The sequence below is a fragment of the Chrysemys picta genome, chromosome 15, assembly GCF_011386835.1.
Source record: "Chrysemys picta bellii isolate R12L10 chromosome 15, ASM1138683v2, whole genome shotgun sequence".
Lineage (NCBI taxonomy): Eukaryota > Metazoa > Chordata > Testudines > Emydidae > Chrysemys > Chrysemys picta.
The window spans coordinates 3,782,727-3,853,591 of NC_088805.1; the positions used below are offsets into that span (position 1 = coordinate 3,782,727).

The following is a 70,865-nucleotide window of genomic DNA, read 5'->3' on the forward strand; positions in this document are numbered from 1 at the left end:
TGGGTGAGGTCATTTCTTTTATTGGACCAACGTCTGCTGGTGAAAGAGACAAGCTGGTCCAATATCACCTTCCCCCCCCTTGTCTCTCTAATATCGCCGGACGCACCTGGCCGAGGCGGCCTGTCTCAGAGCTCTCCCAAGCTTCGCCCACTAACCCCTTTCCCGTTTGGGGGCTGACTCCAGGTAGGGTGACCAGATGTCCCGATTTTATAGGGACAGTCCTGATTTTTCTTATATAGGCTCTTATTACCCCCCACCCCCCTCCCCATTTTTCACATTTGCTGTCTGGTCACCCTAACTCCAGGCAACCATTTCCAGCCAAACAAGGACAATTTCCTGCCGATAAAATGGGTGGGAAAATATCCCAAATGTGAGACTAACTGAAAACTGACCATCCCCGAGGCAATGGGGGGATCTGTGGAGACCCCAGCGAGGTCAGCGAGTGGGAGAAAGGGGGGCTGGACACGGGGTTAAGGAATCTCAGGGTTAGACGGGAGCGCCAGGGCCATTAGCCCCGGCACAGCGCCTGGGACTGGGACTGGGAGCAGGTGCCGGGCGGAGCGCCCCGGCTCCCCGGCACGGCGCGGGGCTGAGCAGCTCCAGTCACCGAGCGTCACAAACACCCTGCGAGGGGCCCGCCGGGGGCAGGGCCAGGCCCGGGAAGGAGCCGCCCCTTCCTGTCCCCTTTGTGTTTGCGGCGGAGCCATGGCCGGGGCCGGCGGCCCGGCGCGGAGGCTGCTCCCGCCCTGCAGCCGGCGGGGCAGCGCGGTGGGCCCGGGGGCAGCGCGGAGCGGGCAGGGCCCGGGGGCGGAGACACGCGTGGGGCGGACACGCTCCTGCCGGGAGGGGCCGGGCCCGGCTGCCTGGTTCGCCCCCTGCCGGGGTCCCCGAGCTCCCCGAGAGGGGCTGCCCGGGGCTGCGGGGGGCGAATGTCCCGGGCCGGGCGGAGCGGAGCGGAGCAGCCCCTGCTGCGCGGCCGGTGCGACGGAGCCCGGGAGCTGCAGGAGGGGCCCGGAGCCCAGCTCGGCTGCAGAGCTCGGAGCCCGGCTGGGCCCCGGGAGCGAGGGGCTGGGGGTGGGTGTATCTGGGGGTCAGAGCCGGGGCTGGGGGTGTTTGGACCGTGTCAGTGTGTGTGTGGGGGGGGGGTCAGAGCTGGGGATTAGGGGATATTTGGTTGGGGCCTGGGGGGATCCATGTTTAGATCCAGCTCTTGGGCAGGGTTGGGGGTGGCAGCTGGGGAAGTGGGGGGAATGTCTGAAGTTCATTGTTAGGGAAGTTCACCAAGGGGTCCTGCGTTTTCTCTCTAACCTGCCCCTCTTGGATGTTCCTTGCTGGGGTTGAACTAGCCCTGGAGAAAGTGCATCCCAGGGACTCTGCTTGGGCATCTTCAGGGCAGGCTGGGCTTTGAAGTCTAGCAGTTGGGAGGCCATTTGTAGCAGTTTGTAACCCTCTCCCCGGCTTCTTCCAGGAGGCACTAGAAGAGTGTCTGGCCCCTCTGCGAAAAGAGAGAGAAATAGACAAAGCCGAGGAGGAGCGGCAAAGTGAGGAGCTGCTGGTAGGTGCCCCCTGCCCCTCAGGTTTGCCTGGGATCACAGTGCCCTGAGTGACATGGTGAATGCAGGGCCCATCCTGCCAGGAAACCGTCCCCATTGGAGCCCAGGGAGCATGCAGTGTCAGACAGGTGGGTAATGTGATGTCCTTAGGGTACAAGAGACTGCTGTGCAGGAGAGGGTCAGTCTGTGTGTTAACCCAGTAACCCTGCCCGCGGGCTGTCTGGATGTTACAGTGACCGGGGTTCCTTTATAACGGTTAGGGGAGATGGGGAGGAAGGAGATGAAACGTGGGCTGCAGAAATGGAGAGTTTGGCCCAGGGCAATTTGATGAGGTTTTGGGGACAAACATCTCTTCTGTTAGCGATGTACAGCTCACCCCTGCCCTGATCCCTCCACCCTTCCTGGCCTAAATGAACTTCCCATCACCCACTGCAGGAGATCCTGTGTTCTGGTAAATAACTCCTCCATCTGCAGGAGGCACATGTATGGTTCTCCCTTGTGACTGATCTGCCCTTTCCCTGTGATTGCAGAAACAGACGGAAGTCGAGAGGCAGAAGATCGTCTGGGAGTGGAAGGAGCTGCAGGAGTTTCTGGAGGAGCAGGAGCAGCGGCTGCTGTCCCAGTTGGAAGAGCTAGAGATAGCCATTGTCCAGAGAAGGGATGAGGGCCTCTGCAAACTTTCCGGGGAGATTTCTGTGCTCAGTGAGAGAGGAGGAGAGAAGGAGCAGCAGCCACTGAGGCAGTCCCTGCAGGTCAGGCCATGTTATTACAATGATAATATGCAGTGTTTCTATAGGAGTGTCTTAGCCCTAGACCCCAAAGCACTTTACAAAGGGGGGTCAGGGCAAGGTCCCTATTTTACAATGGGGAAAGTGAGGCACGGGGGGAGTGGGAGTATAGCTCTGACCAAGGTCACACAGTAAATGCCTTGTATTTGTCTAACTGCATTTGGGCTTGAGTGTGACATCTCCCCACCACGCCGAGGCCCTCCTGAGCCTAAAGCCCCACATCACCCCAGGTGACTGGTTTAAGGGGTAGGGCGCTTGCGGGACTCTCAGCACTAGTGGGAATTTCACTTTCCAGGCAGATGCATATTTTCTTCTTTGTAAAGTGCATGGGCAGAAACTTTCCCCGCTGACGACGTCCCAGCAGGGATCCCTGGGGGGGCGGCAGCTGCTCTCTGGACATGAATTTGAATGTCTGAAATTCTCCAAACACCCAAGACTCCAAAGGTGCCTGCCCTGCAGAGCGGGAGGTCTCCCCAGCCTTGGACACCCCACCTGACTGCATCTCCTTTCTCTCCCTCTCAGGGTGCTGGAAGCACTGGGAGCAGGTAAGTCCCTGGCTCCTTTCACTCCCCCTCATGCTCAGTTATGCTTGGGAACTGCACTAAAGATGGAGCTTCCCCCTGCCCCTGCAGTGTTAGTGCCTGTGATCACATCTCCCCTTGTGGCTGCCTCACCAGGGGATAGCGTCTGTGACTATCTGACAGTTAATGAGGTCACACCAGCGCTGTCAGACGTATGGGCCAGACCCTGCCTGTCTGGCATATTTATGTGGCCACATCACATATTCACACTGTGCAGAAACTCCACTTTCAATTTTATAGTAAGTTTCTAATCTTCATGGTTGCGAAGAAACCCTCCCAAAAGCAAACGGAGACGCTGTTGTCTGTCTGATTTAGCAACAGCCTGAAGCCGGGACTCAGACGGCTGTGAACTCCCCCATCCTCCATTAATCTCATTGGTGTGTCAGCTGAAATGATGCCACTTTAATGTCAACATTCAATATTCCACGGCTGATCGCTCTAGCAGGTGGAATGGAGAGGGGGTGGGAGCGAAGCCCTTGAGGGGTGGGAACAGGGAGTTTCTGTAGGAAGGACAGAACAGAGGGCGAATGAGAGAAATAGAGAAAGGAAGGGAAATAAAGAGGAGAAATGCAGGAGCCCTAGCGGGTGTGGGAGGGGGCTATGTTCCCGCTGAGTGATACTGATTATGACAATAAAGGATTTAACAAATAGTAGTAACTCAAAAGTGTATTTCCTATACAAAGGGCAGACTCTCGCCTTGACCTTGGTATGTGGGTGTCCCGCGGAGAGCAGTGGGTGTCCTGCCATGAATGGAGCAGTGTACAGAGTCCTAGATTGATGCCCTGGCCCACTGGCCATAACAGGAAGTGGAATACGGCCATCGTCACCATTTAAATTGGACACCCCAGGGTTATTGCTTCTGTTGAAGGGCTTAGGGCTCTTGGCATTAAAGGGCCCAGGCTCATTCCCTGCTGAAGACCTGGCCTCTGGGGCCTCAGTGAGCATGAGAGACGCCCACTCTTTAGTCCATGTCTCCTCCCTTTCCCCATAATCCCAGTGCCCCTTGTTACCGGAATAACCCAGTGTGGGAGGTGCCTCAGCTACCCAGACAAGGAGAGTGTCCCAGAGGAAGCTCCCAACCTGTCTCCATTCCTCCTCATGTCCTGTCTCTCTGGGCCCATGGAGAGCACAGGGCTGAAGGCAGGTGACTCACCAGAACTGTGATCATCTTAGGGTACAAAGCTCAGATCCAGGTTTCCTGGAGTTTGGGGGCTTCTGGGGCTGAGGCCCATTTCTCACCCCTCCTGCTTTCTTTAGCAGGGAGGCCGGGAAGTTTCAGAAGCCAGAGCCAGGGTTTGTGGTGCTGGAGAAGAGACTCTGCGATTTCTCTCTGAAAAGTGCCGTCCTGCAAGACGTGCTGCTGGGATTCAAAGGTGAATTGGAGTCTGGGGTGGCATCTCCTCTAGCTAGATTGGCTCGCCCTGGGGAGGAGTCGGGGATCTAGCAATGTCACTGACCCTGAGCTCCATTTCCCTGCCCAGCTCAGCGAGTCACCCTTCCCCATGGGAGTATCCCTGTGAGGCTGGCTCTGTCTGCAGTGGTCTGTGTCACCATCTCATAGTTAACAGCAATTACCTTAATAACCGCTAGGAACAACCCCATGAATGCCAGGGCCTGAATTCTCACCTCTCCCATCCTCTCCTTCCTCTAGAGACGCTGCGACTGGAGCTGGGGAGCGACACAGGTACGTTTCTGTCTCTGATGGGCTATTCAGAGACTTCAGACCAATCACCATATTATTGCACCAGGAAACTGTTGAACAGTGTGAAGCAGTGTGAGCCCCGTGACTGCCCCATTCACTCCTCCTGTGGCATCTGATGGGGATTCAAAGTAAATCCTGATCTCGGGTGTGTTTCCCTTTGGAGAGAGGAACACCACCCTGAATGATGTGAAATAGGGTGAGACAAGGATGAAACATCCAGACACTGAAGAGTCTGAGAGTTTTAATGAGTGACTGAACATGGCCACATGGGGACAGCCGAGTCTCGGGTGTCAGGAGGGGGTGGAGCCCAGCTGTGCCCTGAATGAGAAATGGGGCTGGTATCCTGTGTACAGGCTGGCTGTGAAGGGGAAAAGAGCCCTGGATTGCATATGGGATCGTTTTGAATGAGAAGGGAGTTGCTATCGTGCGTCAATGTTTCTCTCCTTTTCCCCATTTGGTCCAATCGCTTACGTTCACTGTGAAAGTAAGAATAAAACGTGTCTCAAGGCTGAGCTTACATAACTTGCATGTGTGTGTTTCACGAGGCTGACAGAGAATAGTTGACCTTGAAGTTGAAAAGCGGGAGAATGAGACCTTCTTTGCTTTAGATCATAACAAAACAGATGATATCTCACAGGCCCATCTTATTGCCTGTCGCGAGCCACCTGGGGTTGTGAACCAGTGCTTGAGAAACAACAGACTAGATCATTCATTCTCTTATATCCCTATTGGCTGTGAATGGGAAAAGGGTATTACTGTGTATGTGGACCTACTGTGAATGAGCAGTTTGCTGCTATACAAAATATGGACTGAGTCAAAGGACAGTGAATTCCCATAAAACCCCCATTTAAAAAAATCTTTTCCTTACTTTAGAATCCCAGCGGCTTGCGCCTGTGCCCAGTGACCCTTTCCCTGCTGTGTCTGTGTCACAGCCAGAGAGACTGAAACCCAACCAGGGGTTAGCAGAGATGAGCATGAAGCACAAAGATTGGATCCAAAATTTCACACTTGTAGGATAGTGAAGGCCTCCATGAATAGACAGTAACCAAGTCGCCCCGCCAGAGGGAGGGGAGAGAGAAACTCAGGAGAAGTAAGTGGGGAAAGAGGCCACAAGCACCCAGACCTGCTCAGATCCAGTTCCTGTCTCAGCACTGGACAGATTTTGTCCAGTCGCTGCCTCTGCCGGGGGAATGTGCTGCCCTCGGGGACCAAGTCAGGTGTTAAAGGCGTCTCAGTGGATTTAGCCCTGGTGGGAAGGGTCGGGTCTGCGCTGCAATAAACTGACTGAGTGTTTTGCCCGTAGGAGAGCCTAGAACATTTCTCTGCAGGGAAAGAGCCTGGGGGATGTGCTGTGAAATTATCTAAAGCGGGTTCTGAAATCTCTCCAATCCCCCTTCTCACCCTGGCAGGCTGCAGAACAACATCCACGTTCCACTCCAGATGGGCCCAGCCTCCCAGGGGACGGGGAAGGGAAATGGCTGCCGTGGAGCTGGCTCAGGTAGGGATTATGGGAGTTGCTCATGAGGACTGTGAGGGGCAGTAAACACGTAGGAGATGGGAACAGCAAGGAGTCCGGTGACACCTTAAAGACTAACAGATTTATTTGGGCATAAGCTTTCGTGGGTAAAAAACCCACTTCTTCAGATGCATCCAAAGAAGTGAGGCTTTTTACCCACGAAAGCTTATGCCCAAATAAATCTGTTAGTCTTTAAGGTGCCACTGGACTCCTTGTTGTTTTTGTGGATACAGACTAACATGGCTCCCCCCTGATATAGGAGATGGGAGCTTCTGGGGAGTTTAGTTTGAGGTGGGAAGGGGCAGGAAATCCACAGGGTGGAGAAAAGGAGGAGGACAGGCTGTGACAAACCCGCTGGGACTTGTTTAACCTGAGGCTCACATTCTAGGAACAGACCCCTGGGGGTTGAGGGAGGAAATTGGCCTATTTATGGAACAGGAAACACCCACCTGGGGAAATTATCAGCCTGCCGGTGCTGAAGCTGGAACCTACTAACCAGTGCCCCCGATGAGATATGAAGGGGGCACCCACCAGTGGGGCTTAGGGCATATGCCCCATCCCCTCACATCCAGCTGCTGGCAATGAGAAGGGTATTTGGATTCCCGCCAGAGGGCTCCATCTCCTATATTGGCCTCTGGCTAGTAGGTGTGTCAGGCATGAGAATATTCTGCTCCCCTTTATTTGGTGTGAGGGATGCGGGACTCTTTCTCCCCTTACCCTGATGCTTCCTGAGTGGGGTGCGGGTGGGACTCTGCTGACTGTCTCCCAGAGCTTCCATTTGATTGGCCCTGCTTCCCCATGACTAGTTGGTTGTGACTGGGGTAGCAGGCGCTGAGTGGGGGACTCTTGTTTTTCCAGGGGCTGGTGACCTTTGAGGAGGTGGCTGTGTATTTCACCAGGGAAGAGTGGGCTCTGCTGGACCCTGCTCAGAGAGACCTCTACTGGGATGTCATGCAAGAGAACTATGAGAAGGTGACCACGCTGGGTAAGGATTTATGTCCCTTGGTTATTAGAAGGGGAGACGTCATCTCCATAATACAACCTTAACTCTGCCCTGTTTCAGCAACACCCTGAAATGCCAGTGACACACACACTAGCTCTCGACCCTCTGCTGCTCGAGAAGACTTTGGGAGCAGAGCTCAGGAGCTGTAAAGCACAAAGTCTAACATCTGTATGATAAGGCAAAACTCAGGTGTAGGTTTGGCATAAAGAACAGAAGCTGCCTACACCTCTGGCCGACCCTCAAACCCTGAGCCCACTCCCCTCAAACCATCTCCAACTTGCAAAATATTTCCACCCCTTTAGCCCCCGCCCCGAGGATATAGCCTTCACGTACCCCTAACTGAGCCCTGGAGACAACCGGCATGTACGCCCCAGAGTGCTGACTGTCCTCATGACAAGAACACACCCTTGCGCACGTTTGCTGACACAGCCTGCAACACAGCACTGACATGAGGCAAACTTGATCCTTCAAGGTTCACATGCACCTCTCTTCATATCACAGTCACAGCTCTGCAAAGTTGCTCCAACTAATTCCTCCACCATCCAATTACAGCTACAGCTGACACAGCGCACGCAGTTGCAGTGCGTGCAGATCAGTGCTGGTATTCCAGTCTGTGGAACACAACCCAAACAATGGCATGTTCTTTTAGTCCTTGCTCGTAGCTATTATAGATTCATAAATTAAAAGGCCAGAAGTTAGGTCATGTGATCAGACCTCCTGTACTGGCCACAGCATGTCCCCTAGAGGCAACTAAATACTGTGATAGCTGGAAAACATAATCCCAACTATACATATAAAATGATGGGGTCTAAATTAGCTGTTACCACTCAAGAAAGAGATCTTGGAGTCATTGTGGATCATTCTCTGAAAACATCCACTCAGTGTGCAGTGGCAGTCAAAAAAGCAAACAATGTTGGGAATCATTAAGAAAGGGATAGATAATAAGTCAGAAAATATCATATTGCCTCTATATAAATCCATGGTACGCCCACACCTTGAATACTGCCTGCAAATGTGGTTGCCCCATCTCAAAAAAGATATATTGGAATTGGAAAAGGTTCAGAAAAGGGCAACAAAAATGATTAGGGGTATGGAACAGCTTCCATATGAGGAGAGATTACTAAGACTGGGACTTTTCAGCTTGGAAAAGAGACGACTAAGGGGGGATATGATAGAGATCTATAAAATCATGACTGGTGTGGAGAAAGTAAATAAGGAAGTGTTATTTACTCCTCATAACACAAGAAGCAGGGGCCACCAAATGAAATTAATAAATAGCAGGTTTAAAACAAACAAAAGGAAGTATGTTTTCACACAATGCACAGTCCAAAGTGTGGAACTCTTTGCCAGAGGATGTTGTGAAGGCCAAGACTAGAACAAGGTTCAAAAAAGAATTAGATAAATTCACGGAGGATAGGTCCACCAATGGCTATTAGCCAGGATGGGCAGAGATGATGTCTCTAGCCTCTGTTTGCCGGAAGCTGGGAATGGGCGACGGGATGGATCAGTTGATGATTATCTGTTCTGTTCGTTCCCTCTGGGGCACCTGGCATTGGCCACTGTCGGAAGACAGGATACTGGGCTAGATGGACCTTTGGTCTGACCCAGTATGGCCGTTCTTATGTTCTTACGACAAGAAGCTCTCTGTGGTTAAGAGTCTGCATGGAGGCCATGTACTAGCTGAGATAAATGCCAAGTGACTGAGATCAGTCAGGGGACACATAAAAGGACAGTTTCAGCCTAGGTGTGTGCATAATGTTGTAAGAATAAGGGGATTTTGTAAAAATGGTTCTTTTTTGGGGTCGGGGTGGGGTGGATTGGGCGGGATCTCAGGAACTCTTTGCTCAAATAACACCAAATTTAAACCACTATCCATGCCCTGCATACCCATAGCAAATGTCAAAGCAGTCCGAGCACACACATGGATTTCAGAGCAGTTAGATTAGTCAACTTCTAAATAGTTTTTAATGTGAGAGTCAGCTGGGCCATTCCACTCATAGAAGACAGTGTGAGGTTCCTATTCTTGGGAGAAGGGAGAGCAGGGAGCAGTGAAGGGGATAAGTTGATGGGGTGGTGGTGGCACTGCAGTACCACACAGCGGGGGGGCTGAGGGCAGTGGGAGGAAGGGGAGTGGGTGTCCTACTGAATGACAGAGCTAGCTATACCTCTGTCCCCTTCCCAATATCTCTAAGTGCCCCCTCGCAGCAAGTTGTCAGCCTCATGCCTTTCCATCTCGTGGAGTGGATTTCTGCAATTCTCCCTCTCCTTGCCCGGGCCCTGGGCTACCATACCTGGCACACCAGCCGTGCTTACCCCACAGATCAGGCTGAGTGCAGACATCTTTGGGAGCCTGAGATCAGTGGTGCACAGTGACAAATGCTCCTTTAGTGTGCAGAAGGCTGTTTTGTTTTGCAGTAGGAACTAGCTAAGGTAACCTCAGCACCATTAGCAAGTATCGTTGAGAACTCATGGAGGACAGGTGAGGTCTCGGAGGACTGTGAAGGGCAAACGTTGTTCCCCTTGTTAAAGATACCTAAAGAGGCTGTGTCTACACTGTACTTTGGCAGTAAAACTTTTGTCGGTCAGGTGTGTGACCGACAAAACACCCCCTAACCGAACAAAGATTTAGCGACGAAAAGCACTGGGGTGGACAGCACTATGTCTGTGAGAGATGCTCTCCTGCCGACAAAGCTGCTGCCACTTGTTGAGGTTGGTTTTATTATGCCAGCAGGAGAGCGCTCTCCTGCTGGCAAAAAGCGGCTACACACGAGACCTTACAGCAGCACAGCCGGTTGAAAGATCATACTCAATCTTAATCTGCAGCAAGGGCGATTTAGGTTTGCCATTAGGGAAAACTTGTAACTACAAGGGTAGTTCAGCTCTGAAACAAGAGTCCAAGGGAGATTGTGGAATCCATCATTGGAAGCTTTTCAGAACAGCTTAGACCAGTGGTTCTCAACCTATTTACCATTGTGGGCCGCATGTTATGTGGGCTGCATCCACACAATATGTGTACTACCTCTGTGGCCCCGAGGATGTCACATGGGCTGCAGCTGTGTGCTGATTGGGCCACAAGTGGCCCGGGAACTGCAGATTGAGAACCACTGGCTTAAACGAATACCTATCAGAGATAGTCTAGGTGTACTTGGTCCTGCCTCAGTGCATGGGCTGGATTAAATGACCTCTTGAAGTCCCTTTCCTCCCTGCGTTTCTGTGGTTCTGTCACTTTATAACCTTCACCAGACACTGGGGGATTTTCATACTCCTTTCCATTACCCCGACTTACTATAGTCCCTAATTCCTCAGCAAGTGCTTTCCTGATATCCAACACCCCTGACATACTGCCCTCAGTGATGTCCCCTTAACTGTGCTGAGCTCCGCCAGCCCCCATTTCCCTGTGACTGTCTCATTATCCTTGGGTCTCTCTGTCGGTAGGAAGCAGTTCCAAGGTGATTTCCCCTTGGCTTTCCGTGATGTGGAGTTACTTTCCCTGGCTTTTAGGAGCCCCTTTGAGCAGGAATGTCTGGCTGTGTGCCAGCAGAGTGGTGGAGAGTTAATCCCCTTATAGGCAGAGTGTCTGGCACCTTACCCGGGGAGCAAAACCCAGAATTTCAGTGCTTAAAAATGAGCAGGGGTTAAAAAAAGGCCATGCTCTTTGTGACACATGTCCCATGAATTCATCTGATGTCACGTGTTTTCCTTCATCTGAGCAGGGTTACCAGTTTCCAAGCCTGAGGTGATGTCCCAGCTGGAACGAGGAGAAGAGCTGTGGGTCTCAGATCTCCAAAGCTCTGAGGAAAGAGAGATCCTGAGAGGAACCTACACAGGTGAGGGGTCATTAGAGCAACTCAGATACTGTCTGTGCCTGAAGAAAATATCTGGGATTTCCTACCAAGCCCTTGAGAGCTCACTGAGCTCCGGATTGTCCCCAGCAGGTGTCAGCTCCTCAGGGCAGATATCGCTCATGGCTTCCTTCCCATCCTGAGCGACTCCTGGCAATAGCTCCCTTCCTAACCTCCCTTCATCCTGAGTGATGGGATGGGATGTGGAGACAGAATTGATCCCCTCCTCTTTCCCCTCTAGGGAAGAGTTTGGGGAAATTCCTCTCCCTGTTTTTGTTCCTATTTCTGAGGTTTCACTCTGTGTCGCAGGAGATGGTGGGATGGTGAGTGAGAACGGGGAGCAGAATCCACAGCAGGAAGAGACTGAGCATGTGGAACCGCACTGGGAAGTATCACAAAGAACAAAGGGGGACGTGTCCAGGAGTCCTGAGGAGAGGCAGCAGGGAAACCAGCCAGGGGAGAAAATGGGCAAATCCATCAATTGTGAGGAAAATCACAAGGACCTCCGGGAAACCACAGCCCAGCAGAGAATCCTCATGGGAGAGAGGAAACACGTATGCCCTGAGTGTGGAAGAAACTTCAGTAGACGCTCACACCTTATTCACCATGAGCGAATCCACACAGGAGAGAGACCCTATGAATGCTGTGAGTGTGGGAAAAACTTCACTCGGCGCTCAGACCTTATTAGACACCAGAAAACCCACACAGACGAGAGCCCCTATGAATGTTGTGAGTGCGGGAAAGCCTTCATTTACTGCTCAGACCTGAGGAGACATCAGAGGATCCACAGGAGACAGAGACCCTATGAATGCTGTGAGTGCGGGAAAAGCTTCCATCAGGGGTCACACCTTATTTATCATCCGAGAATCCATCAGGGAGATAAACACCATAAAATCCTTGTCTAGGGCTGGCAAAACATTCATTTTTCTTTAATATTTTTGGTACTTCCCACACGTGGCCTTTAAGGCTGTTAGTGCCATTTACATCATTGTGGTCTCAGCTCCCCCATGTGAATTGTCTAGTTCTGCTTTTTGCCGCTAGCCCTTCTTTGGGGGGATCCCCAAAGCCCCTTTCTGCCAGCTGCTTCGTTCTATGGGTCGTGGGAGTGTGAGTCCATCTTACTAGGAATGTGCATCAGCTCCAGTGGGGGGAACACGAATGACCTCAGTTAGCTGCATTGTGGTAAAATCTACCTGGGCCTTGGCTCCATTAGCATTTTTTGCAGTTATCCAGCTTGAGGGAACTATCCAGATGGAAAATCCCAACTCTGTTTTCTGCGCTGACATGGCCCAAGTACAATAGTCTGGGTAGCTAGCACTTTTTCCCTCGACTTGTCCTAACCTCCTCCACTTTTCCTAGTCTAGACAAACCATTATCATGATGCTAAAACTTTTGTAAATAACACAACTCAATAATAATGAGAGAGCGCTGGGTGAAGCAGGTTTCAGTGGATCAGGGGAGACTGCAACGGGGAAATCTGTGGTTCTCATTCTGAGTCATCAGATGTAACCTGCTCTAGAATCTCATTCTACCTGAATGGAAAACGCCTTGTACCTCCGTGAGATGTAGATTTTTCTCTCTCCTGAAGGCTCTTTGGTCACACAACTGGCAAAATTTCAGTAGTTCAGATTTATTGGGAATTTCCATTCAAATAACCATTTGCTTCAATAGTCATTTCTTCCTTTACTTTTGCTCCTCTCCCACCCCTCTGAGATTTCATGGGAAAGTTCAGTGCAGCTCTGTCAGCTGGAGAGAATACCCTACCAAGGAAACAGGAGTGGTTTTCAATCTCCAGTTGAGATAGTGAACATCTGCACACCCCACACTCTGCAACTAACTGGACATAATCACAGCGATGTTCAGTTATTTAGGTCAGTATTATCTCAGATAACCCAGGGAGAGAGTTCCACATTAAGTGACTTTGAACTACGCAAAATGTCCATGGATTTGGTTCCCAAAACAGTTGTAATCAAGGCAATACTGGAGGTTACCAGGTACTAGCTGAGATAAATGCCAAGTGACTGAGGTCAGTCAGGGGACAATAAGCAGCATAGTTTTAGCCTAGATGTGTTTTAAAAGGTTGTAAGACGGGGGTTTTATAAAAAGGTTCTTTTTGGGGGGGGACCTGGGGGAAAATCTAGGGAACTCCTTGCTCAAATAACTCCAAATTAGAACCACTAACTGTGCCCTGCATGCCCATAGAGAGTAGCAAATGTCAAGACAATCTGAGCACGCATGTGGATTTCAGAGCAGTTAGATCAGTCAATGTCTAAACAGAAAGTCGTGCTGACCCATAAGAGTGTCAGAGCTGGTGCTCTGCTGTAATCACTTCCCAAACGCATGGAGCACGTGGGAGTCAGTTGGGCCCATCCAGTGACAGAGACGATGTGAGGTTCCTATCGGTTCCTTGGCAGAAGGGAGAGCAGAGAGCAGTGGAGGGGATAAATTGATGGGGTGCTGGTGACCCTGCAGTATCACGCAGCAGGTAGGGCTGAGGGCAGTGGGAGGAAAGGAGTGGGTGTCCTAGTGAGTCACAGGGCTAGCTATATCTCTGTCCCCTTCCCAGTATGTCTGAGTGCCCCACCCTCCAAGGTGTCAGCCTCTTGCCTTTACATCTCCTGGAGTGGGTTTCTGCCATAGGTTGAGTTGGGGGGGTGGGGTTGGGGGGGGAGTTGCCCCCCCCGAACTGCAAACCGCAGGCAGGCAGCCTAAGTGTGCAATGTGATGAGTTCTGCAGAGGAGACAGGAGATGTGCTGCTCCCAGGTTGTGCCCCTGAGGCAGGGAGTCAGAACTGTGTTTCTATCAGAGGGAATAGCAGGGGATTAAGATAAGAAAGGGCTGTTAGGATGTTTCCTAAAGTTCAGTGATCTGTTCCAAACTTGGTGAACTGCAAAAGTGAGTAGTTTAAGGCTTTGTCTACACTGGAACTTTGTCTGCAAACCATTTGTTGTTCAGGGGTGTTAATCCCCCCCCGAATGACGAAAGTTTTACCGATGAAAAGACATCGGTGTGAACAGCACTTTGTTGTCCTGCTGACAAAGTTGCTGCTGCTCGGGGGGGCAGGGTGGTGGTGAAAGTTTTTTGTTGTCAGGAAATGCCGACAAATAGCAGCTACACTGCGCAGCTTTTAGCTAAAGTGGTGTAGACAAAGTCTAAATGATAGAAAGTAATTGTAGATTTTTCTAAAATTTTTCAATTGTTGGATTCAAGAGGTGGTAACAAAGTTACTAATATCTTCCTTTGAGAAGAGAACTGATTTTTTAGACAAAGAAAATGCAGTAGATCTAATCTGCCATGGATGTCAGTAAGGTATTTGATATGAGAAATTAGTAGTTAAATTGGAGAAGGTGGGAATTAATATGAGAACTGAAAGGTGGATAAGGAACCGGTTAAAGGGGAGACTACAATGGGTCATACTGAAAGGGGAACTGTCAGGCTGGAGGGAGGTTACTAGTGGAGTTCCTCAGGGATTGGTCTTGGTACCAATCTTATTTAACATTTTTATTTCTGACCTTGGCACAAAAAGTGGGCGTGTGCTAATAAAATTTGCAGATGACACAAAAGTTGGGAGGTATTGCCAACACAGAGGAGAACCGGAATATCATACAAGAAGATCTGGATCACCTTGTAAACTGGAGTAATAGAAATGGGATGATATTTAATATGGCAAAGTGCAAGGTCATGTATTTAGGGACTAACAACAAGAATTTTTACTATAAGCTGGGGACATATCAGTTGGAAGTGACAGAGGAGGGGAAAGACCTGAGTGTATTGGTTATTCACAGGATGACTATGAATCATCAATTTGATGCAGCTGTGAAAAAGGCTAATGCAGTCCTAGGATCTATCAGGCAAGGTATTTCCAGTAGAGACAGGGAAGTGTTAGTACCTTTATACAAGGCAGTGGTGAGACCTTATCTGGAGTACTGTGTGCAGTTCTGATCTCTCATATTTAAGGAAGATGAATTCAAACTGGAACAGGTGCAGAGAAGGGTTACTAGGATGAACTGAGAAATGGAAAACCTACCTTATGAGAGGAGATTCAAAGAGCTTGGCTTGTTTAGTCTAACCAATAGAAGACTGAGGGGAGATATGATTACTCTGTATAAATACATCAGAGAGGGATAAATAGCAGGGAAGGAGAGGAGTTATTTCAGGTAAGCACCAATGTGGACCCCAGAACAAATGGATATAAACTGGCCATCAACAAGTTTAGGCTTGAAATTAAGTGAACGTTTCTAACCATCAGAGGAGTGAAGTTCTGGAGCAGCCTCCCAAGGGGAGCAGTGGGGGCAAAAACCCAAACTGGCTTAAAGACTGAGCTTGATAAGTTTACGGAGGGGATGGTATGACAGGACTGCCTATAATGGCATGTGGCACATCAGCAACTGCCTGTAGCAAAAATCCTCAATGGCTGGAGACAGGCTCTGAGTTACTACAGATAATTTTTTTCCCAGGTATCTTCCTGATGGATCTTGCCCACATGCTCAGGGTCTAACTGATCACCATATTAGTGGTCGGGAAGGAATTTTCTCCCAGGTCAGATTGGTAGAGACTGGGGGGGGCGGGTTTTCGCTTCCTCTGCAGCATGGGGCATGGGTCACATGCAGGTTTAAACTAGTGTAAATTATTAATTCTTTGTAACTTTCCGTCTTTAAACCACGATGTGAGGACTTCAGTGACTCAGCCAGAGCTCAGGGGTCTAGTACAGGAGTGGGTGGGGGAGATTCTGTGGCCTGCGATGTGCAGGGGTCAGACTAGATGATCACGATGGTCCCTTCTGACTTCAGTAAGCGTATCTGAGTAAGAAGCTACATTACAATTTGAAACTCAACCAGTGTCCCATAAGTGACTTGACACAAGATGTCAGAACACGTTAGTATTAGAGCTGAGTGGTTCGAATATTTATTTAATTTTCTTTCTTGATATAGGAATTAGATATAATGCTCCTGTCAGGTATTTCTAAGTTATTATCTGCAAAAAAAAAAAAAAGTTTTCAGTTGCCTAAGTAGCCCCTGGAATCACGGTTAAAGATCTCCCCACCAACCCTCCCAAATATGAAATGGTGCCCCTGTGGGCAGGCACGGATTTTGTCGTCTCTTCCCCTCTCCCCCCCCTCCCCCCCACGCACGGTCCCGTTGGCCTGAATAGAGCCGCCCCGTAAATACAGAAGTCAAACTACTCCTATGATTTCCACAATTCTCTCTCTCCTTGGCTGGGCCCTGGGCTGCCATACCCTGCATCCAGCCGTGGTTACCCTGCAGGCCAGGCTGAGTGCCGACACCATTGGGAGCCTGGGATCAGTGGTGTATAGAGAAACGCTCCTTTGGTGTGCAGAAGGCTGTTTTATTTTTGCAATGAGGAAAAAGGATTTTAAAATAACAAACAGTCTTCACTCCCGTGTGTCCCCCAATGGTCAGCAAGGCCGGTCTAAGGCCTTCAGACACCCCAGTGGGGTCGTCTTGTCTCTTCCCCCAAACAGTTACCAGAACAGCCGTGCCCCTCACAAGAGGGAGTCCCTTTTTTAACTGCGCCAGTCCATTTGATTTTCTGGTCCTATTCGTCTAAGCCAGGTTTGAACAATCGCTGGAGCTAGGAGGTAGAATATTCAAAGCTAATCGTTCAGACATTGTCTCTTAACAATCCTTAAGGGTTTACCAAGGTGTGGCTCCTCTTGAGCCAGTCTTCTTCCCTTTCTGCTTCTTTTCCTGCCAGCCCCCTACTGAAGTAAACCAAAGTGTTAATGCCGTAAATATCCCAGTATCCAGGACAACACACCGTTATTACAGAGCCACTCCAGCTCCACCCCAGGGGGCTTGGGGAACTAGGACTAAGGGCTTGTGTACTGTGAATGCTACAGTAGCAGAGCCACAGCGCTGCAGCTGCGCCGTAGTAGCATTTCAGCATAGCCATGAACTAGAGGGATGGGAGAGATTCTCCCATCACCATAGTCAATCCACCTCCCCCAGTGGTGCTAGCTAGGGGTTGCTGGAAGAATTCTCCCATTGGCCTAGCGCGGTCTGCACTGGGGGTTAGGTCAGCTTAATTGTGTCACTCAGGGATTTTTTCACCCCTAAAGAGTGATGGGTCGGCTGAACTTATGAGTGGCCTAAGGGACACCAGGTAAGTGGGGAGGGTGGGGTTAGTGAGCGGGAGGGAGGGGTGGTTTGGGGATCTAGAGCCTGTTGTGAGAGAGTCCCTGCCCCGTCCCCATTGGTGGAGAGCCTGCACTTCATTCTGATCAGAGTCCACTTTCAGTTCACATATTTTCAAATATTATGATTCTCATTCTTCTCTCCCCACTGTTCAGGGCCTCCCTCCCCCTCACCCACCCTCTTCCCTACAAACTGTGACCCCAGCCTCTGTTCCTGGGTCCTCACAAGGTCACTCCTTCCCTGGCATTAATGGGCATTTGCTTGGTGACATCATAGGTTGGTAGTGAAACTTCTGGGGACTTGGAGGGTCCTGCTCCCCTGTAGCTATCTGCAGCAGTCTCAGTCTCTCTTCCCTGCAGGCTCCTTGGATCTCTGAGTCTGTCCCTGCTGAGATCCCATGGTCTTATTTTTACTTTTCCAGAGGAATTAGTCTGTTGCTACTGAGTTATAATCGTATCTAAGATACCGGAACATGTTATTACACAATCAGTTTGTAAGCACCTGGAGGATAATTGTGTTATAAGGAATAGTCAGTATGGATTTGTCCAGAACAATTCATGCCAAACCACCCTGATTTCCTACTTTGACAGGGAGGTTGGCCTAGGGTATTACAGAGAAGCAGTAGATTTCCTGTATCATCATTTTAGTACATCCGTTGACACAGTCCCACATGCCCTTCTCATAGGGAAATGGGGTCTAGATGAAATTATTATAAAGTGAGTGTACAAAACTGGTTGAAAGATCATACTCAATCTTAATCTGCAGCAAGGGCGATTTAGGTTAGGTATTAGGGAAAAATTTGTAAGAGCAAGGGTAGTTAAGCTCTGGAATACACTTCCAAAGGACGTTGTGGAATCCCCATCATCGGAAGTTTTTAAGAACAGCTTAGTCAGATACCTCTTAGGGATTGTCCAGGTGTACTTGGTCCTGCCTCAGTGCACGGGCTGGATTAAATGGTCTTCCAGTCCTACATTTCTGTGGTTCTATCGTTCTGTAATTTTCTCCATACACTGGGGGATTTTCTTACTTTTTTCCATTACATCTGACTCGCTATATTCCCTAACTCCTCAGCATATGCTCTTCTGATATCCAACACCCCTGACACACCACATGCAGTGATATCCCCTCTCCTTCCTATTCCCTACTGTGCTGAGCCCCACCAGCCCATTTCCCTGACTGTCTCATTATCCTTGGGTCTCTGTCGGTAGGAAGCAGTTCCAAGGTGATTTCCCCTTGGCTTTCCGTGATGTGGAGTTACTTTCCCTGGCTTTTAGGAGCCCCTTTGAGCAGGAATGTCTGGTCGTGTGTGTGCCAGCAGAGCGGTGGAGAGTTAATCCCCTTATAGACAGAGTGTCTGGCACCTTAGAGCACCAGGAGAGCTAGCTCCAGAATTTCAGTGCTTTAAAATGAGCAGGGGTTAAAAAAAGGCCATGCTCTTTGTGACACGTGTCCCATGAATTCATCTGATGTCACGTGTTTTCCTTCATCTGAGCAGGGTTACCAGTTTCCAAGCCTGAGGTGATGTCCCAGCTGGAACAAGGGGAAGAGCTGTGGGTCTCAGATCTCCAGGGCTCTGAGGAAAGAGAGCTTCTGAGAGGAACCTGCACAGGTGAGGTGTCATTAGAGCAGGGGTAGGCAACCTATGGCACGCGTGCCGAAGGCAGCACACGAGCTGATTTTCAGTGGCACTCACACTGCCCGGGTCCTGGCCACCGGTCCGGGGGGCTCTGCATTTTAATTTAATTTTAAATAAGCTACTTAAACATTTTAAAAACCTTATTTACTTTGCATACAGCAATAGTTTAGTTATATATTCTAGACTTATAGAAAGAAACCTTCTAAAAACGTTAAAATGTGTTACTGGCACACGAAACCTTAAAATAGAGTGAATAAATGAAGACTCGGCACAGCACTTCTGAAAGGTTGCCGACCCCTGCATTAGAGCAACTCCGATACTGTCTGTGCCTGAAGAAAACCTCTGGGATTTCCTACCAAGCCCTTGAGAGCTCACTGAGCTCCGGATTGTCCCCAGCAGGTGCCAGCTCCTCAGGGCAGATATCGCTCATGGCTTCCTTCCCATCCTGAGCGACTCCTGGCAATAGCTCCCTTCCTAACCTCCCTTCAGCGTTGGGATGGGATGTGGAGACAGAGTTGATCCCCTCCTCTTTCCTCTCTAGGGAAGAGTTTGGGGAAATTCATTTCCTGATATTTTCTCCCATCTCTCCAGCACTTACCCTTGGTTTCCTCTCCCCTTTTCCATTCCTGTTTCTGAGGTTTCTCTCTGTGTCGCAGGAGATGGTGGGATGGTGAGTGAGAACGGGGAGCAGAATCCGCAGCAGGAAGAGACTGAGCATGTGGAACCGCACTGGGAAGTATCACAAAGAACGAAGGGGGACGTATCCAGGAGTCCTGAGGAGGGGCAGCAGGGAAACCAGCCAGGGGAGAAAATGGGCAAATCCATCAGTTGTGAGGAAAATCTCAAGGACCTCCAGGAAAATCTCAAGGACCTCCAGGAAACCACAACCCAGCAGAGAATCCTCATGGGAGAGAGGAAACACGTATGCCCTGAGTGTGGGAAAAACTTCAGTAGACGGTCACACCTTATTCACCATGAGCGAATCCACACAGGAGAGAGACCCTATGAATGCTGTGAGTGTGGGAAAAACTTCACTCGGCGCTCAGACCTTATTAGACACCAGAAAACCCACACAGACGAGAGCCCCTATGAATGCTGTGAGTGCGGGAAAGCCTTCATTTACTGCTCAGACCTGAGGAGACATCAGAGGATCCACAGGAAACAGAGACCCTATGAATGCTGTGAGTGCGGGAAAAGCTTCCATCAGGGGTCACACCTTATTTATCATCCGAGAATCCATCAGGGAGATAAACACCATAAAATCCTTGTCTAGGGCTGGCAAAACATTCATTTTTCTTAAATATTTTTGGTACTTCCCACACGTGGCCTTTAAGGCTGTTAGTGCCATTTACATCATTGTGGTCTCAGCTCCCCCATGTGAATTGTCTGGTTCTGCTTTTTGCCGCTAGCCCTTCTTTGGGGGGATCCCCAAAGCCCCTTTCTGCCAGCTGCTTCGTTCTATGGGTCGTGGGAGTGTGAGTCCATCTTACTCGGAATGTGCATCAGCCCCAGGTGGGGGGAACACGAATGACCTCAGTTAGCTGCATTGTGGTAAAATCTACCTGGGCCTTGGCTCCATTAGCATTTTTTGCAGTTAATCAGCTTGAGGGAACTATCCAGATGGAAAATCCCAACTCTGTTTTCTGTACTGACATGACCCAAGTACAAGTCTGTGGATTTCAGAGCAGTTAGATTAGTCATCTTTTACACGGAAAGTTGTGCTGAACCATAATAGTGTCAGAACTGGTGGTCAGCTGTAATCACTTCCCAAACACATGGAGCGTGTGGGAGTCAACTGGGCCCATCCATTGATAGAAGACGGTGTGAGGTTACTATTCTTAGGCTAAGTGGGAGCAGTGGAGGGATAAATTGATGGGGTGCTGGTGACCCTGCCGTACCACTCAGCAGGGAGGGCTGAGAGCAGTGGGAGGAAGGGGCGTGAATGTCCTAGTGAGTGACAGGACTAGCTATATCTCTGTCCCCTTCCCAGTTTGCCTGAGACCTCTCTTCCCCCCCCTCTCTCCCAGGTGTCAGCCTCATGCCTTTCCATCTCCTGGAGTGGATTTCGGCAATTCTCCCTCTCCCTGACCGGGCCCTGGGTTACCATACCCTGTGTACCAGCTGTGCTTACCCCGCAGGCCAGGCTGAGTGCCAACACCATTGGGAGCCTGGGATCAGTGCTGTATAGAGAAATGCTCCTTTGGTGTGCAGAAGGCTGTTTTACTTTTGCAATGGGGAAAAAGGATTTTAAAATAACAGCAACAGTCTTCACTCCCGTGTGTCCCCCAATGGTCAACAAGGCCGGTCTAAGGCCTTCAGACACCCCAGCGGGGTCTCTTCCCCCAAACAGTCACCAGAACAGCCGTGCCCCTCACAAGAGGGAGTCCCTTTTTAACTGCTCCAGTCCATTTGATTTTCTGGTCCTGTTCGTCTAAGCCAGGTTTGTACAATCGCTGGAGCTAGGAGGTAGAATACTCAAAGCTAATCGTTCAGACATTGTCTCTTAACAATCCTTAAGGGTTTACCAAGGTGTGGCTCCTCTTGAGCCAGTCGTCTTCCCTTTCTGCTTCTTTTCCTGCCAGCCCCCTACTGAAGTAAACCAAAGTGTTCATGCCGTAAATATCCCAGTATCCAGGACAACACACCGTTATTACAGAGCCACTCCAGCTCCACCCCAGGGGGCTTGGGGAACTAGGACTAAGGGCTTGTGTACTGTGAATGCTACAGTAGCAGAGCCACAGCGCTGCAGCTGCGCCGTAGTAGCATTTCAGCATAGCCATGAACTAGAGGGATGGGAGAGATTCTCCCATCACCATAGTCAATCCACCTCCCCCAGTGGTGCTAGCTAGGGGTTGCTGGAAGAATTCTCCCATTGGCCTAGCGCGGTCTGCACTGGCGATGAGGTCAGCTTAATTGTGTCACTCAGGGATTTTTTCACCCCTAAAGAGTGATGGGTCGGCTGAACTTATGAGTGGCCTAAGGGACACCAGGTAAGTGGGGAGGGTGGGGTTAGTGAGCAGGAGGGAGGGGTGGTTTGGGGATCTAGAGCCTCTTGTGAGAGAATCCCTGCCCCGTCCCCATTGGTGGAGAGCCTGCACTTCATTCTGATCAGAGTCCACTTTCAGTTCACATATTTTCAAATATTATGATTCTCATTCTTCTCTCTCCGCTGTTCAGGGCCTCCTTCCCTCTCACCCACCCTCTTCCCTACAAACTGTGACCCCAGCCTCTGTTCCTGGGTCCTCACAAGGTGACTCCTTCCCTGGCATTAATGGGCATTTGCTTGGTGACATCATAGGTTGGTAGTGAAACTTCTGGGGACTTGGAGGGTCCTGCTCTCCCCTCCCTATCTGCAGCAGCCTCAGTCTCTCTTCCCTGCTGGCTCCTAGGATCTCTGAGTTGGTCCCTGTTGAGATCCCATGGTCTTATTCTTACTTTTCCAGAGGAATTAGTCTGTTGCTACTGAGTTATAATCCTATCTATTCCCCAACCTCATCCTAGATACTTAAGGAACTAGTTGAGGCAATCTCAGCACTATTAGGAAGTATTGTTGAGAACTCATGGAGGACAGGTTGGGTCCCAGAAGACTGCTGAAGGGCAAACATTGTTCCCCTTGTTCAAGATCGGTACTAAGGAGACGTGGGGAGTTATAGACCAGTCAGCCTAACTTGTACACCTGGGAAGATACTGGAACATGTCATTACACAATCCGTTTGTAAGCACCTGGAGGATAATTGCATTATAAGGAATAGTCAGTATGGATTTGTCCAGAACAAATGCCAAACCACCCTGATTTCCTACTTTGACAGGGAGATTGACCTATGGCAGCGTTAGTCCATAGGTGGACCACAGGCCAAATCCGGACCACCAGACACTTTTTAATGGACCCTGAAATCTTTTAATTTTCTTATTCCTAGGGCTGTCAAGTGATTAAAAAAATTAATCACCATTAATCATGCAATAAAAAAATTAATCGCGGTTAATCGCACTGTAAAACAATAATAGAATACCATTTATTTAAATGTTTTTGGATGATTTCAATATTTTCAAATATATTGATTTCAATTACAACACAGAATACAAAGTGTACAGTGCTTACTTTATATTTTTGATTACAATTATTTGCACTGTAAAAAAGAAATATTGTCGTGCAATCTCTTTACAATGAAAGTTAAACTTACAAATGTAGAATTATGTACAAAAAAAACCCACCTGCACTCAAAAATAAAACAATATAAAACTTTAGAGCCAACAAGTCCACTCAGTCCTCCCACTTGCTCAGCCAATCACTAAGAGAAACAAGTTTGTTTACATTTACAGGAGATAACGCTGACCACTTCTTATTTACAATGTCACCTGCAAGGGAGAACAGGCATTTGCATGGCACTGTTGTAGCCGGTGTCACAAGGTATTTACGTTGCAGATGCACTAAAGATTCATAGGTCCCTTTATGCTTCGACCACCATTCCAGAGGACGTGTCCATGCTGATGATGGGTTCTGCTCGAAAGAAGTAGGACTGAATGGATGTGTAAGCTCTAAAATTTTTAATTGTTTTGTTTTTGAATACAGTTATATGACCAAAAAACCCTACATTTGTAAGTGGCACTCTTATGATAAAGAGATTGCACTACAGTACTTGTATGAGGTGAATTGAAAAATACTATTTATTTTATTTATCATCTTTACAGTGCAAATATTTATAATGAAAATAACAAGTGTGCACTTTGTATTCTGTGTTGTAATTGAAATCAATATATTTGAAAATTAGAAAAAATCCCAAATTATTTTAAAATTTTCAATTAGTATTCTATTGTTTAACAGTGTGATTTAAAACTGCAATTATTAGCGATTAATTTTTTTAATCGCGATTAATTTTTTTAGTTAATCGTGAGTTAACTGCAATTAATCGACACCCCTACTTATTATCTTTTTTTTTAATTGTTTTCTTTCAAGTCTGGACCTTGACTATCCCTTGACCAAGATATTTGGACCTTGACAAAAAATAATTAACTACCCCTGGCTTAAGGTATTACAGAGAACTTGCAGCTTTGTAATATCTTCATGTTAGTACGTCCTTTGACTTGGTCCCACGTGCCATTCTCATAGGGAAACTAAGGAAATGGGATCTAGATGAAATTATTATAAAATGGGCGCAAAACTGGTTGAAAGATCATACTCAATCTGTGGCAAGGGTGATTTAGGTTAGATATTAGGGAAAAACTTGTAACTCAAGGGTAGTTAAGCTCTGGAATAGGATTCCAAGGCACGCTGTGGAATCCCCATCATTGGAAGTTTTTAAGAACAGCTTAGACAAATACCTATCAGGGACGGGGTCTAGGTGTACTTGGTCTGACCTCATTGCATGGGCTGGATTAAAGGACCTCTTGAAATCCCTTCCATCCCTACATTTCTGTGGCTCTGTCACTCTATAACCATCTCCGTACACTGGGGGATTTTCGTACTCCTTTCCATTACACCTGACTCGCTATATTCCCTAACTCCTCAGCATGTGCTCTCCTGATATCCAACACCCCTGACACACCACATGCAGTGATATCCCCTCTCCTTCCTTACTGTGCTGAACCCCATCAGCCCATTTCCCTGACTGTCTCATTATCCTTGGGTCTCTGTCGGTAGGAAGCAGTTCCAAGGTGATTTCCCCTTGGCTTTCCGTGATGTGGAGTTACTTTCCTTGGGTTTTGGGAGCCCCTTTGAGCAGGAGTGTCTGGTCGTGTGTGTGCCAGCAGAGCGGTTAATCCCCTTATAGGCAGAGTGTCTGGCATCTTAGAGCACCTGGAGAGCTAGCCACAGAATTTTGGTGCTTTAAAACAAGCATTAATGAAAAAAAGGCCATGTTCTTTGTGACCCATGTCCCATGAATTCATCTGATGTCACGTGTTTTCCTTCATCTGAGCAGGGTTACCAGTTTCCAAGCCTGAGGTGATGTCCCAGCTGGAACGAGGGGAAGAGCTGTGGGTCTCAGATCTCCAGGGCTCTGAGGAAAGAGAGATCCTGAGAGGAACCTGTCCTGGTGAGGAGTCATCAGAGCAACTCGGATACTGTCTGTGCCTGAAGAAAACATCTGGGATTCCCTACAAAGCCCTTGAGAGTAGTTTGAGTTCTGGATTGTTCCCTAGCAGGTGTCATGTCCTCAGGGCAGATATCGCTTATGGCTTCCTTCCCATCCTGAGCGATTCGTGGCAATAGCTCCCTTCCTAACCTCTCTTCATCCTGAGCGATGGGATGGGATGTGGAGACAGAGTTGATCCCCTCCTCTCTCCCTTTTGGGGAAGAGCTTGGAGGAATTCATTTCCTGATATTTCCCCAACTCTCCAGTACTTACTCTGGTTTCCTCTCCCCTTTTAGTTCAGGTTCTGTTACCTACACACTCTAAAGTATCCCACCTTTACCCTTCCATGGGTCAGGGCGTAACCTGGTTAATTTAAGTATCCTCACCCAGGGCATAATCTTCTGCAGGTTTGTGGGGTCTTTTACTAGTGAAAGAGCCTTACACAGTAATATCCTTAACTTCTATTTATTAACAGTTACCTAAGCAGAACACACACACTAAGCATACAGTGCTCACCACTCCCCATAATCAGACAAACTTTTCTTGGTGGCCAGCCAGGATCAGGTTGTCTGGGGCCTCTCCAGCTTCTGCACGGTGTAGTTGACAGGGGGTTGAGGTCTGGCAGCTCTGATCGTGGGCTGTGCCATGGAGCTGGTTCTGAAGAAATTCCTTTTGGACCACAGTTGTTATAGTGAAATTTGAGTCCTGCTTAGCTCTACCGTCACCAGCCGTTGTAAATGAAAGTCCTACAAAGCAGTATTTTTCACCCATCCCAGCCCATTCTGAAACCACTCTTTAGCCAATCAGACCCCACCACCTGAGCTTATTTAAATCTTGCAAAGTTAGTTATGCAACAGGCAGAAATGATCAAAGAACCAGACAGAGACCAGACAGAAACAATAGAGAAGTAGGGACCATGAAGGCAAAACAATAAAGTAGTATAGATTTCACAACCACATCTCTTAGGTGATTCCTTTCCAGGCAGAATGCTGTCAAAGTTCTCTTTAAATTTCTTTTTCTGGTGATGGTGCTATTACGACAGGAACCTCCTTAACAGCCCGATATTGCACTGTTCTGATATAATTTAGAGGGAATTTGAGGATGTGACATCCTGCTTTTTAGCTTCTGGCTGAAGCTTCCACAGAAAAAGGTCTCAGACCTTACAGTTTCTCTCTGTGTCGCAGGAGATGGCGGGATGGTGAGTGAGAACGGGGAGCAGAATCCGCAGCAAGAAGAGACTGAGCATGTGGAACCGCACTGGGAAGTATCACAAAGGACGAAGGGGGACGTGTCCAGGAGTCCTGAGGAGGGGCAGCAGGGAAACCAGCCAGGGGAGAAAATGGGCAAATCCATCAATTGCGAGGAAAATCTCAAGGACCTCCAGGAAACCACAGCCCAGCAGAGAATCCTCATGGGAAAGAGGAAACACATATGCCATGAGTGTGGGAAAAACTTCAGTAAACACTCATACCTTATTCACCATGAGCGAATCCACACAGGAGAGAGACCCTATGAATGCTGTGAGTGTGGGAAAAACTTCACTCGGCGCTCAGACCTTATTAGACACCAGAAAACCCACACATGCGAAAGCCCCTATGAATGCTGTGAGTGCGGGAAAAGCTTCATTTACTGCTCAGACCTGAGGAGACATCAGAAGATCCACAGGAGACAGAGACCCTATGAATGCTGTGAGTGCGGGAAAAGCTTCCACCAGGGGTCACACCTTATTTATCATCAGAGAATCCACCAGGGAGATAAACACCATAAAATCCTTGTCTAGGGCTGGCAAAACATATAATTTTCTTTAATATTAATGGTAATTCCCACATGTGGCCTTTAAGGCTGTTAGTGCCATTTACTTCATTGTGATCTCGGCTTCCGCAGGTGAGTTGTGCAGTTCTGCTTTTTGTAGCTAATCCCTCTTCTTCGATACCTGGAATGAGACTGGAACATACTGTTAAACATTCTCTTTGTAAACACCTGGAGGATAAAAGCTTTATAAGAATAGTCAGTATGGATTTGTCCAGAACAAATCATGCCAAACCAACCCGATATCCTACTTTGACAAGGAGATTGGCCTAGAGTATTACAGAGAAGCAGTAGATTTCCTGTATCTTAATTTTAGTACATCCTTTGACACAGTCCCACATGCCCTTCTCATAGGGAAATGGGGTCTTGATGAAATTATTATAAAGTGAGCGTACAAAACTGGTTGAAAGATCATACTCCATCTGCAGCAAGGGCGATTTAGGTTAGGTATTAGGGAAAAACTTGTAAGTGCAAGGGTAGTTAAGCTCTGGAATACACTTCCAAAGGACGTTGTGGAATCCCCATCATCGGAAATTTTTAAGAACAGCTTAGACAAAAACCTCTCAGGGATTGTCCAGGTGTACTTGGTCCTGCCTCAGTGCACGGGCTGGATGAAATGATCTTCCAGTCCTACATTTCTGTGGTTCTATCGTTCTGTAATTTTCTCCATACACTGGGGGATTTTCGTACTTTTTTCCATTACACCTGACTCGCTATATTCCCTAACTCCTCAGCATGTGCTCTCCTGATATCCAACACCCCTGACACACCACATGCAGTGATATCCCCTCTCCTTCCTATTCCCTACTGAGCTGAGCCCCACCAGCCCATTTCCCTGACTGTCTCATTATCCTGGGTCTCTGTCGGTAGGAAGCAGTTCCAAGGTGATTTCCCCTTGGCTTTCCGTGATGTGGAGTTACTTTTCCATGGGTTTTAGGAATCCCTTTGAGCAGGAGTGTCTGGTCTTGTGTGTGCCAGCAGAGCGGTTAATCCCCTTATAGGCAGAGTGTCTGGCATCTTAGAGCACCAGGAGAGCTAGCCACAGGATTTTGGTGCTTTAAAACGACCATTACTTTAAAAAAGATCATGTTCTTTGTGACAAATGTCCCATTAATTCACCTGATTTTCTTTGATTCTTTCCTCTGAGCAGGGTTACCAGTTTCCAAGCCTGAGGTGATGTCCCAGCTGGAACGAGGGGAAGAGCTGTGGGTCTCAGATCTCCAGGGCTCTGAGGAAAGAGAGCTTCTGAGAAGAACCTTCCCAGGTGAGGAGTCATTAGTCCAACAATTAAAATACTGTCTGTGTCTGAAGAAAACATCTAGGATTCCCTGCCAAGCCCTTGAGAGCTCACTGAGCTCTGGATTGTCCCCAGCAGGTGTCAGCTCCTCAGGCAGATATTGGTCCTTCCTTCCCATCCTGAGCGACTCCTGGCAATAGTTCCCTTCCTAACCTCCCTTCAGCGTTGGGATGGGATGTGGAGACAGAGTTGATCCCCTACTGTCTCTCCGCTCTGAGGAAGAGTTAGCGGGATTTCATTTTCTGATATTTTCCCCCACCTCTCCAGCACTTGCCCTTGGTTTCCTCTCCCCTTTTCCATTCCTGCTTCTGAGGTTTCTCTCTGTGTTGCAGGAGATGGTGGGATGGTGAGTAAGAACGGGGAGCAGAATCCGCAGCAGGAAGAGACTGAGCATGTGGAACCGCACTGGGAAGTATCACAAAGGACGAAGGGGGACGTGTCCAGGAGTCATGAGGAGAGGCAGCAGGGAAACCAGCCAGGGGAGAAAATGGGCAAATCCATCAATTGTGAGGAAAATCTCAAGGACCTCCAGGAAACCGCAGCCCAGCAGAGAATCCTCATGGGAAAGAGGAAACACATATGCCCTGAGTGTGGGAAAAACTTCAGAAGTCGCTCACACCTTATTAACCATGAGCGAATCCACACAGGAGAGAGACCCTATGAATGCTGTGAGTGTGGGAAAAACTTCATTCGACGCTCACACCTTATTAGACACCAGAGGATCCACACCGGTGAGCGACCCTATGAATGTTGTGAGTGCGAAAAAACCTTCATTTACCGCTCAGACCTGAGGAGACATCAGAGGATCCATACAGGACAGAGACCCTATGAATGCTGTGAGTGCGGGAAAAGCTTCCATCAGGGGTCACACCTTATTTATCATCAGAGAATCCACCAGGGAAATAAACACCATAAAATCCTTGTCTAGGGCTGGCAAAACATATAATTTTTTCTTTAATTTTTTTGGGTACTTCCCACACGTGGCCTTTAAAGCTGTTAGTGCCATTTACATCATTGTGGTCTCAGCTCCCCCAGGTGAATTGTCCGGTTCTGCTTTTTGCCGCTAGCCCTTCTTTGGGGGGATCCCCAAAGCCCCTTTCTGCCAGCTGCTTCGTTCTATGGGTCGTGGGAGTGTGAGTCCATCTTACTAGGAATGTGCATCAGCCCCAGGTGGGGGGAACACGAATGACCTCAGTTAGCTGCATTGTGGTAAAATCTACCTGGGCCTTGGCTCCATTAGCATTTTTTGCAGTTAGCCAGCTCGAGGGAACTATCCGGATGGAAAATCCCAACTCTGTTTTCTGTACTGACATGGCCCAAGTACAATAGTCTGGGTAGCTAGCACTTTTTCCCTCGACTTGTCCTAACCTCCTCCACTTTTCCTAGTCTAGACAAACCATTATCATGATGCTAAAACTTTTGTAAATAACACAACTCAATAATAATGAGAGAGCGCTGAGTGAAGCAGGTTTCAATGGATCAGAGGAGAATGCAGTGGGAAAATCTGTGGTTCTCATTCTGAGTCATCAGATGTAACCTGCTCTAGAATCTCATTCCATCTGAAACTGAAAATGTCTTATACCTCTGTGAGCAGGGTCGGATTTCCAACTAGGCACAGCGGGCAGGTTGCCAAGTATGCAATTTTCTAGCCCAATGGGCGATTTTTAGCTGTCAGTTGCCAGGGATTTTAGCAGTTGCAAGTTGCAGTATTTTGGGCTGTTTTGGTGCCCTGCTGCCACTGGCCACACTGCTCAGGAGGGAGGAGCCTCCTGATCTGTCCCGTCCCTTGCCGAGATGCCCCACACTCCGCTTGTCTCACGTCGTGCCCCCTCCCCTTCGGTGACATTTGCAGCATGTGTAGAATTCTTGTCCAAGGGAGGCAGAATTTTTTTTTTCTGCAAAAATATGCTGCAGTTCTGTCTTTCGCCCACCAGAGGCCACTGTGGTACCGGAACAGCCTGAGCTGGCTGAGGATGACTGGTCCGGCGGGCAGCGGCTGGCAGGCGGGTGGCGGGGGCATTTCTTCCTCAAGTGAAAAGTTGCAGCAGCCGCCTTGGAGCCAGGTCAGGCGGCAGAGCAGGCCACACAGCGCTGCTGGGCGGGGGAGGGCACAGGGCCACATGGGGAGGCAGGGGGGCCGCTGAAGATGCTGTGCCTAGGAGCACAGAAGGTGTAAATCCGGCCCTGATTCTTCTCTCTTTCCTGAAGGCTGTTTGGTCCCACAACTGGATGTTACTTTTCTGTGGCAGAATGTAGTTCAGATTTATTGGGCACTTGGAGGCAAATGACCAGTTGCTTCAATAGTCATTTCTTCCTTTATTTTTCCTTTTCCTCCACCCCTCCATGATGACATGGGGGAAAGTTCAAACGCAGCTCTGTCAGCTGGAGAGAATGCCCCAGTTCTGGGATACGCTACCAAGGAAACAGGAGTGGTTTTAAATCTGCAGTGGTAAGCAACAGCACACCCCAAACTCTGCAACTAACTGAAGTAACTAGGTATAATCGCAGTGTTGGTCAATTATTTAAGTCAGTATTCGCTCCGATAACGCAGGGAGAGCGCGTCACAGGAAGTGATTTGGAACTCGGCAAAATGCCCATGCATTTAGTTCCCAACACAGTTGTGACCCAGCTCCTACAGGAAGTTACTCCTGGAGATATCTCCTAGCTAATCCTAAATACTGCCGTTAGCTATGCAGATGTGGGGGAAACAGAGTTAGTGTTTATGTTGAATTCACCCTTTGTAATGCTGCAAATGTGTATAAAATAAAATCAATGTTCAATGTGAGACTGCTGAAGAAAAATAACTTTTTTTTTTAAACTGAAACCAACCTCTTGTACCATCCAGTGATTCTCACCAGGCTATATCTGATTTCTGATTTAGACCTGTGCTATCAGATTAAAGAAGTAACCTTGGCATGTTTGAGGAAGTCATTCCTCACTAGCACAGCTGACATTCTGGGTGGGCTGGTAAAGGATTCTTCTCCAGAGAAATGTAAATTTGTCCTCCTCAAGACCAAGGATTTGGCAAGAACTCAGAAACCACAGGCATCTAATTGCTGGTTTTCAGCACAGAGATGAAAGCTATGGTGAGTTACGGTCTAAGCAGAAATGTGTTTAGAACACAACTCCCTAGTTCTGTGGCATTGATTAGAGTCCCAACAGATGCCAGTTCAATTGAGAACAATTGTCTTTTACCGTTTGAATCCAAAGTTTCATGAGGCAAAGAAAAAGAGTTGATGCCTTCGGAGGACATTCCTTCCTCAGAAGGATCCCAATCTGGCTTCCTTGTTGGACAATAAGCACTTTCCTTCTGTGCAAGTGTTGGTAACCCATGAGGAAATGAGTGGGTCAAGCTCCAAGTTCAGACTGCAGGATCTATGAATGTTGAGTCCTGATTTTATGCTTTGATCTCTTGGTTTTGGTCTTGTGTTTTATGACTTTGTATCGCATCTCCATCTCCTGCTACTTTGAAAGATTAAAAAGTGTGAAAATAGAATAGAAGGTTTTTCTCATGTTGCAAACCTTGCCACACAGTGTGAGACCCCTTCCACCAACGCTTATGGCAGAAGAGCCGTAAATAAACTAACTTCCAGAAATGGAAGGCACCTATATAAAAATACTGCTCAGGCATGCAGGAGTGAAATCAGGAAGGCCAAATCACACTTGGAGTTGCAGCTAGCAAGAGATGTTAAGAGTAACAAGAAGGATTTCTTCATTTATGTTAGCAACAAGAAGAAAGTCAAGGAAAGTGTTGGCCCCTTACTGAATGAGGGAGACAACCTAGTGACAGAGGATGTGGAAAAAGCTAATGTACTCAATGCTTTTTTTTGCCTCTGTCTTCTCGAACAAGGTCAGCTCCCAGACTACAGCACTGGGCAGCACAGCATGGGGAGGAGGTGACCTTCCCTCTGTGGAGAAAGAAGTGGTTTGGGACTATTTAGAAAAGCTGGACGAGCATGAGTCCATGGGGCCAGATGCACTACATCCGAGAGTGCTGAAGGAGTTGGCGGATGTGATTGCAGAGCCGTTGGCCATTATCTTTGAAAACTCATGGCAATTGGGGGAGCTCCTGGATGACTGGAAAAGGTTAATGTAGTGCCCATCTTTAAAAAAGAGAAGAATGAGTATCCAGGGAACTACAGGCCAGTTAGCCTCACCTCAGTCCCTGGAATAATCTTGGAGCAGGTCCTCAAGGAATCACGGCATTTTGGGCTGTGTAAGTAGGGGCATTGCCAGCAGATCGAGGGATGTGATCATTCCCCTCTATTCAACATTGGTGAGGCTTCATCTGGAGTACTGTGTCCAGTTTGGGGCCCCACACTACAAGAAGGATTGGAAAAATTGGAAAGAGTCCAGCAGAGGGCAACAAAAATGGGAGCACATGACTTATGAGGAGAGGCTGAGGGAACTGGGATTGTTTAGTCTGCAGAAGAGAAGAATGAGGGGGGATTTGATAGCTGCTTTCAACTACCTGAAAGGGGGGTCAAAGGAGGATGGATTTAGACTGTTTTCAGTGGTAGCAGATGACAGAACAAGGAGTAATGGTCTCAAGATGCAGTGGGGGAGCTCTACGTTGGATATTAGGAAAAACTTTTTCACTAGGAGGGTGGTGAAGCACTGGAATGAATTACCTAGGAAGGTGGTGGAATCTCCTTCCTTAGAAGTTTTTGAGGTCAGGCTTGACAAAGTCCTGGCTGGGATGAATTAGTTGGGGATTGGTCCTGCTTTAAGCAGGGGGTTGGACTAAATGACCTCCTGCGGTCCTTCCTATCCCTGATATTCTATGATTCTATATGGGTGTAAACCACAACTTTACAGAAGGGTTCACTTTGTGGAAATTGGTGTTAAATTGGAATTAAAAGAAAGTAATATATAAGATTTTTGTTACCCGTGAGAATGAAATTAAACATGAGGTTAATTATTTGTTAATGAAGAAGGAAGAGACTAATTATGTGATGACTTTCAACTTTCCAATATAATTCTGATTTATATTGTTTTCTTTTTATTGGTAATATAGGAAATGGTGGCTAATCCTTAAAGGGTTGTTTGATGTATTTTACTCCTTTCTGACTAAGGAATTCTGAAATAAAACTTTACTCCAAAGGTTGCGGTGATGGAATATGTGAGAGAAATGAGGTATCTGAGAATACTGATCAGTATAGACATGAATTATTTCCAAATGGAATTTATTCTGTTAAGAGGAAAACTACTCAAGAAGACGAGTTGTATATCCTTTTACCGGTTAGACTGTAAAGGTCACTTAGTTCCCCACTTCCCTTGTTAGCAAAGGAAAGTCATGACTTTTGTGATGAGATGTCCATATTTATTTATAAGAAAGATGATGGATGCATTTTTTTGCTAAAAACTTCTGCAACCAGTTATTTTTATGGGAATCTGACCCCTTTTCCTTTTGAGAAGGCCACCCATTAAATTCTGGCCATTGTCTCCTTAGGCCAGGCTATGGAGACCTCCTCAAAACTGGCCTTGCTTTTCTTTCATTTGTAACTTTGGAATCCACACTGAATGTGATTTTCAAGAATGGCTATTTTAAGAAAACTGCTGGATTAAGGGAGAATTATCCAAAATGGTGTTAGCCCAAAGTGTGCCTCATTCCAACTGGATTGGGTCATGGTGCCGGTATCCAAGGCATACTTCACCCCCGAGATCTCACCATAAAATGGAGTAAGCTGGAATTGTCAGCCATAAAGACCAAGGTAAAGGCTGAAGTCTTTCACCTTTCAGGTCAACAAGCTGTCTAAGAAAGATCGATCTCCTCTGGGGAAGGAAGTCATGTCATCAGTGACAGGCTCGGTCAGCCTTTTCCATCTCCCTATATCTGAGAAAACCTGCTGGTGTGGAGTGCTGGGCCAGCTACCCAATCACTTTGTTTCTCAACTACAGTTACTGCCTCTACTGTATGTGAGTCCAAACACTGAGAGAACTGGAGAGTTCCAACCCTTTGTCATTTTAGGTTCCTTTTTCTACTTCATTTTTATTAACTGGGAGATGTCCTGGCTTTTCTATTACGTTAGGGCAGTGGTTCTCAACTAGGGGTACACATACCCTGGGGGTACGCAGAGGTCTTCCAGGGGGTACATCAACTCATCTAGAGTTTTACCTCAGGCTACATAAAAAGCACCAGCGAAGTCAGTACAAACTAAAATTTCATACAGAGGCAACTTGTTTATACTGCTCTAGATACTGTATACTGAAATGTAAATACAATATTTATACTCCAACTGGTTTATTTTATAATTATATGGTAAAAATGAGAAAGCAAGACATTTTTCAGTAATAGTGTGCTGGGACACATTTGTATTTTTGTCTGATTTTGTAAGCCAGTAGTTTTTAAGTGAGGTGAATCTCGGGAGTACACAAGACAAATCAGACCCCTGAAAGGGGTACAGTGGTCTGGAAAGGTTGAGAGCCCCTGTATTAGGATGTGGCTCAGTGTAAAATCCACACAGGGAAGGCACCAGCTTGAATAGTTCTCCAAATCCAAATAGCCCTTAAACTCTGCCCTCTGAAATGATTGAACGTGCACTCCTCATTCTGTGAAAGTCTGAAGAAACTAAACTCAGCTGTAAACTATTCAGTGAGAGCTGTTAATAAGCAGAAGTTTAAAGTCCCAGTAGAGTCTGGATCTCGGTTGGAGGGGGAGGCAGAAGGGTTTAGCCAATAGGGAGATGGAAGGAAGAAGCTTTAATTGGCTGTGAGGTTGTAGCTTAAACATGAACGATCATTTGTTTTTTAGTATTCAGTTGCTTCAGTGTGAAGTTCTCTGATTGGGGCTTATAATTAAATGAACGGCTGCCTCTCTGAATTTATTGTTTTAGGATTTATAAGGGTTGATTTTCTGTTGTTTTAATATGATGACTTGATTCCAGTCTAATATCATTGCTAACTCATTGACTCACTGATGTGATCTTATTTAATTGTCTATTGGTTGACTACACAGTTGAGAAGGGAGGTGAGGAAATATGTTTTATTGGACTAACTTCTGTTGGTGCAAGACACAAGCTTTTGAGCTACTCACAGACACACTTTGAGGCCAGAAGAGACCAACCTGATTATCTCGTCTGACCTCCTGCACATTGCAGGCCACAGCACCTCTCCCACCCACTCCTGCAATAAGCCCATAACCTCCGGCTGAGTCACTGAAGTCCTCAAGTCCTGATTTAAAGACTTCAAGTTAGAGAGAATCCATCATTTGCAAACTGCAAGTGACCCGTGCCTCATGCTGCAAAGGAAGATGAAAACTCCCAGGGTCTTTGCCAAAGTGACCTGGGGAAAAATTCTTTCCTGACCCCAAATATGATGATCAGTTCAACCCTGAGCCTTTGGGCGAGACCCACCAGCCAGACACCTGGGAAAGAATTTGTGGTGGTAACTCAGAGCCATGGGCGGCATGTCGCATAGGCTGGGGAAGGCTGTGCCTGGGCCCACCCACACTCCTCCCCTTCCCCCTTGGGCCCAGCCCAGGCGTTGCTGCTCCTCTTCAGGGAAGCAGCATGCTAGGACTGGGGCTAGGGAGGCCGGGACTTGGGGTGGTTCACCCGCCGCCCATGCTCAGAGCCCTCCCCATCTAATGTCCCATTTCTTACCATTTCGATATTTGCTACTAGGAGTTGCAGATGGGCTACATGCCATTTCCTCTAGAAATTTATCAAGGTAATTCTTGAAACCAGTTAGGTGTTTAGCCCCCGTGGCTCCTCTTGGGAGGCTGTTCCAGAACTTCACTCCGCTGACACTTAGAAACCTTCATCTAATTTCAAGCCTAAACTTGTTGATAGCCAGTTTACATCCATTTGTTCTTGTGCCAACGTTGGCCCTAAACTTAAATAACTCCTTTCCCTCCTCAGTGTTTATCCCTCTGATGTACTTAGAGAGAGTAATCGCATCTCTCCTTAGCCTTCATTTGGTTAAGTCTTGTAGGGTAGGTTTTCCATTCCTTTGATCATCTTAGCAGCCCTTCTCTGTACCTGTTCCCGTTTGAATTCATCTTTCTTAAACATGGGAGACCAGAACTGCATGCACTATTCCAGATGAGGGCTCACCAGTGCCTTGTATAACGGTAATGACACTTCCCTGTCTCTACTGGAAATACCTTGCCTGATGCATCCTCTAAGATTGCATTAGACTTTTTTATGGCTGCATCACATTGGTTTGTCACAGGATGACTGAGCTCCAATCTACCCAGGTCTTTTGCGTGCTCTGTTTCTTCCAACTGATAAATCCCCAGCTTATATCAAAAATTCTTGTTGTTAGTCCCTTGCAAATTTGCAATTTACAAGGCTGGAAGGTCCACACAACATGAATAATTGAACTGTGCCAATCACGATTGCTATTGCCACATGGACAGGGCATCCTAGAGAAACAGTTATATTAACGTTATGGGTACTGTTGAGAATGGACCACATAAGCAACACTATCCTAGTGTCAAGTTAGCGACAGGGACATGATTAACAACAGTGTGAGCGCGCTGGGATACCATCACTTTTTGATTGGGACAATGCCATGGCATGTGCACCTGGATGGATTTTGTATAAACCTGACCTCTCTGTCTCAACTGGAACCCTTGCCCTATAGCCAGGTGTATGGATTGAGGACAGCATGATGGAGAAAGCGATGGGCAACACTAAATAATAATCATTAGTGACTAACTTCTTTGTACCCATCTTCCCTTATCCATTAACCCAACTGAGACACAGAGAGCAATAGGTGCCCATTACCCAACTGATAGCTCATCACCAGCAATTTGTGGCCAACACCGTACACCCATGAATTTGCATCCTTGGAGTGTACGGTAAGTTTAGTCTTAATGGAAATTCAAATAATTCAAGTATTGTGCTCCTGGGAATGTGTTGCTGGCCAATAAAACTAAAAAAATATTCAAAAAGAAAAGAATGTGATGCAAATGAAACAACTACTAACATAAAAAGACAAACAGAAGCCCTGGATTGTAGGCATAGAACTTGCACAGAGCTTGATTTGAGTGCAAGGTTAAACTGTAAAAAAGGCTTTGTCCTGGAGCTGGTGTTTTCGAACTATGTGAGAATACTCTGAACTGACAAGCTTGCAATGCAGATAAGGGGAGGACATAAGCGACTACTCCTTATGTGGCCTGCAAAGCGCGTGGTCCATATATGAGCTGTACAATGTCCAAACCCATTATATTCCAGAGGTATAGATGTTCGTAGTGAGGAACAATGTATACAAATTGTTAGGGTGTGACATCACCCTGTACCTGAAACCACTGCATCTGGGCCTGACAAGCCGGGCATAGAGCCATAACATGCCTAATATAGTAACGAATAATGATGTGGCATCAAACCGAGATTTTGGATCACAAAGGCCCAGATGAGGGGATCTCCCAGAATGGGACAACGGGTTCTGCATAAGCCGAGTAGAAAAGGTCTCGGAGGGAATTCCAACATCCGGGTGCTGCATACATCTCTAGGCATACAGCCCTGCTGCAGGACTCCGTGCAAATCCATTCATCCTGCTGCCCCCAAAGGCTCCAAGTGTTTCCAGCCATCTGCAGCAAAGCGCCTTGAGCACTCAAGTGTCAAAAGCTAATGGGCAACACAGGTGCCCCTATCCTATGGGAGAGCAAGCCAAACCCTAGGGCCTCACGTTATTTCAATGCAGTATTGATATCAATAGCAGAGATATCACAAGGTGTCTGCATGGCTTGAGCTCAGATCACAGACTTTGAATCCCTGACTTCTGACCATTACACCATGAGGCTGCCTACTGCAGCATACCACTCTGAAGACCCCTCATGAAGACAACTTTGTTGGGACAGTTTGCTGCCTCAGTCACTGATTCTGAGAAACCTAAAGTCAATATAATAATCTGTGAATGAAAATCCTCCCCACAGGCCATTTCTTATCCCTATTATTACATGTCACAGAATGAAATAAGCCCCTTTACATTCCCCAAGAAGGGTACATTTTAAAGAATGCTAAAAATGCGTTCGGAATCACATACATAAGAAAGTCATTGCATTGAACGATCCACTTGATGTATTGCATGTTCTACAGAATGGTTTAAAGAAGTTGAGAGAGGTGTTTATAAATGAATATGTTGGGCCTTTTATACACAGAGAGAGAGAGAGAGAGACTAACCAGAATTATTTGAGCGACCAACATTTCCATTTTCTCACATTATTTTAGTTCTCAAGGTTTTTCATTTACTTATTTTCTCAGAACTAGCAATGGGGGGACAGTTATCTGGAGTCAGTGGAATTACAGCCAGGAGGGAATAGGCTGTTACTCACAGGGCCACCTTAACGCTGTGCTATCTCATATCATTCCAGAACACTTAGTTGAACAAAATTCAAACTCTGGAAAAGGAGGCAATACAGAGGGAAGGTATATGACCACATAACCTTAACTCTGCCCTCTTGGAGCAGTTCCCTGATAGGATATGCCCACAAAGAAAGGTTTGGGGGTAAATTACAGCTACTTCCCAAAAGTTTGTTTCTTTAGTAATTAATTGATCCTGCCGCACCTCCCTTAAGAACAGCTGATTTTATGCATGCTAACTTAGTTTCTATACGGCTGGTGTCTGGCAGTGGAATTATTATCCCAGCACATTTAAATACTAAGCTGCTGATTCCAGGTTCTACAGTGAGCAAACTTCCCCAACCACATCAAGGGGATAGTTTTTTCTTGATCCACATGGAAGTTAACGTCACTTGCCCAAGGTCACACAGTCAGGAGAAAATCAAGGCAAAAAAAAATTCCCAAACCTATCCCTTTGTACCCCAATTTTAAGAGACTAGAACGTGAGACTAGAGAAGTCAGACTGTGTGGTTAGCTAGTTGGTACTACAGTAACCCTACAATTTGTTAGATGCAGACACAACCAACTCTATGGTTGGTAAAGTTACAGAGACTCTGAAAAAGAGCTGCACGTTACCTTTAAACAGCCGCCCTTTCAATGCATCTGAAAGCTACAAAAAAAGCAGTGATCTGAGTTAAAGGAAGGTTGCCATTTATTAGAGCCCCAGTTTCTATTGTGTGCACAAAGAAAGGTTTGAATGGGTAACAGGTAGTTTGGTAAAGCTTTGTTATTTTATTTTTGTAACAGGTTTCTGCCCACCTCCAGCACAGTTTTCTGCCACATACTATGACAAATTACTTCCCAAATGTAATACAAACTAGTCCATTTCTCTCCGTATTCAAGCTGTGACCAAAATGTTAGCATGAGGCAGAGTGTTGTGCAGTTATCACAATAGGAATAAATTAAAAATTGGGATTAATCAATGTTTAGCTGCGGACACGGCCTATGGGGCAGCTGGTGCATTGCCAGGGACGCAGGAGAATTCAAAGAGCTCATGGAGTGCTATGAGCCGCCCTTTCACTGCATCACTCAGCTGGAAGGTGATTCACAAAACACAGCTCTTCCCCTCTGGAAGACAAACTTTCCCCCTGCCTTGGGGTCCCTCCCCCCACCTTAGTTTCCTCAGGGCTCTTTGTCCTGAGGGACCTGGCGCTGTCTGAGAGGTTCAAGGTGAGTCTTAAAAAGCCTTTGGGGAGGCAGGAGTCTTTCCCAGGCAAATCTTTGCTTCATTCTCAGTGCCACCTTCGCCCTGCCTGCTTTGGCTTTGCATGCTTTGGGGCTGATTTTAGCCTTGATCTCTCCTGTCGTGGTTTTAGGTGGGATCTAGACCACCTTCTGTAGGTTTGCAGCGTTGACCTTTTGGGGCTTTCCTCTGCCTTTCGGGTCCCTGAAAGCCACCACTTTCTTAGGGCTGTTCCTGGCCTGGGGCATGGTGTCCTTTCTGAGGCTCTCTGCAGCAGTGCGGGCCCAGCAGTATCGCGGTTGGAGGTACCAGGAAGACAAAACCCCGCGGTCCCAATTGCATGACCTCATCCATCTCGCACGAAAGTGGTTGCAAACAGAGTCCCGGAGTCCGGAAGAGATACTAGCGGTTCTGGTCATCGACCGATACATGAGAGGACTATCACCAGACCTTCGTGCCTGGGTAAATAAATAAATAAATTAATGGAGATATCCTATCTCCTAGAACTGGAAGGGACATCGAGTCCAGCCCGCTGGCTTCACTAGCAGGACCAAGTACTGATTTTTGCCCCAGATCCATAAGTGGCCCCTCAAGGATTGAGCTCACAACCCTGGGTTTAGCAGGCCAATGCTCAAACCACTGACCTATCCCTCCCCCAGTCAGCTGCTGCAGGGTAAGCCAGAACGAACCCTCCACCTATGACGAGGTTGTCACCCTGGTAGAGAGGTGAAGGACAGCGAGGGAGCTGACCCGACCAGTTAAGGAAGAGGCATCCTGGGTTAAACTAGCAGCACCAAGCCCTAAAGTTCGGGTGACTGGGCCACCAGGAGGGCCCAGGTGGAAAAAGAGAGAGGCTGAAGGCCCCTCAGAGGCCACAAAGAGTTGGAGCACTGAGGGAGAAGAGGATCGGGATGTTAGACTGCCCAAACCAAGAGACCGGGGAACGCCTAGGGCTCCATACAGATGTTATACCTGCGGGGCGTGGGGACACATAGCTGCACAGTGTCCCAATGCCGAGGAGCCTATGCAGTGTAACCTGGGGAACTGGGCAGATCCATGCTCCCTAATCCACCTTGTGGGGGTCGTACTAACCCCACCAGACCAGGGAAACTAAATGGGGTAGGGACCACGGCACAGGTTGATTTGGGAAGTGCTATCACGCTTATCTCAGGGAAGCTTGTGAAGCGTAGTCAGCTGCTGCAGGCTAAACATACGGGGATAACATGTGTCCATGGGACAGTTAGTTACTACCCCACCATCCCAGTAAAAATTGAGATCCAAGGGAACACTATTGAGGTAGCAGCAGGTGTAGTCCCTAAACTCCCATACCCGGTGCTCATAGGGAGGGACTTCCCAGGGTTTGGAAACTTACTCCCAGTAGGGGGATTGGAGAAAGATGGGGACCCTAAAATTGCTGAGGCATCCACAGCAGACTGTCAACTCACAATCTTCTCTGAAATATCCCCAGATTTGTTCTCCACTCCCAGACAGGGTAGAAAGACAAAAAGGGAAAGAAGGGCAGCTAAGGCCTTGGGAACCCGAATACTAACCCAAAGCCAGAGGGTCGCTCTTGTAGGTAGGCGGACCCGTGCAGCTGAAAAGGAGGCCACGCAGGAGGGAGAAGCACCTGAGTCTGACCCCCACCCTAATGCTTCTGAACCAGTAGAGGCAACAGAGACTGGGCCCCTAGATCTTGGGCAGATTAGCCCTGGGAGAAGAAATTTTGGACGGGACCAGGCAGAAGACCCAAGGTATGACAACATTAGGAAGGAGGTGACTAAAATAGATGGGGTCCCCGTGGAAGGGAAAACCCAGGGACCATGACCCTACTTCATAATGAAGAAGGATCTCTTATACCGGGTTGCACCAGTACAGGGGCGGAAGGTACAGCAGATCCTAGTACCTCAAAAACACCAGAACGCTACAAAGGGTCCTGTGGCACCTTTGAGACTAACAGAAGTATTGGGAGTATAAGCTTTCGTGGGTAAGAACCTCACTTCTTCAGATGCAAGAAGTGAGGTTCTTACCCACGAAAGCTTATGCTCCCAATACTTCTGTTAGTCTCAAAGGTGCCACAGGACCCTCTGTTGCTTTTTACAGATTCAGACTAACACGGCTACCCCTCTGATACTTGACAGCAGAACGCTGTATTAAGTCTTGCTCATAGTCATCTTTTTGGGGGGCATTTGGAGGTAGAGAAGATCCTGGCACGAGTCCTACAACGGTTCTTCTGGCCCGGAGTACATGAAGAAGTGCGGAGGTACTGTGCCTCCTGCCCGGAGTGTCAGCTGCACAGTCCCCGCCCCACTTGAGGGCACCTTTAGTACCCCTTCCCATCATAGAGGTCCCTTTCGAGCGAATAGCCATGGACCTAGTGGGACCCCTGGAGAAGACGGCTCCGGGCCACCAATATACACTTGTTGTTTTGGACTATGCTACTCGCTACCCAGAAGCCGTCCCTCTGCAGAACACGGCCTCTAAAACTATAGACAAATATAGACTATAGAGCTGGTGGGGATCTTTGCCCGAATGGGGCTACCGAAGGAGATATTAACCGACCAAGGAACCCCATTTATGTCGAAGCTAATGAAGGATCGCTGTACGCTGCTCCATATACATACCCTGACAACTTCGGTCTACCATCCACAGATTGATGGGTTGGTAGAAAGGTTTAACCGAACCCTCAAGGCTATGATAAGGAAGGTGGTAAGTTGGGATGGGAAGAATTGGGACACCCTACTACCCTACCTTATGTTTGCTATCCGGGAGGTACCACAGGCCTCAACTGGGTTTTCCCCCTTCGAGTTATTATACGGGCGTCACCCCCGTGGCAAAGAGATCTGGGAAGAGGAACCCAATAAGGGGAGAAATATAATAGAGCATGTAATGCAGATGCAAGACCAGATAGCCCGGGTTACCCCTATTGTACGGGAACATTTGGAGAAGGCACAGGAGGCCCAGCGAACCCATTACAATCGCCAGGCAAAAGTACAACAGTTCCAACCCGGGGATCGGGTTATGGTGTTGGTACCCATGGCAGAAAGCAAGCTTCTGGCCCAATGGCAGGGGCCCTATGAGGTGGTTGAACCCGTGGGGGAAGTAACCTACAAGGTGCGGCAGCCAGGACGCAGAAAACAAGAACAGATTTATCACGTTAACCTTCTGAAATCCTGGCATGCACAAGAGGCATGCACAACGGTCCAAAAAGACCTAACCCAGGAAAACAAGCCTTCCAAACAGGTGAGAGTGTCTCCTGATTTAACACCAGACCAGAAGAATGAGGTGTCTGAGATGATCTTCCGGAACCAAGATGTGTTCTCGACAAAACAGGGTCGAACAACCAAGACATATCACCACATCGTCACGAACCCTGGGGCCAGAGTAACAATGAGGCCCTATCGGGTGCCAGCAGCAAAAAGGGAGGAAATAAAAGCAGAAGTAAAAAAAATGCTGGAGTTGGGGATCATCGAAGAATCCCACAGTCAGTGGTCCAGCCCAATCGTGCTGGTATCCAAACCTGATGGCACCACAAGATTTTGCAACGACTTCCGGCGACTAAACGAAGTATCCCAGTTCGACGCGTACCCCATACCTCGCATAGATGAGCTAGTGGACCGTCTGGGTAATGCCCAGTACTTGACTACCCTAGACTTGACAAAGGGGTTCTGTCAGATTCCCCTTGCAGAAGATGCAAAGGAAAAGACTGCGTTCTCTACACCAGAGGGTCTTTTTCAATATACTGTCCTCCCTTTTGGACTACATGGGGCCCCAGCTACCTTCCAGCGCCTCATGGACAAGCTATTAAGCCCGCGTAACAGTTATGCTGCTGCCTACTTGGACGATGTGGTCATTCATACCCCAGACTGGGAAACCCACCTGGAGAAGGTGGAGGCAGTCCTCGATACCTTCAGGCGAGCTGGCCTTATAGCAAACCCTGCCAAGTGCGCTGTAGGGTTTATGGAGGCCAAATATCTTGGCTACATTGTGGGAAAAGGTTTGGTAAAACTCCAAGTGAACAAGTTAGAGGCCATCCAAAATTGGCCCCGACCAAGTCTCAAGAAACAAGTCCGGGCGTTCCTAGGTGTGGTGGGGTATTACCGACGATTTATCCCCCACTTTGCCACAAGGGCAAGCCCCCGACAGACCTAGTGAAAGCCCATGGACCTGATCTGGGGAGATGGTCTGACGCAGCAGAGGAAGCATTCACAGACCTACGGACTGCCCTCTGCAGTAACCCCGTACTGATAGCCCCTGATTTCACCAAGGAGTTTATCCTGCAGACGGATGCATCGGAAGTAGGGTTGGGGGCTGTTCTATCACAGATGGTCAGGGAGGAGGAACACCCAATTCTATACCTCAGTCGGAAACTCCTTCCTAGGGAACAAAAATATGCAGTGGTGGAGAGAGAATTCCTCGCTGTAAAATGGGCCATGGAAACATTGCGCTACTACCTGCTCGGGCGCAGATTTGTCCTCGTGACCGACCATGCCCCTCTTCAATGGATGCAGCGGAACAAGGAGAAGAACACAAGGGTGACCAGATGGTTCTTATCCTTCCAACCTTTCCAGTTCCGTGTGCAACACAGAGCAGGGAGCCGTCATGGCAACGCCGATGGCTTGTCACGTGTGCACTGTCTGGTATCCCAAGCTGCCCAACCCCTTGGCATTGAGCAGGAGGGAGGGATATGTGACAGACCCAGACCAGTGGGGTACAGGAATCTGGTAGAGGGCAAATCTACTGGTCACTGGATGAGTAGTTTTCTGTTCCCTGAGTGACCAGAGCAGGGGCTGCACTAGAGTAATCAGGAACCTGCTAGAACCAGTTAAGGCAGGCAGGCTAATTAGGACACCTGGAGCCAATTAAGAAGAAGCTGCTAGAATCAATTAAGGCAGGCTAATCAGGGCACCTGGGTTTTAAAAGGATCTCATTTCAGTTTGTGGTGTGAGTGTGAGGAGCTGGGAGCAAGAGGCGCAAGGAGCTGAGAGTGAGAGGGTGTGCTGCTTGAGGACTGAGGAGCACAAGCGTTATCAGACACCAGGAGGAAGATCCTGTGGTGAGAATAAGGAAGGTGTTTGGAGGAGGCCATGGGGAAGTAGCCCAGGGAGTTGTAGCTGTCATGCAGCTGTTACAGGAGGCACTATAGACAGCTGCAGTCCACAGGGCCCTGGGCTGGAACCTGGAGTAGAGGGCGGACCCGGGTTCCCCCCAAACCTCCCAGTTGACCTGGACTGTGGGTTCTTGCAGAGGGGAAGGCCTCTGGGCTGTTCCCCAACCCACATGGTGAATCTCTGAGGCAAGAAAATCTGCCAATAAGCGCAGGACCCACCAAGATAGAGGAGGAACTTTGTCACACCACCTTATAGTCCATTCATCCAGCCCATACTTCTTTAACTTGCTGGCAAGAATACTGTGGGATACCATATCAAAAGCTTTGCTAAAGTCAAGGAATAACACATCCACTGCTTTCCCCTCATCCACAGACTCAGTTATCTCATCATAGAAGGCAGTTAGGTTAGTCAGGCATGACTTGCCCTTGGTGAATTCATGCTGACTGTTCCTGATCATTTTCCTCTCCTCTAAGTGCTTCAGAATCAATTCCTTGAGGACCTGCTCCATGATTTTTCCAGGGACTGAGGTGAGGCTGACTGGCCTGTAGTTCCCCGGATCCTCCTTCTTCCCTTTTTAAAGATGGGCACTGCATTAGCCTTTTCCCAGTCATCCGGGACCTCCCCCGATCGCCATGAGTTTTCAAAGATAATGGCCAATGGCTCTGCAATCACATCCGCCAACTCCTTTAGCACCCTCGAATGCAGTGCATCCGGCCCCATGGACTTGTGCTCGTCCAGTTTTTCTAAATAGTCCCGAACCACTTCTTTCTCCACAGAGGCCTGGTCACCTCCTCCCCATGCTGTGCTGTCCAGTGCAGCAGTCTGGGAACTGACCTTGTTTGTGAAGACAGAGGCAAAAAAAGCACTGAGTACATTAGCTTTTTCCACATCCTCTGTCACTAGGTTCCCTCCCTTATTCAGTAAGTGGCCCACACTTTCCTTGACTTTCTTCTTGTTTCTAACATACCTGAAGAAACCCTTCTTGTTTCTCTTAACATCTCTTGCTAGCTGCAACTCCAAGTATGATTTGGCCTTCCTGATTTCTCTCCTGCATGCCTGAGCAATATTTTTATACTTCTCCCTGGTCATTTGTCCAATCTTGCACTTCTTGTAAGCTTCTGTTTTGCGTTTAAGATCAGCAAGGATTTCACTGTTTAGCCAAGCTGGTCACCTGCCATATTTACTATTCTTTCTACACATCGGGATGGTTTGTTCCTGCAACCTCAGTAAGGATTCTTTAAAATACAGCCAGCTCTCCTGGACTCCTTTCCCCTCATGTTATTCTCCCAGGGGCTCCTGCCCGTCAGTTCCCTGAGGGAGTCAAAGTCTGCTTTTCTGAAGTCCAGGGTCTGTAGTCTGCTGCTCTCCTTCCTTCCTTGTGTCAGGATCCTGAACTTGACCATCTCATGGTCACTGCCACCCAGATTCCCATCCACTTTTGCTTCCCCTACTAATTCTTCCCGGTTTGTGAGCAGCAGGTCTAGAAGAGCTCTGCCCCAGTTCGTTCCTCCAGCACTTGCACCAGGAAATTGTCCCCTACACTTTCCAAAAAATTCTTGGATTGTCTGTGCACTGCTGTATTGCTCTCCCAGCAGATATCAGGGTGAATAAAGTCCCCATGAGAACCAGGGCCTGCGATCTAGTAACTTCTGCTAGTTGCCGGAAGAAAGCCTCGTCCACCTCATCCCCCTGGTCTGTTGGTCTATAGCAGACTCCCACCACGACATCACCCTTGTTGCTCACACTTCTAAACTTAATCCAGAGACTCTCAGGTTTTTCTGCAGTTTCATATCGGAGCTCTGAGCAGTCATACCGCTCTCTTACATACAACGCAACTCCCCCACCTTTTCTGCCCTGCCTGTCCTTCCTGAACAGTTTATATCCATCCATGACAGTACTGCAGTCATGTGAGTTATCCCACCAAGTCTCTGTTATTCCAATGACATCATAATTCCTTGACTGTGCCAGGACTTCCAGTTCTCCCTGCTTGTTTCCCAGGCTTCTTGCATTTGTGTATAGGCACTTAAGGCCTTGGCTACATTTGCAGATGTACAGCGCTGTGAGTTAAACCTGACTTCATACAGCTGAGTAGGGAAAGTGCTGCAGTCTGTCCACACGGACAGCTGCCCAGCGCACTGTTGTGGCCACATTTGCAGCATTTGCTGCGCCATTGGGAGCGGTCCATTATGGCCAACTATCCCACAGAGCACTTCTTCCCATTCTGGCGCCGTGGGTTGTGGGAAGGGGGCGTGGGTGCGGGGCATTCTGGGTCCTGTCCCAATGCCCCGTGATGCATCACTTCGCATCCCAGAAATCCCTTTGTTTCCGTCCACCTTTGGCGCCATCTTTCAACGGTTTCTGTGCAGCGCGATCTGTTGTCTGCGGGAAATGGAGCCTGAACTGCTGAGGCGCATGCTGATGAGTCTTGCCAGCACATCACGTTTGGCTGTCGCACTATTCCTTAAGATCCAAAGTGACAGTGAGAGTGAGGAGTCTGACGATGCTATCGAGCCGCGTAATGTGTATGACACGAAATTGCTCGTGGCATTCACGGACGTGCTCAGCACTGTGGAACGCCGCTTTTGGGCTCGGGAAACAAGCACCGAGTGGTGGGATTACATCGTCATGGAAGTCTGGGATGATGAGCAGTGGCTGCAGAACTTTCGGATGAGAAAAGCCACTTTCATGGAGCTGTGTGAGGAGCTCGCCCCCACCCTGTGGCGCAAGGACACGAGATTGAGAGCTGCCCTGCCAGTGGAGCAGTGGGTGGCTATTACAATCTGGAAGCTGGCAACTCCAGACAGCTACCGGTCAGTCGCAAACCAGTTTGGAGTGGGAAACTTGACTGTTGGAATCGTGTTGATGCAAGTTTGCAAGGTCATTAATCGCATCCTACTCAGAAGAACCGTGACTCTGGGTAATGTGCAGGAAATAGTGGATGGCTTTGCACAAATGGGGTTCCCTAACTGTGGAGAGGCGATAGATGGGACGCACATTCCTATTCTGGCACCACCCCACCTAGCATCCAAGTACGTTAATCAGAAGGGGTATTTCTCTATGGTTCTCCAAGCGCTTGTGGATCACCGTGGGCGTTTCATTGACATTAACACAGGCTGGCCCGGAAAGGTGCATGATGCACGCATCTTTCGGAACACTTGGCTACTCAGGAAGATGCAGGCCGGGACTTTTTTCCCAGAGCAGAAGATCACGGTAGGGGAAGTTGAAATGCCCATTGTGATCCTTGGAGATCCTGCTTACCCGTTAATGCCGTGGCTCATGAAACCCTACACAGGGAGCCTTGACAGCAGCAAGGAACGGTTCAACTACAGGCTAAGCCGGTGCCGAATGACTGTGGAGTGTGCCTTTGGCCGTTTAAAGGCCCGCTGGTGATCTCTGTATGGGAAGCTGGACTTGGCCGAAAACAGCATCCCCGCGGTTATATCCGCGTGCTGTGCCCTCCATAATATTTGTGAAGGGAGGGGTGAAAGCTTCACTCAGGCATGGACCTCCGAGGTTCAACACCTGGAGGCTGAATTTGCACAGCCAGAGAGCAGGGCTATTACAGGGGCCCAGCGCGGGGCTGCAAGGATTAGGGATGCCTTGAGGGAGCAATTTGAGGCTGAAAACCAGCAGTGATATCTGGTGCCCTGCACGGGAGTGAAGTGCAGTAGTTCCAATCTTTAGGAATCAGTGTTTGCTAAGCAGACAAGCAGACTTGCAGTGCCTGTTTATTTCCTGGGCTAAGGAATCTTTTACTTTATGCAATAATAAAGAATGTTTTCAAAGCCAAAAAATCCATTTATTGAAATGAAAAAAATCCATTTATTGAAAAGAAACAAGGGGGTGGAGTGGGGAATGGTACAATCACAGATTCGCGTATGTCCTGTCTGGTGTGCTGTGCAGTGAGTGCTGCACTTCAGGATAGCTATACTGCATGGTGATGGGGGTTGAGCGCAGAGGGTAAGAGTCGTGGTTTTCAGGGCTGGGTGGTGAAGACACTAGTGTTGGAGGCAGCTGGTGGTGTGAGGAACCCGGAAGTTGGGGAAAATGGGTTGGAGGTGACAGTGGGGCACAATGGAAAGAGTTTTGGGACAAGGGCTGGGGGGGGGCATTTGCGCTTGTGGTACTGCTTTTTCTGCATGGCTACGAGCTCCTGGATAGTGTCTGGTTGGTGCTCCAGGATGCTTATGAGCCGCTCCGTGCTTTGCTGCCAGTGCGCTGCGTTTTCCTGGCAGATCCTGCTTTCTCTCTCCCTCCAGTTCTGTGCCTTCTCATTCTGTTTAATAGATTGCCGCATCATTTCTTGCAGCATGTCTTCTTTGCTTTTTCGCGGTCTCTTCCTGAGTCTTTGCAGTCTCTGAGCAGGCGATAGGAGGGACGGCTGAGGTCTCAAGGTTGATGCAGCTGTATAGGCAAAATGCAACATTTAACAGAGGCAGCATTGTTTATACCAAACAGAGTAATGATTCCCCCCGCACTTAAGGAGTAGAAAACATACAGGGTCTACACAATAGCATAATTTTACCGTCCAAAACAGAGCACACATATCCCACGAGAGCCTCAAAATGGTGAGTAAGGGGGACTGATCAGAGTGGAGGTGGGGTTAACCCCAAGTATTGCATCCAGCTCTTTGTAGAATCAGCAGGTAGCGGGGGGGAGCACCCGAGCAGCCGTTTGAGTCAAGGGCTTTGCGGTAGGCGCTCCGCAGGTCCTTCACTTTAATCCTGCACTACAGGGCGTCCCGGTCATGGCCCCTTTCCATCATGTCCTTTGATACCTTCCCGAAGGTATCGTAATTCCTACGGCTGGAGCGCAGCTGGGACTGGACAGCTTCCTCCCCCCAAACACTGATGAGGTCCAGCAACTCACCATTGCTCCATGCTGGGGCTCGCTTGGTGTGTGGAGGCATGGTCACCTGGAAAGATTCGCTGATAGCACTCCACGCCACGCCGGGCTGAGCAAACAGGAGGGGGATTTTTAAAATTCCCAGGGAATGTAAAGGGTCGATCACATGGTTGGTTACCTGAGGCCAGGACAGTAGAGTTTGAACTGATGACCAGAGTGGCTAGAACAGGCATTGTGGGATACTGCCGAATACTTCTGGAGGCCAGTCACAGCACATTGGGCGGCCACACTGGCGCTGCAGCGGCAGCGCAATACACGCTATTCCTCTCGGGGACGTGGAGTATATGCAGCACTGCAACCACAGAGATACAGCGCTGCAAATGCCTTGCCAGTGTGGACGAGGAGTGAGTTACAGCACTGGGGGTGGCTTTACAGCGCTGCAACTCGCAAGTGTAGCCAAGGCCTAAGATAACTTGCTGATTGTCCCGCTTCCTCAGTCTGAGACAGGAGTCCTCCCCTCTTGCCCTCTCCTGCTCGTGCTTCCTCCCGGTATCCCATTTCCCCACTTACCTCAGGGCTTTGGTCTCCTTTCCCCGGTGAACCTAGTTTAAAACACTCCTCACTAGGTTAGTCAGCCTGCCTGTGAAGATGCTCTTCCCTCTCTTCGTTAGGTGGAGCCCGTCTCTGCCTAGCACTCCTCCTTCTTGGAACACCATCCCATGGTCGAAGAATCCAAAGCCTTCTCTCTGACACCACCTGCGTAGCCATTCGTTGATTTCCACGATTCGATGGTCTCTACCCAGGCCTTTTCCTTGCACTGGGAGGATGGACGAGAACACCACTTGCGCCTCAAACTCCTTTATCCTTCTTCCCAGAGCCACGTAGTCTGCAGTGATCCGCTCAAGGTCATTCTTGGCAGTATCATTGGTGCCCACGTGGAGAAGCAGGAAGGGGTAGCGATCCGAGGGCTTGATGAGTCTTGGCAGTCTCTCCGTCACATCGTGAATCCTAGCTCCTGGCAAGCAGCAGACCTCTCAGTTTTCTCGGTCGGGGCGGCAGATAGATGACTCAGTCCCCCTGAGGAGGGAGTCCCTGACCGCCACCATCCTCCTCCTTCTCTTGGGAGCGGTGGTTGTGCAACCCCCATCCCTAGGACAGTGCATCTCATGCCTTCCAATCAGTGGAGTCTCCTTCTGCTCCCTTCCCTCAATCAATTGATTACAATAGAATATATAGATTTTCCATGGGTGGGGGAAAGTGACGGGGTAGGCAGTTCTACACCCCGGGAAAGGTTTTGCAACAAGACAAGATAGCACAATAGCCAATGGTTAACAGGTTACATAATGTCTTGTTTATTCTGCTTTTCTCTTAGCTAATCACTATTAGCTAGGCCTCTGGTCTCTTGACCAAACTCTGGACTTTGGGTCTGAAAAAGGGCCCAATCCATATGCCAGGTTGTTATATAAAAGGCACATGGATTTTAACTCTTCAATATAAGAATTGGAATGCCCAAGGAAACTGCTTTGATGACTTCTTGTTAACCAGTGGGGTGAAACAGGAGTTTACTTTTGTTGCTGGTTTGGTATATTGTATGAAAGAATAACCACCAGTTCTGGGTTGTGTTTGCCCTATTTCTCAGCAGTTTGTCCTGAATTTGGCATCCTCAGTTGTGACCCACTGAGGCACAGTTACACCCCAAAAGGGCAGTTATCACCATCTCAGAGACTGACAAACCAGGGATTTTTTTGTCCTTCTAAAGACTCTGTACAGCAAAGGGCAGCAGGAGGGTTGTTAAAATGAAAGCCTGACTTAGTTCTCTGTGTCTCAAATGCTTTAGCTGGTTTTCCATCTTTTCTGTCTCTTTAGTAAAAGATTGACTAGGTTTTTAGTGGTATGTTTGCCCAGGGCATTAAGCAGGCTGAGGTCTCTGCATACGAAATCCCAAACTTTGTTTAATGTTGGACAGTGACAGGGTCATATAAACACCTTTGCCTCTTTGGGCCTGTAGTGGGGCAGCTGCCCCACTTCTGGTGAATTTAGGCTGCAGCAGGCCAGTGGGCCTGTGCAGATGGGCAGCCAAGCAGAAAAGGGCTTATTGGGAGCCAATCAGGGCCCAGATTGGAGGCAGCCAATCAGGGCTAGGCTCAGCCCTATAGAAAGGCTGCTCAAGGCAAGAGCAGGTAGTCTGTCCCAGGCCTTTGACAGGGGAAGGTCTGTCTCAAGAGCAGGGAGACTAGCACCTGGGACAGCTCCACCGCGCAGGTCCTTCCCTCCCAGGGACCCTCCGCCGAATTGCCGCCCCTTCACCTTGGCCACCCCAAGCACCTGCTTGCTCAGCTGGTGCCTGGAGCCAGCCCTGGCGGTAAGAGTCAGCACCAGCGACAGGCTGCATTTTCTTTCTTTGCTGTTATTTTCTGTTCCCTTTTGTGTGTGTTTGTCTTGTTTGGACTTTTAGGAAGCAGGATCAGACTTTAACAGCAGCAGCTCCAGCCCATCTCAACTAACATTTTCTTTTTCCTGAAGGACAGTTACCATCTCTCTAATACCATCTAAAATCCTGTCAGGTTTTTTTTTCCTTTCTAAAGATTCTCTACAGCTGAAAGAAACAAGGAGTGCTGTTCAAATGGAATCCTCACTTTACATCACAAACGCTTGGACTGTTTTCTCCCCCTGTATCTTTAATCAAAGGTTGAAGTGGTAGTTAATGATGCTCAGCGGGCTGAGGTCTCAGTACACAGAACCCCAAACCTTGTTTAAAACGTCTAATGTTGGACAGTGATAGGGTCATGTTAACAGCCACTGACTCTTTGGGCCAATAGAGTCTATCAAAATGAATCCACCAGTACCCAAACCCTGTTTCATACCGCGAATCCCATTACCAGTGCCTGGCCCTATCCCACTACTGCCAACCCTTGTACTAGCACCATCAGCCCAGCCCCTACCCTACACCCCACCATGAACCCAAAGCCTACCGTTGGGCCTCACTTTTCACGTTTGTAAAAAGTTGAGGCCAGTGGGATGACTACAAGGGTTTAATAGTATTTTTGATTATTTTAATAATTGTGGTTTTTCTTAAGAAATTGACTTTCTGGTTCAGTATGTTGAGCTGTGAGTGCTTGCAGAAGAAGGAAGACACAGGAAGTTGTATCTAAAGCCTTTAATAAAGTATCAAACTTTTATAATCCCATAAAACCAGTAGCAAATAACAAACACATTTATATATGTACAACAGCATTACAGCCCCCAGCCCAGCATCCCATTCCTTCATCTGTATCACCTCTGATGCTGTCTGTGGGCATCCAAGGTATCCCTTACTTCCCTTGCTCACCTGGTCCCAGTGACAATAGGTGCCCGTTCTGGTTGTCTCTACCTGGCCTGCAAACCACCAGTACCCTGAGCCCATTCCTGGTGAAGGCTCTTGCCTTTATCCTTACAGATGTTGTGCAGGGTGCAGCAGCCCACAATCACATGGCTTTGGTCACACTGGCATCCAAACCAGGCAGCAGCATCTTGCCTTCAGCCTGCCAAATGCCACCACCATCCTCAGTGTGTAATTGAACCATCTTCTACCAGGTGCTCTGAGGTTAGGGTACGATTCCACTAGCTATGGCTGCAGTGGTGGAGCTAATAAAGGGGCAGGGGGGTTGCACTCCCGGTGGCCTTTAGGTGTATATGAAGTGCCCTTTTGGGGCAGAAAAGTGAGCCTGCCCTGCACTGAGCCGGCAGCCTTGCTCCTGTCCGCAGGGCTGAGCTCAGCTCCCCACTCCAGGCTTTGGGAGATGGTACAGCGTGTAGTGTGGTGCTGTGACCCTGTGTGCCATGTTGCAATGCTGCTTACTCAAATGTGCCCTCCCCCGTTGTGATGGAGGGGCAGCTGGGCCAAACCTGAGCAGTGCTGTGACCCTACGTGCCAGGTTGCAATGGCCAGTGTGGGGAACCAGACCAAGCCCCCTGGGACAGTGAATGTGGGATGGGCTTTCTCTCCAGTGCACCACCAATGACACATCACCCCCACTGGTTGCAAAACCTGGTTTCACTACTGCATGGCACTAGAGGGGTCCCCTAAAATAACACAGACTCCCCACTGATAACCATGTCATTTGGAAGGAATAAGGTCCCTGCTTGTCCAAACACAATCCCTCAGCACCATGGGGTCCTTCACCTTTCCAGTGTATTCCACATCAGGGTCCGAGAACCTGCCTCTCTGGGTGATGATGGCCTGCAGAATGTGGGAGTGGTACCCTTTGCAGGGCATCTATTCACCTGCTCTTTGTGGCAATGTGACAGAGGATAAATAGAATTACATGTAGTGCTGGGGAGGAGCTGGTGGTCATGGTACATGTAGGTCCCAATGACATAGGGAAGGATAGGAGAGAGGTCCTGGAGGCCAAATTTAGGCTGCTAGGGAAGAGATTGAAGTCCAGGACCTCCATGGTTCCAGTTCCACATGCAGGGCCGGTTAGACAGGCAGAACTGTCTCAATGTGTGGATGAGATAATGGTGTAGGGAGGAGGGGTTTAGATTTATTAGGAACCAGGGAAACTTTGGGGAAAGGGGGAGCCTAGACAGGAAGGATGGACTCCACCTAAACCAAAATGGTACCAGATTGCTGGCACTTAACATTAAAATGGTCATAGAGCAGTTTTTAAACTAAGGGCTGGGGGAAAGACCACAGGTGCGGAGGAGCACATGGGTCAGACAGAGACATCCCTTAAGGGAGGATCTATTAATGGAGATTCTCTGTCCTAGTAAGGAGGAGAGGATGGATGATGATAAAATACAGGTAGGATCTGATGAGAAACAGTCAAATGAAAAGGAGTCCCATTCAGTTACATCATGTAATGTCAGACAGCTAAAAAGTGACAATTTTTAAGAGCTTATATACAAATGCTAGCCATCTAAATAAGATAAGTGAACTAGAGTGCCCCATATTAAATGAAGATATTGATATAACAGGCATCACAGAAACTTGGTGGAATGAGGATAATCAATGGGACTCAGTAATACCCAGGGTATAAAATATATTGGAAGGACAGAACAGGTCGTGCTGGTGGGGGAGTGTCACTATATGTGAAAGAAAGCGTAGAATCAAATGAAGTAAAAATCTTAAATGAACCAAACTGTCCCATAGAAGCTCTATGGATAGTAATTCCAATAATAAGAATATAGCAGTAGGGATATATTACCGACCACCTGGCCAGGATGGTGATAGTGACTGTGAAATGCTCAGGGAGATTAGAGAGGCTGTAAAAATTAAAAAAACTCAATAATAATGGGGGATTTCAACTACCCCATATTGACTGGGTACATGTCACCTCAGGACAAGATGCAGAGATAAAGTTTTTTGACACCTTAAATGACTGCTTCTTGGAGCAGCCAGTCCTGGAACCCACAAGAGGACAGACAATTCTTGATTTAGCCCTAAGTGGAGCACAGGATCAGGTCCAAGAGATGAATATAGCTGGACTGCTTGATAATAGTGACCATAATAGCATTAAATTTAACATCCCTGTGATGGGGAAAACACCACACAGCCCAACACTGTAGCATTTAATTTCAGAAAGGGGACTATACAAAAGTGAGACAGTTAGTTAAACAGAAATTAAAAGGTACAGTGCCATAAGAACAGCCAGACTGGGTCAGACCAAAGGTCCATCCAGCCCAGTATCCTGTCTGCCAACAGTGGCCAGTGCCAGGTGCCCCAGAGGACATGAACAAAATGTATGATTGCCTTCCTAATTATATTTTTACACTTCACTTACCAGAGTTTATGCTCCTTTCTATTTTTCTCACTAGGAAATGTATATACTGTGACCGATTGCCCACCTGATGTACTGGGGTACCACTGAGCCCGCCGGTTCCACCAGCCTGGGTTCCCTTACACTGCCCTGCTGAGCCAGGCCCTCAACCTCCTCCAGCAAACACACAGGTAGGGACACCCCCAGCCGCAGAGAGACACAGACACTGAGATCAGCTCTGTGTGGGAAGGCTCAGCTCGGGGATTGCCCAGCACTCAAATGCACCCCCCCTCTGGAGTGTAAACCCCAAATTGTATCGTCTTGCACTGCACAGAGACCTGTACAGCGTAAGCTCATGAAATCCGCCCCCTCCCTTGATGTGGAGGAAGATCTGCACAGCTTTTTGCCTTCCCCCACTTGCTGGAAAGCTCTTTTGCAGTGACCTGGGTCAAACAGTTCCCATTGTGTAGTGCTATCGCTGAGAGGTTTCTATTGTACACAGTTCCTGGGGTAATCCTTGTGCTTGTGTGCATTTCCTCAATAAGCCAATAACATTGTTTGGCCTTTTTGCTGTTGTACCTGAAAGGCGGCTTGTGGGTGTTTTCAATCTCACAACATGTTTCAGTAACACCTACATAGTCAAACTTCATAACTTTACATACGACAATAACACATACAATCCAATGAGATATTAATGTTTAGCAGATCAAGACTTTTAGAATACCACCTCACAAGACATACGTTGTACAAAACATATCCTAATTACATGACAGTGATGAATACTGAATTAAAAAACATAGTAAGAGAACTAAAAACATGCCACCGTGGCTAAACAACAAAGTAAAAGGCCTGGTCCACACTAACCCCCCACTTCGGACTAAGGTACGCAAATTCAGCTACGTTAATAACGTAGCTGAATTTGAAGTACCTTAGTCCGAACTTACTGCGGGTCCAGACGCGGCAGGCAGGCTCCCCCGTCGATGCCACGTACTCCTCTCGCGGAGCAGGAGTACCGGCGTCGACGGCAAGCACTTCCGGGATCGATCCCAGAAGATCGATTGCTTACATCCGGACCAGGAAGTAAGTATAGACGTACCCAAAGAATCAGTGAGAGGCAAAAAGGCATCCTTTAAAAAGTGGAAGCTAAATCCTAGTGAGAAGAATAGAAAGGAGCATAAACTCTGGCAAGTGAAGTGTAAAAATATAATTAAGAAGGCCAAAAAATAATTTGAAGACTCAAAAAGTAACAGCAAAAAATTCTTTACGTACATCAGAAGCAGGAAGCCTGCTAAACAACCAGTGGGGCCATTGGACGATTCAGATGCTAAAGAAGCACTCAAGGACAATAAGGCCATTGCAGAGAAACTAAATGAATTCTTTGCATCAGTCTTCACAGCTGAGAACGTGAGGAACATTCCCAAACCTGAGACATTCTTTTTAGGAGACAAATCTGAGGAACTGTTCCAGTCTGAGGTGTCATTAGGGGAGGTTTTGGAACAAATTGATAAACAGTAATAAGTCACCAGGACCAGATGGTATCACCCAACAGTTCTGAAGGAACTGTAAATTGCAGAACTACTAACTCTGGTATGTAACTTACCATTTAAATCAGCTTTTGTACCAAATGACTAATGTGACGCCAATTTTTTAAAAGGGCTCCAGAGGTGATCCTGGTAATTACAGGCCAGTAAGCCTGACTTCAGTAATGGGCAAACTGGTTGAAACGATAGTAAAGAACAGAAGGCCACCTGTTCCAGAGCTAAGCTACCCTTAGACTTAGAATGTTTGCCCAGTATCTAACCTAAATCAGCTGCATACTGAGACTTGGCTAGGCTGACAAGGTGCTTCAGGGACGCGGTGTTACTAGACAACCGGACAAACGCTGACAGTGTGTGTTGCAATTTACACTAGGGGTTATGCTGAGCTATGCTGCTGTAACCCACACACTTCCTGGGTGTGATGTTCTGTCCCATGGGGGGGAGAGGAAGAGAGCTAGCTTTTAGCTCATGCAGTAGAGGCTCATCCACTAAGTTCCAGAGGTCCTAGGTTCAATCCCGACAACCGGGGTCTGTCTGTGTTACGCTGGCATAGGCCCTGTATTGTAGGCATATCCTGAGCCAATTATGTCCGGTGCTACCTTTAATGGACATGAAGAACAATTGATCCACTCCTCTTTATAACAGCCCTTAACATACTTGATCCAGGGTGCTGGAACTGGGAGTGCTGGGAGTGCAGACGTACCTCCTGGCTTGAAGTGGTTTCCATCATATACAGGGTTTACAATAATGTTCAATGGCTCTCAGCACCCCCTTTTTTGCAACAGCATCATACAGTTGACTCATATTCAATCATAATGCAAAATCCTCTCTCCCCCCTCCCCCCTCCCCCCTCCCCATGCACAAACAAGCTTGTTGTACTCTCTCTGCCTGCTTGGGTCAGATTCCTGTTATCTGTTTATTCCCTCTTAGTCCAAGCAGAGTGACCAGAGCATTACTGTGAATATGTCTGTCCTGCAAAGTGTACTCATATCCTGGTTTGCATGTGTACAAGCACTGCTAGGCAAGCCTGCCCCATAGCGCAGCGCCGCACGAACTCAGACCCCTGTCTCCACGTCCATACAAGCACTGCAGTTATACGGGTTTGGAGTTAGGATTTCTGGGGTTGTAGCGGCTCACCAGCTGGAGCCACTCTAGGAATTGGTTTGCAGTGTATTGTGGGAGAAGTTTTCTGTCCTTTCTGGACCCTTGTCCAGAAGTGGTTTTATCCCACCGGCACATTTAGCACTTCCGACTCTGCACGCTCCTCCTTCCAGCTCCTCCAGCTGGGGCCAAGCCCTGGACTAGCACTGCTAGATGGGCGGCTCCTGCTTGCGGCTGAAGTGTTCATGCAGAAGGGTAGACATTCTGTAAGACTCTGGATGACATTTCTGCAGCAGTTTCTGAACCACAGAAGGTGGCAGGACCCAGAGGGGGAATCCATTCCCAGCAGACTGGCAACACCTGTCCCTTCTTTCAATCACAGTAGATTCTCCATATATAGACCGATATTTCTGGTGCCAAATAACTGGAAGAGTGTGGTGGGCTCACAGTCACGCAAACCAGGGATGACCAGCAATGGCTCCAAAGCATTTGTATGAGGAAGCAAAGTTTGATGGAGCTCTGAAAGGTGCTTACTCCAATCCTCTGGCATCAGAGCAAACAAATGAGGGAGACATATTGGTCTAGAAGCAGGTTGCTATTACCCTCTGGAAGCTGGCTACCCCACACTGCTACAGGTCCATGGCTAACCAGTTTGGTGGAGGCAAGTGCTGTGATGGTGGAGGAAAAAACGGGTTTTGTGAACTGTGCTGGGGCCATGGGGCCCATAGTGTGCCCACCTGTCACAGATCTGTCCATGGTAGAGCACCATCTTTAGGAGCTACATGGAAAGCGAACATGGGAGCACCACTGCTCACCTCAGAGCTCACTGGGCCTCCAGGGAAAGTCTGTCTTCTCCCCTCTCCCTTTCAGCTCAGGGGAGCTGGTTCCTCCTGCCAGAGCAGGGGCTCTGCAGGCTGCCAGCCACCTCCTCAGGGGTGGAGATTGTTAGGAGAATGTGAAGTAAATAGGGTAAAGACTAAACAATAATAATCTTGCTTCTGGCCTTGCTTTTAATTTAAACAGGCTGAATAAGCAAGCAAGAGAATGTAAGTGAAAGCACAAGGCTGCACTCCCCCTCCCCACCGCAAAGTAAAAGCCTTGTATTTCAATAACCTGAGAAGATAAGGGGACTGAATGGAGCATGGGGTTGCTATGGTAACCAAGCAGCTGGAAAGGGGGCGGGGGAGAAGAGACACTAAGTCTCGTGTGTGTGTGTGTGTGTGTGTGTGTGTGTGTGTGTGTGTGTGTGTGTGTGAGAGAGAGAGAGAGACACACACACACACACACACAAAAGTTTTTTTTCTCCTGCTGATAATAGCCCACCTTAATTGATGAGTCTCGTTATAGTTGGTATGGCAACACCCATTTTTTCATGTTCTCTGTGTATATATCTCTTCCTACTGTATTTTCCACTGCATGCATCCAATGAAGTGGGCTGTAGCCCACGAAAGCTTATGCCCAAATAAATGTGTTAGTCTCTAAGGTGCCACAAGTACTCCTGTTCTTTTTGCTGATACAGACTAGCACGGCGATCACACTATAAACTGAGTTGTGTCTCCAGCATTCTTAACAGCCCCATTAAGTTCTTCTAAAACTGACTTTGACAGTGACTGGTTTATAAGGTTTTCTGCATGGTGATGCAGTCCAGAGGCATGGTGTTTTGCAGCCTTTTCATATAGGTTGTCAGTATGGGCTTGGCTGATCAGTCTGGCAAACCAAGCTCTTCCACTTTTACTATATAAATCCATGATATGCCCACATCTTGAATACTGTGTGCAATTCTGGTCACCCCATCTCAAAAAGATATCTTGGAATTGGAAAAGGTACCGAGAAGGGCAACAAAAATGATTAGGTGTATGGAACAGCTTCCATATGAGAAGAGATTAAAAAGACTGGGACTTTTCAGCTTGGAAAAGAGATGACTAAGAGGGGATATGATAGAGGCTTATAAAATCTTGACTGGTGTGGAGAAAATAAATAAGGAAGTGTTATTTACCCGTTCACTTAACACAAGAACCAGGGGTCACCCAATGAAATTAATAGGCTGCAAGTTTAAAACAAACAAAAGGAAGTATTTCTTCACACAATGCAGTTACCTGTGGAACTTTTTGCCAGGGATGTTGTGAAGGCCAAAATTATAACAGGGTTCATGGGAGGTTAGGTCCATCAATGACTATTAGCTAGGATGGGCAGGGATGCAACACCATGCTCTGAGTATCCCTAGCCTCTGTTCACCAGAAGCTGGAAGTGAACGACAGGGGATGGATCACTCGATGATTCCCTGTTCTGTTCATTCCCTCTGAAGCACCTGGAATAGTCACTGTCGGAAGACAGGATACTGGGAGAGATGGATCACTGGTCTGACCCAATATGGCTGTTCTTACATACAAAATAATTATAATAATAAGAAAATTTAGTACAGAAACTCCCCAAGATAATGACCTCTTGAGATAGTGATGATGTGAGATAATGACCTTGGCAAATAACGCATTTTAAAAATCTTGGCCTACTATGAAACGTATATTTATATAAGTTTCCCAATCACAAATCTAGCATTCTGGAGCAGTCACTAAAACATAGTCCAATGCTCTGGCCGCTGTTGTTTGTCGTGCCACTGTTCACTCTACTGCTCTGTCCCCAATGTCCCTGCACCGTCACCTTCTGCTGTCACCTGCAAGTGTGACCTCTGCAAGTCGGTCGCTCATTGTTCCACCCAGCTGTCAGTGATTTCAGCTCTCAGTGGGGGAACCTCGCTGCTAGTGCAGGCTGGGCTGTCTCTTTCACAGAAACACTGTCCCACAGCAGGTCTAAGCACTTAGACCTGATCATCAGTGATTTCAGCTCTAGTGATCACTTAACAAACTAAAAGTCTCTCTATGAAGCCTAATCATCTCTCTCTCTAAACAGGAGAGGGGGACAGGTCAAATAGTGCCTGTGACTCTTAGGCAGAGCCCACACCACCAAGCAAAACACCTGTGCCCGACCCGCTCTCTCTTCACTAGGATACGGCATCCAAACCTCCTGCTTACGGAGTGCAGTTCAGCCGAGGATGTCCAGTGCTTCATTTGTAATGAAAGAGTTGCCGGGGCTCAAGCAAGTTTGTTACTTTCATAACTGATGTGACCAGCCCAGAGGCCCCAGGGCTCTGAACTGCCGAGCCTAGAGGTGCCGGGGCTCAGCCCTGGCAAGCCCTAGCACAAAGTAAGTACTGGGGGAATAAGGAGAACAACATTTCACGACCCCCACATTTAATACTTACGTGATTTGTAACCCGACACCAGCCACAATTGTTCACTTGGGCAGCACAGCTCTGGCTGCTGGATACCTAGGCAGAGTAGGTGTGTTCATGTAAATACAGTCTGGTCCTGAAGCCTTTCCACCCACCATTGGCTCAGCACTAGCTGTCAGGGGAGAGCGCATTCAGACCTTGCTTATAAATAATAATGTGAAATGATTAGGTAGGCTAATATACCAGAAACAAATGTGCCGACATTTCATAAATAACAGCTGTATGAGGAAGCTAGTCTTTGTTCATACTTTTCAAACCCATTATGCTTTCTCAGGTACAAGTACTTTCTCATCAGGGCCAACTCCAGGGTTTTTGCCGCCCCAAGCGGCAAAAAAAAAAAAAAAAATAGCCGCGATCGTGATCTGCGGCGGCAATTCGGCGGGAGGTCCTTCGGGAGGTCCTTCGCTCCGAATTGCTGCCGAATAGCTGGACCTGCCGCCCCTCTCCGGAGGGGCTGCCCCAAGCACCTGCTTGCCAAGCTGGTGCCTGGAGCCGGCCCTGTTTCTCATATACAGTATATTGGGGTTCTCAAACGGGGGGTCGGGAGGTTATTACATGGGGGGTTGCGAGCTGGCAGCCTCCACCCCAAACCCCGCTTTGCCGCCAGCATTTATAATGGTGTTATATTAAAAAGTGTTTTGAACTTATAAGGGGGTGGGGTCGCACTTGCTATGTGAAAGGGGTCACCAGTACAAAATTTGAGACCCACCGCTTGTATATACTTTTAAAGTGTGTATTAATGTTTCAATTTCAATTCAACTTTCCAACCAAAGGCTAAATTGGCAACACTGCATGTAACTGAGGAGGGAGTGTTGGGTAATGGGGGGGTCGTCTAGGGAAATCCCTACTCACCCCCCCCCCCCCCCCGCTGGTGAAAGTGAGTGAGGATGGGGGAGAGGAGCAATGGAGGGGGGGCGGGGCCCGGAGAAGGGGGGGGCAGGGGTGTTGGCACCCTAGGGTGGGGTCAGGGATGATGTAAATATACTGGGGCCCGCCCCGCCCCGCCCCCAGGTCTGTGAGTTCGGCTCAGCGCCGCCCCCGGGCTCGGGGGGAACATTCAGCCCCCAGCGCGGCCTGGGCCCGGCGGGGCGGGGAGCGGAGCGGGCTGGCGGCTGGCGGGGCTGGCGCTGACGCTGCCCGGGCCCGGCGGCGCGATGGCGGCGGCGCGAGGTGAGCCCGGCCGGGGCCGGGGCCGGGGCCGGGACGAGCCGCCCGGGCGCTGCTGAGCGGGGACGGCCCGGGCTCGGGGACCGTGCGGCCGGGACAGGCGGGAGGGTCGCGCCGGGCTCGGGCTGATCGGCGGCTGGGCCGGGTCCCCGGGGCTGCGGTGGCGGGAACGGGGGGCCCGGCCCGGGTCAGGGTCAGGGTCCCGCCCCGCCGGGGGCGCCCGGCTGCTGGCAGCCCGCGCCGGTGTCCGGACTCGCCGTCCCGTGAATTAACCCGGTCCCGAGCCCGGCGCTGAGCGGGGAGAACTCGAGCCCGGCAGCCGCGGGCACAAAGCGGGTCCGCAGCTCCGTGGGCTCCTGGCGTTGTGTGGGGGCCCGTGGGTCCCTCAGGCCGCGCCCCACCTTGCCAGGGGACTCACAAGGGGCGCACAGGGGGGGCGAGTTCAGGAGCTGCTGGGGCCAAGGGTGCGACGGGGTCAGAGCCTGGGGCAGGGCTGGGACTGGGTCACTGAAGCCTGTTTGCGTTCAAGAGCAGGTTGGGCGCCAGTGGGGAGCACCGGTGGGTGGGCGCCAGTGGGGAGCACCGGTGGGTGGGCGCCAGTGGGGAGCACCGGTGGGTGGGCGCCAGTGGGGAGCACCGGTGGGTGGGCGCCAGTTGGGAGGCTGGAAGTCTGGGAGAGCCCTGGGACATGACGGGGTAAGTCTGAGGGCTTGTCTCCGCTACCCTGCGGGGTCGATTTACGATGCGCAACTTCAGCTACATGAATAGCGAAGCTGAAGTTGACGTACTTCGATTTACTCACTGCAGTCTCTTCACTGCAGTAAGTTGACCGCTGACGCTCTCCCGTCGACTCCGCTTGCGCTTCTCCTTCTGGTGCGGTACCGGAGTCGACGGAAGAGCGCCCAGTAGTCGATTTATTGCCTCTAGGATCGATCGCTGCCCGCCGATCCAGCAGGTAGTGTAGACAAGCTCTGAGAAATGCTCCAGTTTACCCAGGTGGAGCAATAGGTGTGAGGAAGGGGGCGGGAGCCAAGAGAGGTCAAGGTGACTGGGAAGCAGATTGGCTGTGAGGATGGAATGAGCAGCTATGATTGGTAGGGAAGGTGGGGGAGCAAAATGGAAAGATACAAAGAGTGGAGGAGTGAATTGGGGGGGATGTATGGGGGGAAGGGAATTGGGTCTCTAACGGGGGCCTGAAGCAGAAGGATTGGATTTAGGAGTCACATGGAGGGGAGAATTGGAAGATGCTGTGGGCTGGGAAGCACGCTGGAGCCTGAGGGTCTAAGATGCAGGAAATGCCCTTCCTTTAAGGAGTGTAAGGAAGAGGGCAGTGTCTGCTCTCAGCCATACAGCAGCACTGGGGCACTCTACCAGCAACTCCTGGGGTGTGTGGAGGGACAAATTGCCATTGACGGTACAGATCTGAGCAAATGAATTAATTGGTTTGCAGAACTGCCGAATGAGCCTCTCGGGGAGAAGCAAGAATTTTGTTTTGAAGTTCCTGTTCTGTTGCCGAGATCAAAACTAACTAAGCAAGTCTGTAGTTAAGCCAATATTGGTTTTCAGTTGGCAGTGTCCCTGTGTGAAACCTGCCCCAGATGACCCACTGGCTTCCAAACTACAGCTGCAAAACGTACACTGCCTGATTCAAAGGGGAATGGCCAGAGACCCCTCTGCCCAAGTAGAGCTTTGACAATGAAGTTCTTGGACTGTTTTGCTTGTGGACAGAGGATAAAGTGATGGATTCTAGTGTAACCTGTGTCTCTCCTGAACTGTGTAACCTGTTTCAAACCAGCTGTATTTAAAACATTGCTTAATTGCATTGTTACTGTCTAACTCTCCATGCTGCACCTGGGAGGAACTTTTCCTGGGGATTTCCTAGTCTGATCTGAGTGACAATGAAGAGCTCTGATTTGTATCTTGCAGGTGCTGTTGGTAACTAAGTATTAGAGCTAGTCAAAACTCATGTTCTGTGAAAAAAAAATTTAAAACAAAGTTTGCGTGTGCAATGCAAAAATGGGTTTTTCAGTGAAAAAAATTATTTTCATTTTGTTGGGGGAAATCCTTCACTTTCTTTTTAAACTCCCCTCCCCCACAGTGTTTTTTTTTTTAAGTAGGGAAAAGGGGTAAGAAATTTAAACATAACAGAAAGTGAGGGGAAAACACTTTTTTCTCATGGGGAGGGGGGAAGTTTCATAGCATTTACATCTAGAAAGGACCATCAGATCTTTTAGTCTGACCTCCTGCATATCACAAGCCATTACATCTCACTAACTGTATTAAGCCCAAAGACTTTAGTCAGACCAAAATATTTTGGCTCTGAGAAAAAGAGAACAGGTGAGGCCAAGGTCCCTGTGATGTCAGGGAATGATTAGATGAGATGTGCACAGGAAATCACAGCAGGTGACCCATGCTACAGAGGAAGGCAGAAAAGACCCTAGGGGCTCTCACCATTCTGAGCTGGAGGAAAATTCCTTCTCAACCCCAAATCTGGTGATCAGCGTGACCCTGAACATGTGAGCAAGAGGCACTATCCAGGTTTGCTTTTTCAAAGGAAAAAGGTTAATTTTGAATGTAAATGTTTTTTTTTTCCCCTCACACTTCTCTAATGAGAAGAATGGGGAAGGAGGGTGATGGGAGGAAAAAATAGAGAGGGCATTTCCCCACCATTTTTAAACTAATAATTTCAGACATACCAAAAAATAACCTCTCCCTCAACTTATTTGTTTCAAAAGTGTTTCTGAAAACTAAAACTTCACCTCCAAAGACATGTTTGATTGGGTGGGAGAAAGAATGCCGTTTCTTTGACAACCCCATTTTTTACCAAAAAGATTTTAATGAAAGACCTGGTCAAAGTTTATCAAGTATGTACCAAGTAAGTAGCTGACAATGTTTGCTGTTGGAAGGATTTATTATGATTAACTTATGTTGCACATTTACTACTTTGGGGAGTGACTCATTTGTGAACTGCTCCTGATGTTTGCTGCATCTTTTGGGCAATTGATTTTCATTCATGGGGTTGTTCTCATCAATGGATCACTGTTGATTATTTGCATGGTGGCTGGTCGCCTAAGTTACATGTCTTTGCTTTTGATCCTTGAGTGGATCACAAACATTTTAAACAGGAAGAGAACTGGGAATAACCCTGGGTCACTACAAAAAATAATTTCCCCTATGTTGATAGTCACACCTTCTTGTCAACTGCTGGGAATGAGCCACATCCACTTTGATTGAATTGGCCTCATTAGCACTGCTCCCCTCCCCCCCACACACACTTGGTATGGCAACTCCCATCTTTTCATGTACCTGTTTACTGTATTTTCCACTCCAGGGATCTGATGAAGTGGGTTATATCCCATGAAAGCTTATGCTCAAATAAATTCGTTAGTCTCTAAGGTACCACAAGGACTCCTTGTTTTTTCCACTTTATAAGGATAGATTTTCAAATAAAGATCATTAGTGCTTAAAAATGTATGGTGATTTTGGGATTTGGCAAACTTGATGAATCCCCAGAAAATGCCTGAATCCTTGAGAATAAATAACAAGAGGCCGTAAATCAAAATGGATGGAATTTGGTCCTTGTATTTGTACAAATATTTTCTTTTGAACTTCAAGCCTTTCTACTAGCTGATCAGTTGGGGGCGGATCAGCCCCTCAGACTGTTCATCTCTCATAATACTAACAAGAACTGAGACTGTTCTAGGCCTCAGATACTGGCTGCACTTCCTCCTTAGCTACGGGAAGAACATGGAAGTCAGTACGTAATAACAAGCTTTCTGTGCATTCCCAAGCTGGAGTCGCATCCTCCCTCGTTGCACAGCTCTCGTCCAAGGACTGCCTGTGTCTCTCCCCCATCAGCCGGAAGGTTGCAGCCAGGAGTCTGGATCCAGAGTGTTTCATTTCTCATTTCAGGCTATGTTTGACATCGCTGTCTCGCTCTCCTGAGGAGGAGTGGGAGGAGCTAGCAGGATGGCAGAAGGAGCTGTAGAAGGACGAGATGAGGGACAACTACAAGACTTTGATCTCACTGGGTAAAAATTATTACAGTAACTCCTCACTTAAAGTCTTCCCGGTTAATGTTGTTTCGTTGTTACATTGCTGATCAACTGGAGAACATGCTCATTTAAAGTTGCGCAGTGCTCCCTTATAACGTTGTTTGGCAGCCGCCTGCTTTGTCCACCGCTTGCAGAAACGGCAGCCTGTTGGAGCCAGCTGGTGGGGGCTTAGAACCAGGGTGGACTGGCAGCCCCCCTATCAGCTCCCCTAAATTCCCTGTGCGGCAGCCGCTCAGCAGGCTATCAATTGCCGGGCAGTTCAGCTGTCCCTCCCCCCACTGCCGTATGCTGCTCCCGGGAGCCTCCTGCTTGCTGTGCAGAGGTGGGGGGAAGAGAGGTGCTAATGTCAGGGTGTCCCCTTGCTCCTGCCCCCCCCCTGCTTCTGTACCTTATCTCCACAGAGCTGGGGGTGGGGGGTGGGAGAGACACAACAAGGCTTAGAACAGAAGGAGCATGCTGGCAGCGGCTGCCGTCTCAATTTGCTAATCTACTTAAAAAGGCAATGTACTTAGAGTGGGGTCAGTGTACTTAAAGGGGCAATGTGCTTCTCTCTCACACAGTGGGTGTCTGTCTCTCTCTGCCATGCTGTCTCCCCTCCCTCCATTCCTGCTGCCTTGTAGAGTGTGAGGCTACATTAACAACAATGTGTTAACCCTTGAGAGCTCAGCTGAGTGCTAGTTCCATCATTTAGTAGCAAGGCATTCCCTGGGAAATATCCCACCCTCTGACTCCACCACCTCAACCAACCTTCACAATCATCATTGCTCTGTACAGTATTAAATTGTTTGTTTAAAACTTCTACTCTGTGTGTGTGTGTGTGTGTGTGTGTGTGTGTGTATGTGTATGTGTATGTATACACATGTATATACACCATGTCTTTTGTCTGGCGAAAAAAATTTCTCTGGAACCTAACCCCTCCCCTCCCATTTACGTTAATTCTTATGGGAAAATTGGATTTGCTTAACATTGTTTCGCTTAAAGTAGCATTTTTCAGGAACAGAACTACAACATTAAGCAAGGATTTACTGTATTCACTAGTTTGTATAAGTGGCATGAGCTGTAAGGGGCCTGAGTGATCTTCAGATCAGGGTTTTTCTCATGTTTGCACTTGCATTCCTTTGGGGGGGGGGGGGGGGGGGAAACTGCTCCAGTCAATGGAGACTCAAAATACAGAAGGTAGCTCTAATCCCTCTCTTTACAATATTTTCTGGTTTAGGACAATGGCTGTACTTCTCCATCTCTGTCTAGCCCACAAGCAGAAATGAGTTGCTGGATTATTGCATATGACGCATTGGTGCAAATAATCATAGAATCATAGAATCATAGAATATCAGAGTTGGAAGGGACCTCAAGAGGTCATCTAGTCCAACCCCCTGCTCAAAGCAGGACCAATTCCCAGCTAAATCATCCCAGCCAGGGCTTTGTCAAGCCGGGCCTTAAAAACCTCCAAGGAAGGAGACTCCACCACCTCCCTAGGTAACGCATTCCAGTGTTTCACCACCCTCCTAGTGAAATAGTTTTTCCTGATATCCAACCTGGACTTCCCCCACCGCAACTTGAGACCATTGCTCCTTGTTCTGTCATCTGCCACCACTGAGAACAGCCGAGCTCCATCCTCTTTGGAACCCCCCTTCAGGTAGTTGAAGGCTGCTATCAAATCCCCCCTCATTCTTCTCTTCTGGAGACTAAACAATCCCAGTTCTCTCAGCCTCTCCTCATAAGTCATGTGCTCCAGACCCCTAATCATTTTTGTTGCCCTCCGCTGGACTCTTTCCAATTTTTCCACATTCCACTCTTTCCAAATAAAGGATGTTCCACGTGGAAAGAGTCAATATTCTAATAGAAGCAATTTCAATTTTCTGCAATTCAGCATCCATACAATCAGCCAGGAAATTGCCTGTCTCTCATTTAACTTGTTAGTGGCCAAAGAGTTCTGTAAAATTATGTGGTGTTTGTCTTATGACTCTCCTGCAGAAATACATTGAATCTCAATCCTAGATCCTTGTAACCTCTTAGGACAGAGATCAAGGTGTCATTGTGGACAAATCAATGAAGATGTTTGTTCAGTGTGTAGTGGTTACTGAGTAAGAAATTAAGATATTAGGCTGTACTGTGACAGACAGAAAACACTACAAAGTTATCTATGGTGCAGCTTCACCTTAAATAATGCTGTATTCATTTTTGGGGCCTTTCTCTCCTAGACTATAGCCTGTGTTATGCAGGAGGCCAGATTAGATGATCACAGTGGTCTCGTCTGGCCTTAGAATCTGGGAATCATATGATGGAAGAGACTCATTAAAGAGACCGATACTGGTATTTTAGTACAGCATTTGATATAGTATCTCACAAAACCTTACTCCCAAAATTGGGTGGGATAGGAGATTTCTTGGATATAGAACAGTCCAAAGATCACAAACTGGAATTAACAACAAATAGCCATGTTCTGGGTTGGGAGAAGGTTACAGCAGCATTTGGTCCAGGATTTAAAATGGTCATCATTGCGCTGGATGGGGAGGTAAGCAGCATGCCAATGGATTTAGGAGGTGATGCTAAACTGGGAAGAATTGCAAACGCCAATGAGGACAGGAAAACAATAGGGAAAGTTGCAAAATAACAAAACTGCAAACAATATGGCAGCTAATATATTTGGGGACAGGTTGAAATGCTCCACTGGAAGGACTATCATGGGAAGCAGTAATGCTGAATGAGACTTTTACAAAATACCAAATACTCTGTGCTTGCCAAGTACCAGAGAACATCGTGTGATTTTTTTTTTTTTTTTTTTTTTTTCCCCCACTAACAGGCGTGCTGTCACCAAACTAGATGTTGCATCCCTGATTGAACATGGGGAAGAGCCATGTGTCCAGGCTCACCAGGATTCGAGGGAAAGACCCCTTTCTAAAGGGGTCTCCTTTGGTGAGTAATAACTAATGAACTCTTCAGAAACTTTGAGTGAGGTAATGAGCTGAGAAAGAAGCCCACATTTCATGAGCGTCTATTGAAACAGCTTTTGTCCCCTCCAGTCAGCTTAGTAGCCAGCTGTTATTACATCTTTTTGGCAGGCGTCTGTCGTGGATTCCTACCTATCTTGACTGGCTTTGGACTGTAGCCTCCCACTTCGGACTTCTGAGTGGTCAGGTGGGATGGCAGGACATAGTGGATATCATTGTCTTGCCTCTCTGTAGAGCTTTGAAACATTGAAACCAGGAGGTGGAGAGGGAGCTTCTGAATCAGAAATGTAGAGCTGGAAGGGACCTTCAGAGGCTCATTTAGTTCATCTGCCTGCACTGAGGCAGGACCCAGTCCTAGGAAACCTAAACCAACCCTGTCAAGTGTTTGACCTGTTCTGAAAAACCTGCAATGAGACAGATTCCACAACCTCCTTAGTTCATAGAATCATAGAAGATTAGGGTTGGAAGAGACCTCAGGAGGTCATCTCGTCCCAACCCTCTGCTCAAAGCAGGACCGAGCCCAACTAAATTATCCCAGCCAGGGCTTTGTCAGTTAACCTGTTCCAGTGCTTAACTATCCTTAGAGTTAGACAGTTTTCCATAATATCTAACCTAAATTTCTGTTGCTTCAGATTAAGCTTCTTGTCTTTCCTTCTGTGGGCATAGAGAACAATTGGTCACCATCGTCTTTCTAACAGCCCTTCACGTACTTAATGACTGTTATGGGGTCCCCCTTCAGTCATCTTTTCTCCAGACTAAATGTGCCCAGTTGATATAAACCTTTCTGCATAAATTAGGTTTTCTAAGCCTATTATAATTTTTGTTGCTCTCCTCTGGATGGTCTCCAATTTGTCCACATCTTTCTTCAAGTGTGGCACCCAAAACTAGACACAGTACTCCATCTGAGGCCACAGTACTGAGTACAGTGTAACAGTTACCTCCTGTACATACAACACTCCTGAAGGGAGATGGAAGGAATATTTTCAGCTTTTCTAATAGAGCCTGTAGTCAAAATGCCAACATTATATGCTTTACATTCACAAGTCCAATATCTTTTGTGTGTTGAAGTAACATCTGGATTCTCCATTTATTCCAGCAGATGATGGAATCAAGTGGAAGACTGAAGAGAATCATCAGCAGGGAAATTCTGAGGGTTTGGCAGAGCACAGGAATTTATCACAGAGAGAGAAAGCAAATAGCTCTGATGTGGGAAATACGTGTGAGGGTGAACGTGGGCCAGCCGACCAACACGGGAACATAGGGGATGAGAGCGTGGAGAAATCCACTCCAAATGAAAGACCTTTCAGCAAATGCCAAAACATTCCTATTCGCACAGGAGAGAGACCCCATAAATGTACTGAGTGTGACAAAAGCTTCACTCGCCGCTCACATCTTCTTCAGCACCAGAGAATCCACACGGGGGAGAGACCCTATAAATGTACCGAGTGCGAGAAAAGCTTCCGACAGAGATCAGAGCTGATTGATCATCAGCGAACGCATACGCAAGAGAAACCCTACAAATGTGACAAGTGTGGGAAAAGGTTCATTCGGAGCACACGGCTTATTCAGCATCAAAATGTTCACAAT

The 70,865-nt window shown here is 48.1% G+C and overlaps 2 protein-coding genes across 20 annotated transcripts in view; both read left to right on the forward strand.

Moving 5' to 3' along the window:
• Positions 1 to 611: 611 nt before the first annotated feature.
• LOC101932172 (zinc finger protein 189-like) lies at positions 612 to 31,450 on the forward strand. 13 transcript variants are annotated; one of them, XM_042844849.2, is made up of 16 exons: positions 612 to 768; positions 1,469 to 1,555; positions 2,084 to 2,305; positions 2,777 to 2,886; positions 4,180 to 4,295; positions 4,574 to 4,606; positions 6,034 to 6,122; positions 6,999 to 7,125; positions 10,857 to 10,970; positions 11,295 to 11,798; positions 18,637 to 18,750; positions 19,434 to 19,958; positions 24,696 to 24,809; positions 26,033 to 26,536; positions 27,808 to 27,921; positions 28,287 to 31,450. In XM_042844849.2, the coding sequence occupies exons 1-16, from the start codon at positions 706 to 708 to the stop codon at positions 28,880 to 28,882; spliced, it is 3,432 nt and encodes a 1,143-aa protein (XP_042700783.2). In that variant the 5' UTR covers positions 612 to 705; the 3' UTR covers positions 28,883 to 31,450. The 13 variants fall into 13 exon arrangements, with proteins under 13 accessions (XP_042700783.2, XP_042700790.2, XP_042700784.2 ...); XM_042844856.2 differs by having other exon boundaries at positions 26,033 to 26,284; XM_042844850.2 differs by having other exon boundaries at positions 4,183 to 4,295.
• A 30,648-nt stretch (positions 31,451 to 62,098) lies between these two features.
• The window catches only part of LOC103306434 (zinc finger protein 883-like), an 11,390-nt gene continuing 2,623 nt past the window's right edge, over positions 62,099 to 70,865 (forward strand). Inside the window, exons 1-5 of one of the 7 annotated variants that reach the window (XM_065568653.1) lie at positions 62,099 to 62,275; positions 63,723 to 63,808; positions 66,185 to 66,303; positions 69,131 to 69,243; positions 70,375 to 70,865. The exon at positions 70,375 to 70,865 is cut by the window's right edge and continues 2,623 nt beyond it. In XM_065568653.1, coding sequence (XP_065424725.1) covers positions 66,242 to 66,303; positions 69,131 to 69,243; positions 70,375 to 70,865 — 666 coding nt within the window. In that variant the 5' untranslated portion in view covers positions 62,099 to 62,275; positions 63,723 to 63,808; positions 66,185 to 66,241. Of the gene's footprint in view, positions 62,276 to 63,420; positions 66,304 to 69,130; positions 69,244 to 70,374 lie in introns of those variants that run through there. The other 6 variants (XM_065568651.1, XM_024109525.3, XM_042844862.2 and 3 more) reach the window with 6 other exon arrangements.

Bases quoted from the DNA above. Each gene is read 5' to 3' on its own strand.
- LOC101932172 (XM_042844849.2), top strand. From the start codon at position 706: ATGGCCGGGGCCGGCGGCCCGGCGCGGAGGCTGCTCCCGCCCTGCAGC. The intron at 2,887-4,179 runs GTAAGTCCCTGG...TGCTTTCTTTAG, and splicing joins GCTGGAAGCACTGGGAGCAG to CAGGGAGGCCGGGAAGTTTC. The intron at 11,799-18,636 runs GTGAGTGCGGGA...TCATCTGAGCAG, and splicing joins ACAGAGACCCTATGAATGCT to GGTTACCAGTTTCCAAGCCT.